The sequence below is a fragment of the Grampus griseus genome, assembly GCF_964374135.1.
Source record: "Grampus griseus genome assembly, chromosome: 8".
Taxonomy (NCBI): Eukaryota; Metazoa; Chordata; class Mammalia; order Artiodactyla; family Delphinidae; genus Grampus; species Grampus griseus.
In genome coordinates, this window is record NC_139002.1 from 3,970,277 (window position 1) to 4,042,365 (window position 72,089).

Sequence of the window (72,089 nt, forward strand, 5' to 3'; positions counted from 1 at the left end):
ACAGAGATGAGAAAATGTTGGAGAGAAGCGGTTGGTGGGTACCAGGGAAACACCAGGGAGATATTTTCGCCCTGGCATGGCGAGTCAGAATAATATGAGGCATGTGACTGAGAGGCAAAGATGAGACACCCAGAGGATGACTGGGTCTTTGGAGCAATGTCTGGCACCAGCTCTGCACGTGAAGCATCCTGGGAACCGCATCCGAGCCCACACCCTGGCTGCTTGGCTAAGACTTCGGGTTTTATTGACAGCATTCCCTGCCTGCGAAACTCCCTGATTGTATTCCTGGCTGCTCTGGAAAAGCACCAGGCTCGTCCAGACCTTCTGTGCTATTCGGTAAATTGTTCTTATTCTAATCAGTGAAACCTGGTAGCCTGGGGAAACAAGAACGCTTTTTACATGGGCCACCCATTGACAACTGTAAGTTCCAGGTAACAGGGAATTGCTTGAGTCTCCTAAATACTCTGTCAGATATAAAAACAGGCAGCATCCCCCAAATGCTCCTTTCTGCAAGAGCCTGCTCTCCAGTTTAAGCTCCTTGGGGGCAGGGATGTTTGGTGCTTGTTGCCGTGTTCCAGGGCCTAACACAGAGCCTGGAATGCAGTTCCTGTCTTTTGAATTGATCTCAACTTTATTCTGCTTCTTTCTTTATTCTGTTCCCCAAACTTAGAAGGGCCTTGTCCACAAAGGCTACCACTGAGAACCAGTCAGCCTGCAGGGACAATTCACACTGATCCCTTCTCTCACGGGTTCTCTATGACCGTTATTGCCCGAAGCAAACACTTGGGAATGTAATCTTTCCCCCATTATTTCATGTGAAGTCTTGCAATCCATGATCACTATGTGACATACATCTTTCTGAGCCCATCTCCTCACCCAGAAAATGAAAAGAAAAATACACATCTCACAGGATTTTTGCTGAGATTAAAAGAAATAAGACAATAAGAAAGAGCCTAGCAGAGTGCCTGGCCGAAGTATACGTTGGAAGTATACTATTTATTGGCTTCCCTCCCTGGACCAGGGCCCTAGTTCAGGGACCATCTTCAACCTATTCGAATCCCACAATGCCTTGCTCAGCACTCAGCACAAAGTAGAAGATTGATATAATTATGGAATTTCAGGTTTAAAAGGGACTTAAAGTTCACAGACCCCAATGACTTTCCTTTCAAAATTTTTATTGTGATCCACATTTTACATCAGGACACATTGTGTGTGTGAGTGTGTATGTGTGTATACCAAAAAGTTTTATTCTATTCTATTGCATTCTTTTTTAAAAATGCTGACCATGACCCAATAAATTGATTTTGTGACCCATAATGTGGCATGGCTTGCAGTTAGAAAACAGTTACCTAGATTCTAGATCAACCACCCGTGAGATGGAGAGACCCTCCCGACACTGTCCATCCCATAGGGACCGTCCAGCACCCATCTCCTTAGATAAGAAATACCCCATGCTGGTAGGCTGTCACTAACTATAAGGCACTAAATATAAAGTAACGCCGAGGCCACAGAAGCAGCTGTCAGAGGGCCCACGCTGCACCTCCGTGTGTGTGCACCCACCCGCCTGCGGGATGCCGGCCTCTGCTCTCATGGAGAAGCCGACGGTTTGGGCCTTTCAATTATGCATGCGTCTTATGCAAGGGTTCTGGCTAAATGAAGGGGCTGCAGCAGGAATATCCATGAATTCTTCATAAGTGCCAGCGAGGGAGCGCCTCCGTCTTCTCTCCGTGAGCCTTCCAGATGCATCGTCATCACTCGTCCCGGCTCACACACCCGTGCTCTGCTGGGAGGTGTGCGGATAATTAGGGAACATTCTTCACTGGCGATGCTTCCTGCTGGCTGAGAAATAAGAGCTGTCCCGTGTAGGTGGACTGGCGTTCGTTTCTCTAGAGAGAAAGGATCCCTGGGGAGATCTCGGAGGCAGAGGTGCCCATTTGCCCCCAGACCAGGAAAGGAGCAATATTTCCAGCAAAGATACACTGTAACCTGGACTAGTCTCTGAAACACCCCTGCAACCCTGCTAAGATGTGGAGGTTCAGAGTTCTACTGCTATTGTCAATTATTTTCATTTTTCTTCCTAGGGTTCCCTCATCTTATTCAGGGTAGAGAGGAACTAAGGATGCAGAGGTCTGTGCAGGACCGGGTCGCTCCCATTCTCCCAGCAAGAGCGTTGTCCTCTGGGCGGTTGAGGTTCAGGAACAGGTCCTTCTCTTTTTATTCCTTATCCAGTGAAGAGGCTGGGGTTGTGGCAGTTGGTAGAAGAGATTCATCTGAGGAGGACCAAAGACATCTTCCGAAGGGGACAGATGAGTTTGCTGGGGTTTCCACAACAAAATGCCATGGACCAGGCGGCTTGAACACCAGAAGTGTGTCTCCTCGTGGTTCTGGAGGCTGGAAGTCGAAGGTCAAGGTGCAGCACTCAGTTTCTAATGAGAGCTCCCTCCTGGCCTGCAGACGGCTGCTTTCTTGCTTTGTCTCACGTGGCTTTCCCTCTGGGTGTGCACAGCCTGGAGTTTCGGGGTGGAGGGAGATCTGATGTCTCTTCCTCTTCTTATAAAGACACCAGTCCTGTTGGATGAGAGCCCCACCCTTATGACCTGATTCAACCTTAATTCGATATCTAATTAAGATACAGTCTATCTTCAGATACAGTCACATTGGGGCTTCCACTATGAATTTTGAGGGGACACAGTTCAGTCCATATTCTTCTTCAAGTCAGGGCCAAGAAATGCATCCCAGGTGTTTCTCTCACACGTACCTGTTGACATCGCTAATAACTTATCTGAGACAGAAGAGACTTGTGAGGTTAGACCTTGAGCAGGACAGGATCTGGTTTCAGGAGAAGAAGCTCATGCAACTTAAAGTTCTGACAAATGTTAGTGTAAATATTGAGTAGGATTTTGACTGGACTCAATCATGGCAACCTGTGATTTAATTACTTATTTTAGTCAACATTTTAAATATTCTTCATGGAAGCAATGGGAAGAACCTCTAACTTTGTACCTTCCTCGGACCCTAGAGCAGCTTAACACAGCCCCGTTAGAGACGTGCGGCCAGCAGGAGACAGCTCTGGAGCACGAGGATGAATTCATAGGTGCTTCACCTGCATTTGGAGAGCTCACACTTTCTAGTATTTCTCTGCATGCTTCTTGGCTGGGCGAGCAGAGGAATGGGAGTCAGGACTCCAGGGACATTTCGGGATTCGTGTGTGATCCTCTTCTGATGGACTTAATCCACCTGCTCTCAGAACGGTGAGTGGCGTTAAAGATTTCAGAAGAAGCCATCTCACTTTCCAGAGATTCATTAGGACCCGTGCACAGTTCTAACGACCAGCTCACCCCAGTGTGGGAAGAAGTGATAAAGGAATGGGCTTTTGAAGGGAAGAGGTATCACTCAGCCAACTTACTTAAGTCTCAGCTTCTTAAGTCTCAACTCCAAAGCCATGTGCCAGCTACTCAGATGCTCCCTTTGCTTCGCAGAGCTCTCTCCCCCCTTCATCCTACCCTCACTCTCTCCCCACACTCAGCCCCACTTTCCTCCCCACACTTACTTTGCCTGAAAACTTAGTATCTGTCTTGCAAGCAGGAACTCAGGGTCACTATGTCCAAGAGACCTGCCCCACTTTCCTCAGGCTTGGCTGGACACCTTCCCCTCTATTCCTGTGTATCCTGAGCTTCTTTCCGTCACAGCACTTTCCACACTCCATTGTAATCATCAGGTTACTGATATCTCCCCCCAGGTCAACTGTGAACATTTGGGAATCGCAATTCATGTCTCATTTGTCCTTGTACATTATGTGCTTAACATAGTACTTGGTGTACTGTCAGTGTGTAATAAGTGCTCAATAAATGAATGAATTATATTTTTCCTTGATCCTGATATTTCCATAAGAGCTTGACCATAGCACGTCAACCCAATGGAGAAGTTCTAGGGTGTATGTGTGTGGGGTGTGTGTGTCTGGGCATGTTGCTATTATAGGGATGGGAGAAAGAACGGTCTTCTTCCTTGGCAGTAACTGAAGCAACAATGGAAAAAAAAAATCTAAATAAAACCTGAAGAAATGTTGACCAACCATCCTGGTTTCCCTGGGACTGAGTGGTTTCCTGAGATGTGGGACTTTTTCTGCTAAAGCCAAGGCTGTCCCAGGCAAACCAGGACGAAGGTCCTACCTGAAGGCCACCTGATTCTCCACATACAGGACTTCTGTGGTAATCACCCTCCTGGGTCTTTGGCTCTAGGACTCTCTGGAACTTAGCCGCTTGGACCAGGTTACATCTGATTCAGCTTTAGCAGATGAGGGGTGAACCATGCATTGCTAAGAATTTTCCAAGTCATAGAGATGCTTAAAATGCATGAGTCTCTGACGTTTTTCCCACTCAAGTTCCCTTGCCCAGAGTCACCCCGTCCTTTCTTTGTAGCTCATTGCTCGTTTTCTTCTTCTAGTGAGAGGTCTTCCCTGAGTTTTAGAGATGAGAGAACAGAGCAGCTGCCTGGACTTGGAGGTAGACCCACTTGTTGGGAATGGAGAGCCACTCCACAGACTCTGTGCTGTCAGGTGAGGGAGGAATAAAATTCTCTTTTGTTTAAAACATTGTAATTCAGAATCACTTTATTATGGAGGTTATCATCTACCCTAAATAATACATCAACCAAACATTATTTTCTATCGACAGAGCTCACGATTATTTACCTGTTGTAAAACTCAGAGATTTCCCCACCCCAGAGATCCACGGAAACCAATAACACCAAAATCAACAATCACCACTACTGCCATTTAGTGAGCACTTACTTAGTGCCTGATGGGACCTCCATGACAGACCCTCAGATGCATAATCTCACTTTATCACCAGAGTAGTCCTCTGCGGTGAGTTTTATTTTCTCTATTTTACATATGAGAAAAAAAGAGCTGAAAGATGATCTAAGTAGTCCAGGTTATACACCCAATAATGGAAGAGTCAGGATTTGAATCTTGACCAGTCTTTCAAACATAAACTATAGAGAATCCAAGTCATTTTTCCTAATATCTAATTCCTTAGACACCCAAAAAGTTAATCAGAGGTCAAATGGACCTCTCTTTTTCCCAGTCTCCTGCCAAAAGAAGCATCTTGACCTCAGCATGACCCCTACATTACCCCTCAACATTATTCTCTGTAATGCCCTCTGGTCTCTTCCACCACTTTTTTTTTTTTTTTTTTTTTTTTTTTTGCGGTACGCGGGCCTCTCACTGTTGTGGCCTCTCCCGTTGCGGAGCACAGGCTCCGGACGCGCAGGCTCAGTGGCCATGGCTCACGGGCCCAGCCGCTCCACGGCATGTGGGATCCTCCCGGACCGGGGCACGAACCCGTGTCCCCTGCATTGGCAGGCGGACTCTCAACCACTGCGCCACCAGGGAAGCCCCCACCACCTATTTTTTTACACTAACGCCAGAGCTGTGTTTGCAGATCAGGACCCGTTATTCACCTACAGAAAAACTTTTAAAGGGAGCCCACTACCTCCTGCAGCGATTCTTTGAAGGTTGAGGATGAAGTTGGAGGGAATACTGAAATCATGTCTAGTATTAAAAACATTCCCCAGATGAATCAAATAGCTCTCATTTCTCCCATACCCTGCTCATACCTACATTCTAGGGGTGAACCTCTAGCCTAAAAAGAAAACCAAATAAGCAAATAAACAGCAAAATAGAATACAAACATTTATGGGACACTTGTTCTATGCAGGCAATATGCAGTATCATATGTTATCTGATTTATTCTCTTAAATATACTAGCTGCATTTGCATATCTTATTTCATTCGATCCTCATAAATGTTCCATGAGAAAGATGTTATTATTATCTCTAGTTTAAAAATGAGAAAACGGATACCTAGAGAGAATAATTCACATGGAGTCATGCACTAGTAAATTCCAGAGTCCAAAGTGAACCTGGAGCCCTTTCCATGACAATCCCCCTAATATGGTACATAGGACCCTTCCACATCTCCTGTCTCACTTGGCTCATTTCACACAGGGCTCTCCCCCATAGCCCCATTCATCAGGATGAGCAACTCACTGGGCCTGGAATTCTCCATTTCATTATCATAAGGGCTGTTTCCTCCTCCTCCCCTGTCCATCTGTCCCCTCCTGTCTTCATTCCGTTTCTCCATCCAGGCAAGACCCCAGGTTCTAACACTTCCAGCAAAAGCACCTCCTGCTGCCAAGTTCCCAAAATGTCCTTGATCTTTTTCTTTCCATTATGCTGACCTTGAAAAACCTTCAACCCTGGATCCGTCTCCCCTCCTTCATGGGATCTGTGAAGAACCTTTGGAGAAAATCACAACTCACAAATTATCTCAGGTCTCCAGCTTCCACTGGGCTCTTAACATCGCCTGGTGCCCTTCTATGCTTCCCCAAACGCCCTCGGCAGACGACCTTGCCTCCTGTTTCACTTGAAAAACTAGAAGTCATCATCCAACCATCCATTCATCTAACAAGTATTTACTGAGTCCCTCCGTGAGCAAGGGATACTTCTGGGTTCTAGGAATACAGCAGTGAATACAAGAGACAAAACCTTGCGGAGCTTACATTCCAGTGGGAAGTGAATGACAGCAAACAAATGAGCAAGTTCTCTACTGCACAATATGTCCAACAGTGAAGTTGTCACAGAGAAAAATAAAAAGGGGGCAGGGGAGGAACAAATGGACATTTTTAAAAGATGGTAAAGAGGATCTTCACTGATAAGGTAATACCTGAGCAGAGACTCCAAAGGAACATCAACCTGAAATTGTCTCAAGTTCCTGTCCTTTGCCTACACAAGCATCTTTGTACCTACCTCCACCTGTGCTGCCTCTGCTGTCAGTCCTCAAGGTTCTGGACTGCATTTCCCTCCTCCTTCCTCCTCAGAGGCTTTCTTCCATCAGTTATATCTCCAGTCTCCCTTATTTGGGCCTTTACCTGAGCATCTCCACTTTCTGGATCATCCTTCTTCTTCCAACGTTTCTCTGCTCAGGACTCAGCTTAGATGCCCCTCTTCTCCCAGGCAGTCTTTGCTGACCATTGCTCTAGGCTGGCATTTGAACTTCCCTCATGTTTCCTTACTATGGTCTCTGCTTTACCCCTATTACCACTGTATTAGTTAGATTGCTCTAAGTGACACTGTGTAACAAGCAGCCCCAAGTCTCATTAGCTTAGAGCAAAACCAGAGAGACGTCTTTGTTGCTCGTGTTGCATGTCTACAGATAAGACCTGGCTGCTGAGTCTCTGCTTCAGGCTGTGGGTCAGGCTCAGATCTGCTCAGGGCAGCCTCTCTTTCAGGCCCTGCTTGGGGGACAGCCCCCTTTTGAGACATACTCTTCTCATGGCAGGTGACATAGGAACATAAGAGACTGAATGGAGCATCCATAGGATGTAAAGTCCCTGACCAGACATGGTGTAGGCAACATACACTCACATTCAACTGGCCAGAGCACGGCCAAGCCTATCATCAGGACGCAGGAGAGGAATGATCACATGTAATAATCCTCCCACAGAGGAGCAAACGCATCATTGTAAACAACAGTAAACCAAACACAAGCGCTCCCCCTCAAATGCCTTTTCATTGGTCTGTTTCCCCAGTAAAACGTGAGCTCCTTTAAGTCCAAAATGATTTTGCACCATTTTCTTCTCAGTGCTTTCCACAACCCCTGGCATGTTGTAGGAGCTCAATATTAGTGGATCAAGTAAATACAGACTCACGTGTCGCTTTTTAGATGTTCTCCTGATGTTGCAGGCTAAGAGAGTCACTTCTTTCTTTGCACTTTTCACAGAGCAGTCACTTAAGTCTACTCCAGCTCTTTCGACATATTATACATTTATTATTATTGTGTGTGAATTTCCTTCTTCTGGACTAGAACAGACAATGGCATCTTGAGCACTAGCCCCATCTCTGGAAGAGAGACATTCAATAAATGTTTGAATAATTTCATCAAATCATTCTCTCTGTTTAAATCAGCATGTGTTTGCTGATTATTTACTAGGTGCCAGGTATTCTCATTCTAACAGTTGGGGTTAGAAGCTAGAAAGTCTCAAAGGCCGGTGACGTCAAGAGAGAGGAAGCAAGAGCTGAGTGGTCCCTGGGGTCCTGCCTTGAAGAGCTCCGCTTGCTTCCCCGCAGGCCGACTCAGGGCCACTCCACGCGTCCGGGCTCTTCCCCACCCAGCCCGCCTGTGCCTCTCGCCCCCTTCGAGTGGCTGTGATCTAACCTTCCCGTCCAGTCTATTGCTCTGCACTGCTCAGCTCACCAGGCATATTTGTGTTGACTGCGCGATTAGTGCCGAGTGCACCTAACAAGGTAATGACAAGCAGCAGAGACCAGGAGATGACGCCCTGCTCTGTACATCACTTAACCCCTCTTTCTCTCTCTGAAGCACAGCTGCATGACACATCCAAGCCTGAACTTCCAAGAAGGAACCTAGGAATCTAGGAAGTGGAATGCAGCCCAAGGGGCATTGCAGAGGCAAACCTAGTCACTGGCAGGACCAATGATTTGGAGTAAAGAGCGTTGTCTTCCATGGAAATGTAGCCAATAAGGAATTCATTGTTTGTGAACAATCTGATATGAGCTTCCAGACACTGAGTATGAGGGAGACAGAGGCTGGATCCTGAGCAGACTGGTGTTGAATTCAGGGAAAAGTAGGCATTTGGAAGAACATAAACAGGAAGGAAAAATGGTGAGCAGTGCCGGGTTATACCTTCCCATCATGCATCTGGGTCAGACAATATCTACCAAGTAGATGAAAAGATCCTCCTGTGATGACACCATGAGGCAGGGTTTCCAAGGACCCAGGCTACTGCTGCCCTCCCTACCTGGATGAAAAGTTTATAATCCCCACCCCCGCCAAACAACTAATACTATCTCTTCACAGAATGGCACCCTACCCTACCATCTTTTTTTATATCTGTATAAAAAAAGCAGATGAAAACTTCCCCCTTCCTATTTTTCCCCTAACCAGTCCTCCTATTTATATCATGCATAAGTCGCTGCTGGTGCAAAGGAACACCCGTACACACACATTCATTCATTCGTTACTTCATTTCACAAATAACTGAGACATCTTAGCTACCAGGCACCGCCTGTACATCTTTGAATAAAATAAACCGTCTCTGCTATTGTAAAACTCATAATCTAGTGGGAGAGAGAAATATTACGTAAGTAAACAAATATATAGATTGTGATAAGAGTTATGAATACTTCTTTCTTCATTTACAGCAGGAGTCTTTCTGACTTGAAGGGCTTCAGGGGAATTACAGGTAGAACTCCTGAATTCTTTAACGTTATATGCAAAGTATCCTGTGTATGTGGATAGATTTTTTTTTCCTCTGAGAATTATCCATGGCTTTCATCAAAATCTCAGAGAGGTCTATGATCTTATAAAGTTTAACAACTGATATGTTCCAGCCACAGCAAACCGGATTTTCTTTTCTTCCATTGGCACCCTCTAGAATTGACTAAATTTGTGTTTATAGCTGGTACTAAAGCAGCCATGTCGGAAAGCAGAGATGTCACCTCCTGCACAGGCTCGTGGGCAGGTGAGCGAGACCTGTACCTGGAGAGAGTCCAGCCAAGATGTTTGCCTCGGGTTCCTTTGGGGAATGGGAAATAATTGATGTTCACGTTCTTTTCCATAGGTTTCTGTACTTTCCATATTGTTTGCAGTAAATGATGCTTTTATAATCAGGAAAGCTAACACACTAAAGCTGTTCTTATTTTGGGAGATATTATATATTTTACTACTTGTACACATCCCTTGTTAACTAACGCCTACAAATGTATTACACACAAAATGGACTGGTACTGTGGTTAGATCACATCTTTCTCTTATTCAGTTAGCCCAGGGCCGGGGATAGATTGGGAAGTCTGTCTGCTCGGCCATGATGGTGGTGATGGTAGCGTGCGTCTCACTGGAAGGCTAGGATCCTGGGCACTTACACATCTGTCAGCCCTGACCTTGCCCTCCACCATGTGCAGTTTCCAAGTCACCGAGAAGCCCATGCAGGAACAAGGAAGGAGTATTTAAGACAACCTTTCCAAGGTCAGGAATCATGAGTGTGAAGACAGTCCAGGATTTAGTCAAAGGATGAATTCAAGTCCAGGTTCTTCAAATGTCTAGACATCTGATCATTTGATCTTGGGCAAGACACTTCTCTGATCTGTGCCTCAACTTACCTATGAAAAGGAAAAGGAGGCGTCGTATCGTCCCTGTACATCTCAGGGTGTGATTGTGACGCATAAACAAGCCAATCAGAACCAAGATCTCATAAAGATCCGAGAAGCAAGTGTGATACATACAGCCCAGTGTCAATCAGAGACATCATCTTGCAACTAGTGTCACAATGTCTGCGAATACAGTACATTACTGAGATACATAATCTTCATCGACATGAACGACAACAGAGATACAGACACGGCTCCAGAGGAAGCGCTCATAGACTGTTCTTAAACAAACCAGGGCACGCTGGGGAAGAAAGCATCGTTAACACTCAGCCAGGAGCTAAGCTTCCCAACAGTATATGTTCAGCCCATGGACCCAGCCCGTCCACCTCGTTTGAAAACGTTTATACTCAGAAAATGTCCACCTGTCACATCCCGTTGCCCAGGAGAGGAGAAAAGGATAAAGAAGGCATGAGCATGTGGTAGGTAGGCTTTAAGGGTGGGGAGGGGGTCTAGGCAATGACAGCTCATCTGTCGCAGATTTTGGTCTGTGAGCTCTCCCACGCGACAGAGCCATGGGGTGATTGTTGCTTTATTTATAGAGCATTTTCCCCCCTCATTTAGACATACAGTCTACTAAGACACCCGGGCACAGATAAATAATAACTAACAGTTCTGCCTGGACATTGCTCTCAAAGGTTTTTTTTTTTTTTTTTTTTTTGCACCCTGAAATCCAAAGTGGAAGGAGGACCTCAGGGGTAAACAAAAGTTCTTGCTGCAAGAACAAGGTGAGGGGATGAAAATGGGCAGTGAAAGCCCTGATCTCTGACCCAGGGCACGAGAGCGAGTCTGACAATGTCAGTAAATAGGAGAAAGTGTCTTTCCATTTTCACATCTGATGACTTTATTTATCGTGAAATGAGGAACCTGGCCCTGGATTGTGTCCAGGTCAGGGTCCAGTCTCACCCTGCCTCTGTGCCACAGTGGGCTGAGCACTTAACCTCTCTGGTCTACAGCTTAGTTCTCAAGTAACTGTGAGATTTAGACTAGCTCAGCACTTCCCAAGTTGTGTTCAACAGAACATTAGTTCTACAGGATGTTAACAAGCATTAATGTGAAGGGGAAAATGCAGGGTTCTGTGGTCAATTAAGTTTGGAGAATGTTGGTTCAAACAAAGTTGAACAGGTTTCTTTACCGCAAGGATTCTCAGAGTTTTCAATATGCTAACGTGAGTTCTGAATCTCCAAAAATTGAGCATAAATAGGAGAAACTTTCCTCCCTTCCTTATTTGGCCACAGAATTGGGAGGGGGGTTGTGTTTTGGTTTTGTTCTATTTTTGCTTTGTTATGCTTTGGTTTGCATCGACAAGGATCTGGAGATAATTTGGAAACACGAGACCAGATAAACTTTAAGGTCCCTTCTAACCCCCCAAAGTATGAAATTCTACAAAAGACCATTAAATGGCTGTTGCGCTATTTTACAACTGGGGATGGGCGAGAGGAACCAGCCTTATGCTGGTGACAACTAAGAGTGTAACGTCACGTGTATATTTTCTCATTCAATTTTCATAATAACCCAGCAAGTCACATACCATCAACCTAATCTTACAAGGGAGGCTATTGAAACTTTGAGAGATTAAGCAAATTTCTCAAGATAATGCAGCTAAGCAGCTATGGTTCCCCTGGTCAAACACAGGGATGTACGGATGCAATTTTAAGTAAGAAGACATTTGAGAACAAAAAATTTAAGGGGGTCAGATGGAAACTTGAAGGAACTAGCCATGCACATATACATCCAGGCAGAGGGAACAGACACTGCAGAAGCCCAAAGATGGGACTGCACCTGGCTTGTCTGAGGAACAGGAAGGAGGAAGCTCAAAGGCTCAGGAATGGAGTGAGCAAAGGAACAGAAAGTAGGACACGTGGGACCAGAGACATAATGGGGCATGGGGTCATGTGGCACCTTGCCGTCACCACAGGAGCTCTGGCTTTGTTTGTCTCAAGGAAATGGAGGGCAGGAAGGTGACACCTTCCAGCTTAGGTCTTAAAAAGATGGCTCAGTCTGCTGGGCTGAGAACAGATCCTAGGGGTGTGTGCTGGTCCTTCGTGTATCCACAGAGTATGTCTGCTTCTCCTGGGACACGGCTGGATTGTACCCTCCTGTGACTGGCTTGGCCAGTGAGGTGTAACCAGATGTCACACATTTCACTTCCGGTGGATCCTTCCAGGGCCTCTGGGCAGTTCTGCCAGCACCATGTGATGGCAATGGTAGCTGCTCATCTGTCTGGGTGGGCAAGAGGTGAACAGAGTCCCTCCACCAACTAACCTATTTCAACCGTGAGAGTGCGTGTTCTCGTAACTTTGCTGGTTAAGTGACTGCGAGATTGATAATTATTTCTGCTCCACAGGTAGCCTATTCTTACTGATGTAGGGGCCTAGATAGAAGCTGGAGAACAACCAGGAGGCCCCTGCGATGATCCAGGTGAGACAACGCTGACTCAGTGAAGGTATTAGTAGCAGAGCTGAAGGAAGCGCTTGGATTTCAGGTATATTTTGAAGGTGGAGCCGATCGGATTTCCTGATGGATCAAGTGTGGAGCGTTGACAGAGTGGGCGGTCAGCACTGATTCCAATGGGCCTGAACAATTAGAAAGACAGAACTGCCATCAGAGGATGAGGAAGGCTGGGTAAAACAGGTTTGGAGGACAGATGGTTTACTGCAGGCTTTTTTTTTTTATGTTTCGATTTCTATTTTAACCTTCTGAAATGTGTTTCATAGGTTCTGGTTATCTGCTGAAATTTTTGAGTTTGCCTTTTATCTCCTTGAATATAGCTGGGAAAGTCATAAAAGGTTCTTAGCGAGAGGATGAGAGAATCCTTCACAAAGTTCGATGTGAAGGGAGAGTGTTTTGTTTTGTCTTCCTCGGCTTTGGGGGAAGTGAGAAAACTAAAGGGCCGCGGAAGACGGCACCATCTTATGCGACTCCTTTTTCGAGCCAGCGCCCCAAACAAACCATTTGGAGCTCGCTGATTTTAGTTTGCTCTTTACTGTTTTCCATCTTGATTGAGTCCTCTGGCTCTGAAGAGCAGATCGATTCCGACACTTCTAATTTTCTGCCTGCCTGGTGACGCTCACTCTGATGTTTGTTTCCCTGTCTTCAGACGGTCCTCGGTCTCCTTCTCCTGAGCCCGCTACAACCGCACCCTCCCAGGGAGGACGCTTCTGCCAACTCCAAAGTCCTCGGCCCTTAGGTGGTTTGCTTTGTGAGATTCTGCTTCTCTAACTACAAAGCCGGCCTTCCCGAAGCCCTTTCTAAGGCAGAGGCTGCAAACTGGCAGATTCCAGGCCAAAGCCCTCTCCCAGTTTCCTGCTGTTTTGTTTGATCCATACATGACAACAAACAATTGGGTGGGACAACATTTTGAAACAAGATTTCTTCTTAAAAATCAGAAGTGTTGGCGGTACTGAGAGCTTCCTTCCAAATCTCGGGCAGTAACAGCCTGTTAGAACTGAGCAGCTGCTGCTTTTTGAAATGTGGCGGGGATTCCCTGTGCACCGCCATTCCCCTTGGATAGAAAAATCATTTATGGTCCCTGCCCAGCTCCTGCAAGTCTTTGTGCTTCTGCTCTCTGCTTTCAAGAGCACAGAGGTCTTCCATATACATTATTGTATTTATCCTTGCCACCTTATGGGGTCAATATTTTATAGATCGGAATCTGTCCTTCTCAGAGCTGAACTAGTTGCCCTTTTTTGTGAGTGCATTTAAGGATACGTAAGTGTTTCTGTGTGGATTCTCTGAAGGCCAGGAGCAAATATTCTGCCTCCTCTATGGGCACAGAAAACAACCTGGACTCCACTCAGGCACGGCCTTCCCAGGAGGTGTCTGATGAGGGGCACAGGTGGCTAGTCGTGAAGAGCAGTGTGGGCTCTGGTCCACCTGCCTCAGGGGTTCACACCGTCTCCTTGAGCGTGTAACTTAGGCACACCAGGACTTGGTGGTCTCATCTGTAAAACAAATACAGAAAATAGTATTCATCATCTTCTCAGTGTTCCTTCCTGTGTTATATAAACTGGAAGACAGTAAACGACAAGGAATGAGACTGGAGAGGTGGGCTAAGGCCAGGGCTTGGAGAGCTTTCACTGCATGGAAAGATCTTTTTTTTTTTTTTTTTTTTTGGCGGTACGTGGGCCTCTCACTGTTGCGGCCTCTCCCGTTGCGGAGCACAGGCTCCGGATGCGCAGGCTCAGCGGCCATGGCTCACGGGCCCAGCCGCTCCATGGCACGTGGGATCTTCCCGGACCGGGACACGAACCCGTGTCCCCTGCATCGGCAGGCGGACTCTCAACCACTGCGCCACCAGGGAAGCGCCAGAAAGATCTTTTTATTCTATAATCCAGTGACTTTCAAACTGGATGTCCTGGAGCCCCTAAGGCTCTGCAGACTTCGCCCTCCTTCAGGGACGGTCAGGTGGCAAACAAGTAAGTAGTCTGGACCCCAGACTCCCAACTACAATGTTGAAGGATGTGAGGGACCACTGAAGGGTTTTAAGTGGAAACCAAGCTGCGGGATTCTGAATGGACAGAGGTTGCTCTGTATGGAGGATGGATTTCAGGGGACAAACCTTGACAGACAGGAATGCATGTTTAGTAAGATGAGAAGAAGGGAAGGCTTATGATCCACTTAGCAGGTAAAAATGACGACTAATTACCTGAGTGACCAGAGCATCCAGGAGAGGGAAGAATCAGGGCTGACTTTGATGTTTTTGGCTCCACTGATGGTTATAGGGAATGGGGAGGGGTCATTTAAGGAGGATAAACAACTTTAGAAAATGGCAATGAACATGAAGGTTGTGATGTACTCTTGGGACATCTAGGTTGAGGTATGGATTAAGAAATTAAAGGAGATATGAAGCTGTCACAGCAAGGACATCCCTCCACTTAGCCACTTAAGAGCTTGGGTGAGGTTGGGAACCCACATCCATCTCAAAGCGTATTTTCTCATCCTCCAAGTGAGCACGCAAGGTGCTGGGAGAACCAACGCAGGCGAGGATTCCGAACACCATTCACGTACATATAAATGTCACGTTTTACTTAACGACTCCCTCAGCCAGTAAAAATGAAACACGTGAGCAAAAGATCAGGACGTTTTAAAGTCGGAAATTCCCCCGAGGTGGGACTCACCAAACTTGGGCTTCCGGCAGGACCCACCCTAAGGCTTCAGGGAAGTCACTTCATGGCTTCTCAGCACACTTGCAGAGAGCAATGTGGTCCTGCTGTCTAGCTTTGCTTCCTGATGGCAATATTCCTGGAGGGTCCTTGCTCCCGGGGCTGGGAGCCATGGTGATGCCCCCTGGGCTTTCTGTACTGGCCAGTAGAACTTCCTCTTCCTAGATGGATCACTCCTCCTACAGCTCTTTATCTCTCAAGTAAATATTGTGTGATTAACTTGTGCCTAGCTGAGAGCTGCATTTAGGTATTCTTATTTTTTTTTTATTGGAGTACAGTTGCTTTACACTGTTAAGATATTCTTGAAAAGATGAAATGGAAGACAGAATATGTACACATGGAAGTAGAAACTCTTCAATGATAGGAAAGAAAAGTTGACTTTTTTTTATAACTTCTCCCCCTATTTCTTGATCTCTGCCACACAGCTAGAGATCAGGCAGCATGATTCTAGAAATACGTTGTGTTTTTCATTTCTGTCATGTGCAAGTGATCTTTAATAGATCCTTAAAGGACCTTTCAGGCTGGAGGAACAGCACGAGGAAGGGAAGAAGCCAAGCCAGGAAGCGGGTGGGCTGAGGCCCATCCCGCAGCGGCCAGCTTCAGCCCTGCACCACACCGCTCACCCCTCAGAGCCGGCCCAGCACGCAGGCTGGAACCTGTCACTTATTTCCACGTGGGAAGATGCATGGGAAAGGGCGTTATCGCCACATAATGTTGGCTCTGAGCACCGTGGCTTTTAGGGAAGGTCCGTGGACTTGTGTGCAATGAATACGCTCCTTGCAGAACAGAAACCCCAATATGCGTGGCTGAGTGTACCTGCTGTTATATATAGTTTATTCATCTCGCTCCAGGGAAACTTCCTTCACAATGTTGATGCCGCAGGAGGGTCAAATAAAGAAGCTGGACAGGATCAAGGTTCTCCGTTCTGCTGTCCCTCGGAGGTGACCCTCGGAGGTGTACAGCTCGCTCTTACCCGCCATGTCCTCACTGCAGTGCTGGCCATGCTATGGCCGGTGGGTTGAGAGTTCCTTGGGAGAGAAAGACACGTGGTGCGGGCTTCCTTTTCAGAGGGCTATGGGAACCACTGCCGGGATGTCTGCACCCCGCAGGGCAGCCCCTCGGTGGCTGCCACGGGGTCACGGTCTGGCTGGTCCTTCTTCATCCTCTCAAATTGTATACGTGGGAATCGGGGCTTGGTTCTGGGAGGAGGTGGCCTTGCAAACGGTGACACAATTCCTCAGCCAGCTCGGCACCTGTATCTGCCATCCCCATCCTGCCAGCCTCTCTCTGGCCAGAGGAAGTTACAAATAGCATCTGGTGGATTAGTTCTATCCCCTGCCCATGAGAACCAGAAGGAAACTGGATGCAGCAGGAAAGGGGCCTCCAAGGAGAAGGAGAGGGTTTAGGGATGGGATTTTTCTTTCTTCTTCGGCTGCTTTCTGTTTGCACAAGAAGTGTTCCCTCCCTCAATCTCATGCAGCTGTATTCTCAGCAAATTGAAGAAAGGAGGGAAAAAGCTATTTAAATTTATACTATTGAATTTCTGTAGGACACCGAAATATTTTTGAAGTTAATGGGGAACTCTGAATAGTCTGTTTCAAATAATTACAGGAAAAAAATACATTGAAATAATTAGTAGTTGCTACTAGAACATTCAGCAAAATGAAATGACATCTTTGCATGCCTATTAAACAGCACTTTATTTTCAGTTTAGGGTGTTTTGGATGAAATTAGATGGCAAACATACTGCATCACTGAGTGATTAGAAGAACTAGTATCATTTAGAGTTAGAGTAGTACCATCATCAGCTTTTCTCTTTTTCCTCTTAAAAAAAAAATACGATGCTCTCCTGTTAGGCGAGATTTTTAATAGAAGTGGGACCAACTGGAGCCCTTGCGACTTAGCGTTAAGTGGCTTAGGTGTAATCTCTCTGGATGCAAGAAAAGGCCTTAAACAGAATCTGACAGTCCACGCGTGCTAATTCTGGGATTCTCTTTCTACTCTGAGCGGAGAGTACCAAACCCTCCCACTGCACCACCCTCTCCACTCTCAAAGCAGAATCTTACTTGCCAAAAACAGAAAGTGATCTCTCTCTAATGAATAAAACCAAACAACACCGCAACATCTCTCCTCTCTGTTCAAAAGAAAAACATTTAAAAAATATTGACGAGGAGTCTGATTTTCAATTGATTTACTAAACGTGTTTCCCAGAACCCTGAACTCAGCCGGATGCCCTGTGTCTCATCTTCCTCTTTCTCTTCCTTCACCCCCATGGAACCGAGCAGGACCCTATGAGGTTTCCCCAGAATAGACCCCCCAGCCATGCCCTCTGCCTGCCTTTTGTCTGTAGGAAAACTTTAGTCAAAGAATAAATTTAATCAGTTAAGTGAGAAAATGAAGAAAAGAAAACAGTCAAGCAAGACAAAAGAATAATAGTTTATCTATTAAACAAAGTCAAGGGCCTTTAGTTCTTCCTCAAGAATTACAGATAATATTCTGAGTCATGTCCTTTGAGCAGTTTGGCAGATACTGAAACCCCGACCGGGTGGGAGAAGTTAACTGTCTGCTGTCCACAAGCACGGAGACCCCAGACCGGTTGGAACCGGAAGGTTGATGATGCTAACTCCCAATTACCTCACCACCGACCAATCAGAAGAATGTCCACAAGCTGACCACGCCCTGCTCCTCGAACACTGTAAGACTCCTCAGGACCCCCTCCAGGGCGGGACACGCAGCTTTGAGGGCATGAGCCCGCTGTGGCCCCCTTTGCCTGGCAAAGCTAGAAAGCCATTCTTTTCTCCTTCACTCAAAACTCTCTCTACACGTTTCTGTTCAGCACCGGTGAACAGAGGCCAAATTTCGACAAAACCCATCTGCATCCCTCTGCCTCTCTGCCCCTTCTTCTTCCAACTGCTCCCCCCTCCTCCTTTCCTGCTCCAGTATAAGAGGAGGAAGCCAAAAGAGCGAAGCAGAAACAAGGAACACCGGTGACACGCAATGTCACAGACACGCAGGTGTCTATTGGATAAGAGACGTGTTTATGTTTTAGTTTCATAATACACAGCTTTGGAGGAGTAGTTTTTGAAGCAAGAGGCACTGAGCAAATCTGTGTGGGGCTGTTCTACTTTTCTCCAATATTTTATTATGGTGTTCCAAGAAACTTGTCAGAACGACTATTTGCTTCTTCATAAAAAAAATTAAAAAGAAAAAAGATATTTGGGAGTTCCGAGATTCCATCCTGAGCAGAGAGGAAAGAAGAGATGGCAGAGAAATGTCCTGTGAGAAAAGCAGCTTCCTGCTCCATGAGGGGTAACAGCAAAGGAAGGAAAGGGCAGGAGACAGCTCTGCTCCGGGGCGTGACTCGGGGCCGCCACGATGCTTTCTGAGGCCCAGCCATATGTTCTCGTATTGCTGGGCCTCGCCACCACCCACCCTGGCTGTCCCTCCACCCAGCACACCCACACTCTCTCACTTGGCCTCGTTTCTCCAGGGGTCCCACTAGGAAGGCCAGCCTGCCCCCCTTGTGCTGGAAGCTTCACTCTGCACGTGTCCTCCCACGGGACAGCTCAGCAAGGTTCTGGTGCCCTTGGAAGAGGGCAACCAGATCTGCCAGCTTTCTTTGGTAATATAGGCTATTCAAGGAGCTCCCCTACAGAAACCAATGTGTGCTTTACTCCCCAAAGTGACATCAAATTTCGACATTTTAGCAAAAAATAAAAGGAAGGAGGGAGAAGTAGGCTATGAGGCTCATGTAGGGGCAGGAAGGGTCTTCAGGTGATTCCTAAAGACGCTCATGCCACCTGCAACCCCTCGCCCAGGTTGCCCTTGCTGGCATGCTGTGAGCCTTGCCCCTGACATTCGGCAGTAAATGAGCTCCTGGATGCCGTCTGGGCCAACACGCAGGCCTCCGAAAGAGGAAGAACATCTTCTTTACGTATCAGCTCCATGAGGCACCTCCCCTGGCCCCCGCCCACCCCAGATCCTCTCTTTTTTTCTCTGGTCATCCCCTCTTCATCTCCATCTCTCTCATCCCTGCACCTGCTATTTCGGCTGCCTGTGTCCTGTTCTCTTTCCTCCTATTAATAGAGCCCGTCAGGCTGCATGCTTTCTTTCCCTCCCTGTGCTATTCCATCCCCCTTCCCTGGTCCCACCTGGGTGACTTCTCCAGTTGCCCATTTGTAGAGCTGCTCTTTCGCCGAGTCTGATGCAGGCACAGCCTAGGGCTGTATCCGTAGCCTGCCCCCGGGCAGAAAGGCTCTCCTGCATCCTACGCCGCACCATCCTCCCGGGACAAGCTCTGGACCCTGAGGCTGCAGATCCAGGGCACTGTCTCCTTAGCTGCAGAAACAAATGCCTCTCAGCGGTGATGACCTACCTGCTGAGGCAAGAGGGGATTTCAGGCCAGGAACCAAAGAGAAGCCGAATCCTCCCAAGGAGTGCTGTTTGGGGCTGTCCCTGCAGGCGTTGCTGCCACTCAAAACTGTCACTGTCCAGCTCACCCGCTGTCTCCCACTCCTGCCCTCAGTTCTGAAAATTCCCCTCGACTCTTGAGATCTTAAGACGGTGTCAGGTTTGCTTCTGCCTGTCCCCCCATCCCTGGCCCTGGCCGTGCTGGGCCACTGCCCGCCCATCAGGCTGGCCGAGAGGGACGTCCGAGTGCTCTACCAGGCAGCATCCCTGCAGGAAGGATCATGAAAAAGCTGGGTTTTCTAGGGCGGCCCATACACTGAAAGCCCTCAGGGGAAAGCCACAGCCTCAGTTCCCAAACCAGGTCGGTTCGGAAGCTTCGCGCTCTGGACTTAGTGTCCGTACTGAGCCAATTTAAACAATTTCATTCAACAGTCCCCAGATGACAAATTACCTGTAACCCGTCCTTATAAAGGAGAGAATAGACTTGCGTAGACTTTGAACTTTGGGGGCGTGGTGATCCAAAGAGTCTCAGGGTTCCCCTTACAGTTATTAAAAGTAACAACTAGTCAAGAAGAGACCAGCCAGTGAGCAAACAATGACACCTGTGCCTTGGAGATGTGACTGAGGCCAGTCAGTCCCCCCGTGAGGATGCCTCATGTTGGGGGTGGCTCTGGATTTGCACTTTCCTGCAGGCTGGCTTGGGGAGAGGTAAGTAACCTCCCCGAGCTTAATCAGCATAGTAATTGTATCTGCCTCACCGTGTGGTTTGTGTATGAAACGAGATAAAATGATAGCTAATATTTATTATCGACGTAAACGTGCCAAGCACTATTCCAAGTACTTTACATATATTAGCCCGCTCAATCGGACTGTCGGCGCACAGAAGTACTTAATAACTGTGGGGTGTCCTTGTTACCAGCAATAGTCAAAAAGGACACTTGTAAATCCCACATCACGTATCAAGCTCTGTTTAAGTATCTTATATATCAGCACCCCTTAATAGTCATAACAACTCTGCAAGTAGGTACTGTTACCATCACCCGATTTTACAGATGAAGAGACCAAGGCACAGAGAAGCCAGGTGAAGCGGTACCCAAGGTCAGGAGCTGGTCAGTGGCGGAACTGGGATTTGAGTTTCAGCGATTCTTGTAAAATCCAGCCTTTTAACCACTGCCTCTCCTCCAACAAATATTGAGTGAGCCCCTTCTAAATGCCAGGCGCTATTCCAGACCCTGGAATACATCAGAGCCCCAAATAGAAAAAGATCCCTGTTCCCTGCCTCCTTGAGAGGGACACAGATGAACAACTTACATCAGTCAAGTGTCTTCAGTTTAGAAAGTGGTCCGCGCCCAGGAACACAGTGAAGCAGGAAGGGGGGAAGATAATCTCTGTGTGGGGAGTGTTCAAATTCTGGACCAGGGAAAGCCTCCCTGAGAAATCAATGCTTGAATCAAGACAGAGGAGCCGAGGGAGCTATGAAGATACGGGGTACGAGCTTTCCAGGCTGAGGGACCAGTGCAAAGGCCCTGAGGCCTGTGTTGCTGGAAGTATTTGCTCACTGGATCCACACTCCGTCCTCACCCCAAATTGCTAAGCTTAGCAAACAACCCCATCACCAGGGATAAAGGAGCAAGGGTTTGGGAGATGTTGAAATGCTCCTCCTTTGCTATGAATCCAGCTATTAAGCTGCATATAAAATGGAAGAGACCACGGCCGCCATGGGCAAGTGTGCAGGTGTCCACGTGACGCATTTGGGACACGTCAGGCCCCTTCCTGAAGAATTAGTCCACATCTTTGGCTTGAGATTAGAGATGAGAGAGGGGCTGAAGCTGAGTACAACCTACTTAAAACCACTTTGATCCGAGGATTGTAACCATTTAGTGTTTGTCGATTTTTCTTTCCTATTTTTAGGAAGGTGGGAGCGTGTTAATTAAACGTTTTTGAGTGAAGCTGGTTTCCAGGGAGGTTGGCTTAAGAGCCCCTGAGAGCCAGATCCTGTGTTTACTTTCCACAGAGGCTACTAGGAAAGGAGGCCCCATCTCCCAGGCAGGCGCGTTCTGGAAGTGGGCAGAGGCCACCTGGTCCCCACGCCTGTTCCTGCCTGGCCTTCTCCTTGGCCTCCTGTTCAGAGAGTCATCCAAGGATGGGGAAGAGGAGATGCTCTTAATGCAGAATAAGAGCAGTCCTGCTGAGCTGGCTGGGACACGGCTCCACTCAATGTGGGCGTGTCGGGGGAGTCTGCTCGGGGGTCTCCACTGGCAGTGCCGGACCCCGGTAAGGGTGGGCCGGGCCAGGCCAGCCCGGCGGCCTCATGCAGAGACCTCCTCTCCCAAGGCCTGCAAACATGCCACAAACCTACTCACACTTCTCTTTCCATATATTTCTTTCTTCTCCAATTTTCTATGTGCCTTTTACTCTGTATCAAGGGTCCGTTGTCATTTTATTAAACTTTTAACAATAACCACTAACTATCCCACTTTTTAACCCTACACTATCCCACTCTGTCTAATGAATTCTTTTCAAAACCCTGAAGAGCAGATATTATTCTCCCCACTTTCGAGACGAGAAGGAAAGCTTCCAGACATTGTGTACTTCCTTCAGATCAAAAGTCAGCAAATGGCAGAGCGAGGCTTTGACACAGATCTGAAGACTCTGCCCCACACGCTCTGAATCATCGTGCCAGACAGCTTTCCTGTGTCAGCCATGCAACATCTGACAATGCGGCTGTACCCACATGCAGAGACACGCAGACATTACTGCGTACATGGGCACATTGCACAGACAACATACATCGCTACTCACACTCACACACACACACACACACACGCACTGTAGGCTCAGCTATGGGAAGGACTGGAAAGGATTCGAGAGGGGGGGCTCTGCCCCATGTGCGCTGCATGGAGCAGGGTGCAGAAGGGGAGATGCGGGTGAAGAGACCTCACCGGGAGTGGGAACATCCAGGCTCCAAATGCTCCCCAGGGACCCTGGTGAGAGGGGGCTGAGCTGCGGACCCCAGCGTCTGGGCCTTTTCCAGGCGTGCCGGCTGGAAGTCATGCTGGGCATACAGTCTAAACTCCCATTCAGCAACACAGAGCACTGTCTGACTCTCATGCGTCTGTGTGGGTGTTTGCACACAGATAAGTACCTACCAGGAGCCAAAAGAAAACCCAAAAGTTTGTCCTTGTGGTGAGTGGAGTCCCCAGCACGTTGGGGCACAAGGACGTGGTCGTCCGGCAAGTGTGGGCCTGGGCTCCAAGGCCCGGCACTCAGGCCGCCCTGGACACCGTCAGCTCTTTCTCAATGGGAAATCAACGGGGTGGCTGGACTGAGCACGTTTTGTTTTACAAAGATAAATGAACAATTCACTACCTTCTTCCCTGTCGCCGTGCCCCTCACACCTGGACAGTCTTCCCCATCCCTGTACATGCTTCCATGTCTCTGGGGTTTGCTTTGAACCCGCTCATGCGTTCCCTGGGCTGCACTGGGTCCCGACTCTGGCTCGCAGCAGGGCTTCTGTGGTCTTGTTTCTCAGTCTGTCGTAACAGTCAGTTCACTCTTACTTTTATATAGACACATTGTCCTCTGGGATCATCTATGGGAATTCTGGGGCTTGAACTGGACAGTGTCTAACGTGTGTATCACACGCAGACGTCAGCGTCACCTGCCTCCTGCCCTGCTATCCTGCGCTCTTGGTTACCTACCCACCCTCACCAGGAACACCAGCCACCTCTCTCTCCGTGTAATCAGTGCCTTTGCTTATTCACTTATTCAACAAGAAGGGGCCACTGAATACCCGCTATTCCAGGCAATAGGGATACAGCTGGGAACCCTCAGGCAATGCTGGTGTAGAGATGACAATTCCTTAGATGTTGGACAGTGCGGAGGGGCAAGGAGACGCATGAAGTGGGGAGGGAGAACATGCGGGGCTAGGGGCGACCATTGCAACTTTACCCGGGGCCTTGGGAAGGCCTTGCCACGGTGACATGTGAATAAAGACCTACGGGAAGTGACGAGGGGAGCCATGCACTCATCAGGGAACAGCAAGCGCAGGGACCCGGGCAGGAGAAAGGGAGCAGAGGCTGGAGGGGGACGGAGGCCATGTGGGGCTTTAGGGCTTTTTAAGGATTTTGACTTCTGCTGGGTGAAATGAGAAGCTCTGGAGGATTCTGAGCAACAGGTTTTAACCGGCCCTGTCTGCCGTCCAGAGAATACACTGAAGGCTGGGCGGGATGGACGATAGTCTCCTGATGACGTGTGCTGGTGGCTAGGGCCACGGTCACAGTGGAGCGGGGAGGCTGACCAGAGATGCTGAGAATTGGAGAGACCTGGACTCAGGGATGACTCCACTCCATGGCTCTCTGGATTGATCCAGTGGAAGAACAGAGCTGACATTCGCCAAGATGATTTGTGATTAAAATTCACTTACCAATCCTACTAATTTTACCTCCTAGGGGTTTCTAGAATCCTTTTCTTTCATTCTAATTCATCCACCCTTGGTTCTGATCTGGATTAGTGCAGCAGACCACAAACTGATCCCGTCTGCTAACTGTTCCCAAATCCAACCACGGCACACGGCGAGCTATGCAAAATCAATGTCTGACGACATTCCTCCCAGACTCAAATCACCACTCACTCCTGTCCCCCACTCGCACCCTGCAGGGAAAATCCAAGATCCCCCTCTTGGCTCACAGGACCATCGTCATCTGGCCTCTGTGTCTGTCCACTGTCATCCCCCAACCTGCCCTCCTTTGGAGGTCAGGCCGCAGGAGCATCGGACACTGTGAGGTTGTCCTCGCCCCAACTCAAGAGCGCTCCTGGCTGCTCCAGCCAGATCTCACCTCTGGGCCCTGCTGCTCTGTGGCCTCTGCTGCAATGACCTTCCTACCAGGTCTTCACCTGGCTACGACTACGGGCCCTTGGAGACACATCTGAGGCATCACTTCCTTCAGGAATTCTCTTTAATGGCTCCTTTACCCAAGGTGCTGTATCCTTCCCCTGTCCTAGTTTGCTGTGTGCACCTGGACTGTGGGATCACCACGTGCCTGGAGGGGCACTGCCCACGCGACCTCTGGGCTCCTGAGGGCGGGGTCCAGTCTCAGCCATCTCTGCATGCAGGACCCCCAGACTTTGTGCTTGGCACAAAGTCAGTGAAGAACTGAGAAGGGAATGAATCCAGGGAGACTGTCTGGGTCACAATTCTGAGAAGAAACTCATATATTTGATTCTGATAATTTCACATTCTGTAGTGATTAAAGCAACACATTATTCAAGTTGAGAAAATAAGCACCTATAAAATATATCTTTTGAGAATATGTTTTTGCTGACCACCTCGTCCAAGAAGTGTCAAAGAATCTCCCCGTACACTTTAGAAGTGTGCAGTCGTTGGAATTCTATTTTTATAGCTGCTTACATGTAGGTTTTTAAGTGTTTCTATAGTGTATGAGTGTGTATGTTTATGTACTTGTGAGAGAAACAGAGGGGGGGGAGAGGGAAGGGCAGGAAAAGAGGAAAAGGGAGGGAGAGACAGAGAGACAGACCTCTTCCCTAATGTCCACATTCTTTGAGGGCAGGGGCATTCATTCATTACCTTTATTCTTCTCTGGCTAACTTGGGGATCTACGGAGAGGCAACTCTCAAAAAAAATGTTATAAACTACAAGGGGAATATCTTTCTCTTATGGAGGGAAACTTTAATGAAGTAGCTGCTAAGTGAATTGAAACAATTGAGACTCAAGCCAGTCCTCCCTGCCCCCCTCCAGGGAGCCAAAGCAGCAAAGGTCTGCCTGTGAGTCAGACCAGCACCAGAAGGTCCCTGGGCCAAAGCCCTGTGGCCGCTCAGCTGCTGACCTGGCAGAAGGGACACAGGCCTCCTCTGTAGCAGGATGGCAGTCAGGACAGTACTGGTGGACACATGCACACTCATGTACAGGCACGCTGCTTAGAGAGGAGCTTTCTCCTTGCTGCATCTACGTTCTGCTTTGCTTTGTTGCAAAAATCTGGGTAATGGGAGAAACCCCCCCAAAATGAATAGTTCAGAAGGGACTAGCTGAGGACATAAGAAAAACCCAGGGTAAAGACAGAGACAGGAAGAAGAGTCAGAGAGGCTCATGAAGAGACACCACCCCCTTCGAGGGATCGAACGAAGGTTTTAGAAACTTCCCCTCACTTTTCAGACACTGCACTTGTTCTCTGAAAACAACAGAAGTCTGAGACTGAACCACAGGGAACTTAGGGTGTATTCAGCTTAGGCTCTAGAGGAGACAGGGCCCAGGAATATGCTTCATAATTAGTATTCTTAAGGATTTGTGCCAGTTTTTTTTTTTTTTTTCCGGTTCGTTCTTTTGTGATTAAAGGACAACCCCTCTCTTTATTCCGAAAAGACTGTGAAACACGACAGGTTCTATGGGGTCGTTTAACAAAGCCCCTGTAGTGATGATGAAGTTGAGGTGACAAAGGAGGGTCCAGAGCCAGAAACTTACCGATAAGTGGCTGGTTCTTTTTCCCGAGGGTGGAGCTGCCAGGTGAGAAATGGTGGATTCTGGGAGCTAGCTGCCTTCCGAGAGGCCCTAGTGATTTTGTCATTGGAGTTAAATTCACAAGACAAACTGGGCAGATTCTTAGGATTCTAGCCTACTTGGCAGAAAGAGCTAGAAGACAGTGTCCGACAGTAGGGGGATGAATTGGCTCCCTACCAGAGGGAACAGGAACCAGGAAGCATGCATGGACCAGGGGGTTGAGGACAGGGCGGGCAGGTGAAGGTCCTGACTAAGGAAAAGAGGACAGGAGGAAACGCACTGCAAAGCAGTAGCAGTGGTTCATAGAGACTGTCGGAAGTCTCGCGAAGGAGAGAGACAGTCCTTCGAGATTAAAACAAAGTTTCTTAGAGGAAGTAACTCAAGCAGGGCTTAGGAAGAGTGATGGAGGTGGAGATGGCCATGGAATTCAGGGATGGGAACCACTAACCCAGCCTTCTGGGAAGTTCCAAGTTAAAGCAGGCTTGAGCCTGAATTGCAGATACACGGCTTCCTCGTGAACTCTGCAGGGCATGGTTCAACCCGTCATCCTGGCTTTCCTCATTTCCAAACTTTGGAGGATCTGGGAAGTGAAAGAAACTGTAGGCTGAGACTGTGAGATCCAGGTACAGACAAAAATGTGAATAGCCCTTATGTCGCAGTGAGGTGATGAGGGCTTCGCCTCAAGAACACAAGCTGCATTTTGAGGGGACATGACCGTTCAGCCCCAGGCGCAAACTCCAACCACGAAGCAACTTTTGTGGGCACAGAGAGCCCAGTGCCCCGCATCTCTGTGAAGGGACTCAATCGTCACTCCTGTTGTTCTGACCCAGGCAAAAAACTTCCACTCCATGGAGACCTCCTGTTAGCAGGGCGCAGACCAGCTCTCCCTTGAGGACTCGTATGTGGTTCAATCCCTAATGATGTGCCAGATGGTTTAGAAGCTAAGCCGCCCCACACAGAGCCTGATTACGCAGTCCCCGTCCATCCTGTTCAAATCCCTCAGGAGCAAGAGATGATGCTTTGAGCAAGTTACTTAACCCCTCTCAGTCCCAGTTTCTCATCTGCAAATAGGGTATCAATACATCTACACTTAATAAACATACATCGGGCTGGCGCTTAAGTTTCTAATGATTCTGTCAATGGTCATGTCACCCTTCTCACCCCTTCTTCTGTTTCCCACACTCCCCAGCCTAAGGTGTGGTCTGAATAGAAATAGCATTTTTTATGACCTTTCTTTGCTAATCAGGCATAGTGTTCAGTCTAAGAGTAGGCACTCAATACAAGACAAGCCAATGTCCTCACTAAGAAATTTCTAAGAGCTGGGGGTAGGGGAGAGGAACGTTTTACTCTGAAGGTAAAGATGTGAGGGTGTAAGTCAGGGGCTTCCAGACTTCTTTGCCTTCACTGTGTCATAATAGCTGGTGTATAGTAGGTCAGAGTGGAGCTAACATGAAGAGTAGACCAGAGATGAGAGAGAGGGGGAGAGAGAGAAAGAGAGAGGGAGGAAAAGAAGAGAGGACGGGAGGGAGGAAGGAAAGGGGGAGAGGGAGGCAGAGAGGGAAGGGGAGGGGAAGAGGAAGGGGAGGAGAGAGAACGAGAGGGAATGAGAGAGAGTCCTGACGATGCTCATGTACCTAGTTCTGGCCATTGTGATCCTGGGATCTGCCCTGATTGTTTGATTCTATTAGCGACTTGTATTAAGCACGTCTTTTTATTTAAGTCTATTTCTTTTTTTCAATATTTATTTATTTATTATTTATTTGGGCTGCACTGGGTCTTGAGGCATTCGGGATCTTTAGTTGAGGCATGCGGTCTTCTTAGTTGCGGCACGCGGACTTCTTAGTTGTTCCATGTGGGATCCAGTTCCCCGACCTGGGATCAAACCTGGGCCCCCTGAATTGGGAGTTCAGAATCTTACCCACTGGACCACGAGGGAAGCACTTAAGTCCCATTTAAATGTTTCTTACAACCCAAAGACCTGACTACCTGGCTGGGTAGTTCTAAGCATTAAATTATGTAACACGTGTTAAATGCTTGTAACATCGGTTAGCCTGCAGCGTAAACAAGCCAAAAACGGTAGTAATTTCATCCTCCCTGCCCATCTTTGTGGGAAGCTGTCGAGCATGGTGCTTCGGTGTGTGACTCTGGGCACCAACTTCTTGGGTTCCAACCCCAGATCTACCTCTTACTGTCATGTGACCTTGGATGAGTTATTTCTCTGTGTCTCAGTGTGTGGATTGGAGGTTGTAGTGAGGACTGAACAGCTGACACTGCCAGGTCCTTAGACTGCTAACTATTATTACCATCCTCAACTAAACTATTAGTGTACATGGCCACCTCCCCTAGTAACTAGGATCAAAGCCCTCTTAAATGCAGGGTCTCAGTCTTCAAACTGGCATATCAGAGGCCACGTATAAAATATACAGCAGACTCCCATAAATGTTAATAAATGGCTAAAAGAATGTTCTTTGATAACATGCTCCTTAGCGGTTGAATGTGGCTGAGTTTCTCTCTGACGTTAGATCACTCGCAAGGGCAGGTGACACATCCTGTGCTGGAGACAAGGCAGGGACCGACCATCTACCCTTTGCTGATTTCAGGTCTTGTCTGAAGAGCAAAAAGGGACGCACCAAAGCCATGTCTGAGCCCTCGTCCCTTTGCCTTCCTGAAGTTTCTCTAGCAGTTTCTCAGGAGCAGAAGGAATTGCTGTGTGGCAATGACAGAGCCGCTCTCTCCCAAACCCTGAAGCACTGGCCTTTGGACGCCAAGCGGAGCTCCTCTTAGATGTGTCTCCAGAAGGCACTTTGTGAAAGGCTCAGAGTCCCTTTGAGACGACAGTCATGTGAGACCCTCGGGTGATCTTATCCTGCAGCGTGGTTCTGAGCTTACCTCCTGGTCCGCTGGGGACTGGCAGTCACGGCAGCCCAGCACAGCTGCAGCCTCTGAAGGAAGATGAAAACCTCTTCCTGGACGCACTGCCTTGGGTGTCATCAACGCACGTGGCGTCTGGCTTCAGCGGACTTCATCTAATGTGGTACCACTCGTGGTAATAAATATTGTTAAAAATGAAAGTCACTCCGGGGATTGAGAATCACCGGGACAGGTGTTCGGAATGAGAAGAGCGCTGTAACTGGGTAACTTAGTCATCGTCGGAAATGCCGTTTAAAATCTATTGCGTTTAAAAAAACAATACTTCAGCTGCTCTCTGGCCTTCCAAAGTCATTAGTTGGTGTTCTTTATCTGTTTGTTTTCCTCACTGAAGTGAGGTTTTTAATGTCACAGGAGAACTTGGCTCCGCGACAGCGTTTCAGGGTGAATGATGGCGCCCTCCGAGGCTCACACATCATGCTGCGCGATGTGTCTACTCTTTGGAGCTCAAGGTCCCCCGCGGTGGGGAAACAGGGATGGCACAGGGCGGGGCGCGGAGGGGAGAGAGCTGGGACCATTCCTGATTGACAACCCGCCCAGTGGGGTTGTGGGCGGGGCCAATGCTTCCTCCAGACCCCGCAGTCAGGCCATTAAAGGACTCGCGGCGGCGGGGGTGGGGGGATGCGGGGGGAGGGAGGGCAGGGCTTTGTGTCCCACCCTCAGTCGGTTCTCTCTGACATGCAGGCGTTGCAAAGCAGTAATGACACCGTTTCAGATCATACCCATCTCTGGCATTTTCCAAGTACCTCATCCATCTTTATCGTAATCAGGAAAAAACTATCACAACAGCAGGGGTCCCATGCTGGAAAATGGAACTACCGAGGCCCCCAAAGAAGCCATAAGCTCCCGATGTCACGTAGAAAGTCTCCATTTGCACTTGAAGCTGGTTTTGAAACATACATTCACATTCTTTTGTAAACACTAGTTCCAAATTCTACATATATTATCCATGATTTGAATTTCAAAGGTGGTGTTTGCTCTTGTCTGTTGTAGGAGTCCTCACCATGCCACAATGCATGTGGGAAATTACATTGGAGACCTTGCTCTGGTCTAGAAAATTTGTTTACCTTCTGAAGGGATAACATCTTGTGTTCCTGTTGAATTTCATCTTCAGAGGCAGCATCTTATAGGATTTTTCTGAGTATCAAGGGAAAATCTATCCATGCATAGGGAACCACATACAGGCATACCTCATTTTACTGTGCTTCAGGGAAATTGCAATTTTTACAAATTGAAGGTTTGTGGCAACCCTGCGTTGAGCAAGTGTATTGCAACATTTTTCCAACATTTGCTCACTTCGTGTCTCTGTGTCACATTTTGATAATTCTCACAATATTTCAAATGTTTTCACTTTGATTATATTTGTTACGGTGATCTGTGATCAGTGATCTTTGATGTTACTATTGTATTGTTTGGGGGTACCACAAACTGCACCCAAATAAGATGGCAAACTTAATCCACAAATGTGTGTGTCTGACTACTCCACTTACTGGCCATTCCCCCATCTCTCTCCTTCTCCTCAGGCCTCCCTATTCCCTGAGATACAACAATATTGAAATTGGGTCAATTAATCTATAATGAATGAATGTTCAAGCGAAAGGAAGAGTCACACGTCTCTCTTTAAATCAAAAGCTAGAAATGTTTAAGCTTGGTGAGGAAGGCATGTTAAAAGCTGAGATGGGCTGAAAGCTGGGTCTCTTGCACCAAGCAGTTAGCCAAGTCGGGAAGGCAAAGGAAAAGTTCTCGAAGGAAATTAAAAGTGCTACTCCAGTGAACACACGAATGATAAGAGAGTCGAACAGCTTTATTGCTGAAATGGAGAAAGTTTTAGGGGTCTGGCTAGCAGACCCTTAAGCCAGACCCTTTCCGTGAGGCCAAATCCTAACCCAGAGCAAGGCCCTACCTCTCTTCAATTCTATGAAAGCTGAGAGAGGTGAGGAAGCTGCAGAAGAACGGTCTGAAGTTAGCAAAGGTCGGTTCATGAGATTTAAGGAAAGAAGCGACCTCTACAACATAAAGTGCAAGGTGAAGCAGCAAGTGCTGATGCGGAAGCTGCAGCAAGTTACCCAGAAGATCTAGTTAAGATCATTAACAAAGGAGGCTACACTAAACAACAGATTTTCATTGTAGATGAAACAGCCTTATATTGGAAGAAGAGTCCATCTAGGACTTTCATAGCTAGAGAGGAGAAGTCAATACCTAGCTTCAAAGCATCAAAGGACAGACTGACTCTCTTGTCAGGGGCTAATGCAGCTGGTGACTTTAAGTTGAGCCAAGGCTCATTTACCATCCTGAAAATCCTAGGGTCCTTAAGAATTATGCTGAATCTGCTCTGCTTGTGCTCTATAAATGGCACAACAAAGCGCAGATGACAGCACATCTGTTTACACATGGTTTACTGAATATTTTAAGCCCACTGTTGAGAGCTACTTCTCAGAAAGAAAGGTTCTTTTCAAAATATTACTGCTCGTTGACAATGTACCTGGTCACCCAAGAGCTCTGACAAAGACGGACAATGAGATTAATGTTGTTTCCATGCTGCTTACACTATATACTTTCTGAAGCCCATGGATCAAGGAGTCACTTCAACTTACAAATCTCATCATTTAAGATATACATAATGTAAGGCTATAGCTGCTATGGATAGTGATTCCTCTGCTGGATCTGGGAAAAGTAAATTGAAAATCTTCTGAAAAGTATTCACCATTTGAGATGTCATTAAGAACACTTGTGATTCTTGGGAAGAGGTCAAAACATCAATATTAACAGGAGTTTGGAAGAAGTGGATTCCAACCCTCATGGATGACTTCAAGGGATTCAAGACCTCAGTGGAGGAAAGTAACTGCACATGTGGTAGAAATAGCAAGAGAACTAGAAATAGAAGTGGAGCCTGAAAATGTGACTGAATTGCTGCAATGTCATGATAAAACTTTCAAGGATGAGGACTTGCTTCTTATGGATGAGCAAAGAAAGTGGTTTCTTGAGATGAAATCTACTCCTAGTGAAGATGAGGTGAAGATTGTGGAAATGACAACAGGGTATTTAAAATATTACATAAACTTAGCTGATGAAGCATCATCAGGATTTTGAGGGGATTGACTTCCTTTTTTTTTTTTTTTTGCGGTACGCAGGCCTCTTACTGCTGTGGCCTCTCCCATTGCGGAGCACAGGCTCTGGACACGCAGGCTCAGTGGCCATGGCTCACGGGCCCAGCCGCTCCGCGGCATGTGGGATCTTCCCGGACCGGGGCACGAACCCGTGTCCCCTGCATCGGCAGGCGGACTCTCAACCACTGTGCCACCAGGGAAACCCTGACTTCCATTTTGAAAGAAGTTCTACTGTGGATAAAATGCTATCAAACAGCATTACATGCTACAGAGAAATCATTTGTGAAAGAAAGAGTCAGCTGAGGTGGCAAACATCATTGTCTTATTTTAAGACATTGCCACCCCAGCCTTCAGCGGCCACCAGCCTGATCAGTCAGCAGCCATCCACACTGAGGCAAAACCCTCCACCAGCAAAAAGATTATGACCCACTGAAGGCTCAGATAATGGTTAGCATTTTTTTAAATAAAGTATTTTTAAATTAAGGTATGTACATTTCTTAGACATAAAGCTATTGTGCACTTTACAGAATGTAAACATAACGTTGACATGCACTGGAAAAAAAAAACTTGTGTAACTTGCTTTATTGCAATAATTGCTTTATTGCAGTGATCTGGAATGGAGCCTGCAATGTCTCTGAGGCATGATGGCAGGTACTTCTACTTTAACCGTACATAAAGTTGCCTAGGAAGTCTTGGATGAAAGCTTTATTTTTCCATTTCTAAAGGTAAATCCTTTGGAGTGATTTCCTGCTGAAGATACTCCTGGTGGGATCGGAGGAGTGGAGTGAGAAGCCGCTAAATATCCCCCTATCCTTCGAGGAGATAGTGTAGAGTAATTTACAACTCTACACTGAGGACAGGCACCTAGGAAATGTTGAAAATAAATAGGAGAGTATCTCTCATCCTACCGGGCTCTTGGGGAAAAGCATCACACTGAATGCTGGGAAGAAAAACGATCAAAGAGGCAGAGTTCCTGCCCTCTGGAGAGTCATTAGGTGTTTGCCATAAGACAGCCCCAATTCTAGAGATGTCACAAACATGATCAGATACAGGCCAGGGAATGAGTTATAGGTTAGAAGCCCGGGAACCTGGGTTCTACTCTTGCCTCCGCCCTTACACGCCCTTCCTCATGCTTCAAAATCTAATGTTCCCTACGCCTCCTATGGAATAACATTCTTGAAATTCTCCAGTCTGGATTGGGTCTCCTGTGTATTCCTCTTGTGACATTTATCAAAACTGTAATTAAGTAGATCTGTGTGATTGTCTGTGTACAACTGACCTCCCCTAACAGGCCAGAAGCTCTGGGAGGACCCGCATCATGTGTCTCTTGTACCGACTGCACTCCCAGACCTAGCACAGTGCCCGGCATTGGATACTTGAGAATAAATGAGGAAGGAGAAGCAGCTTTGCTACTCTCCATCCTGAGCGATGCCAAAGCGGATACTTAACGTCAAAAAGCCAAGAACTGCTGAACCACAAAGAAAACTATTCAGCTCCCTTAATTCATCCCCCCAGTGGGAAACTCTTCCTTGAATGGAAGTGATTCCTTTACTGGTGAGGCCACCGTGACAGAAGACAGTACAGAACACGTGGAAGGATGGTAACTACAGGTCTTTTGTGTTTGTCTTGCCTTATATTTCAACCTTTCCCGTTATTTTAGTCTACAGCCACCTATGGAGGAAGGGGCGGGGGTCTGGACACAGAAGGCCCACCCCACTTCTTCCTTTGCACAAAAGTCCTGCAGACAAGCCCATGTCGAGACAGCCGGAGTGCATCTCATCATGGCGCAGCTTCTAGGCCCAGGGACTCCCAACTGGCTTCTGAATAGCGTCTCTGATATACTAAAGAGGTAAATTAAATGCATTAATTTCAGTGAGAGTCACCATTGAGGCATTCAGGGCTGCACAGAATTTCCAACAATTGGCCTCATTTTGCTTCAGTAACAAATAAAAAAAAGCAGGGGGGGAGAGTTTGGGTGGGTCTGGGAGGCTTTTTTTCTGCTCTCCTCCTCCAGACGGATAATCAAAATGGAGTTCCACATTGAGAATATGCATTTCATTTTATTCGGTACTTGAAAGCAAACACATTTGGCCCTTTCTCCTGTAATAAGACAAATCCCTTATCTGTTATTCATTGAAAAACATAAAGATGATGCCAGTGACACCAAGACCCTGTAAGCTTCTTTTCAGCCTCCTCTCAGCATAAAAAGGCAAATTCATTCTGGTTAAGATAGTTTTGTGCCGGGTACATGACATTCATTCTCTTAAACCCGTGGAAGCTGCAGCTATTTGGGTCGATTTATGCTTTTATTCTTATTTTTCAATCACTTTCTCTCTATTCGCGGGCCTGGGAAGCCCCCTCCTCCCGCTTCTTACACCAAGGTGGCCTACAGGTTTTATAGGAGTTGAAAAGGAAGTTCAGCACAAACCCAACCTCAAAATGCCTGATTTGGGCTCGTTTCTCAGGATTTAACAAGGAACCTGGATGGTGGGACAAAGGACAAGCCTCACAGCCAGAGGAGCCCGGCTCAGGCCGTGGATGTGCTGGGGGACTTCAACTGAGTCAGTTCATGCTAAGTACCAACGACTCATCCTGACTTCATTATCCCATTTAAGCCTCGAGACAACCCAACGGATTCACTATTCCAAATTTCACTTCGTATTTGAGGAATACGAAGCCGTCTCGGGGGGTTCAGGTAGTCGTGTTTGGGCCCACGGCTGGTAAACGAAGGACCCGACACTGGGACCCAGGTCAACTGAGTTCTTAGCTATTTCATGCTGCCCCAGGGTCCAAATTACCCTGTTAGAGATTCGGTTTTCTTCTTGCTGATCTCTAATGATGCCTCCCTCTTACCAGTTTTGGATAGAATCAACTCAGAAATACAAGTGCACTGCAAATTATAAAAAGAATATGAAAGGAAGGTGTTACTATTTTATTGTTAACAAGGTAATACTGTATTGGATTTAGCCAACCCCCATACTGAGAAACATCCTACAGACAGATAACGTTGTAACTGTTTTCTCAGGAAACAGGGACAGAATATACTCCTGTGGGTATGGATGTGCCTCCCCTGAAAAGAAGTTACGTGACACAGTGAGAGTCTGTCTGGGAAGAGACTTAATCCTGAGGCGGAAAATTAGGACTCTGGGATGTGGGGAAGAGTAAAAAACAAGGGCTGGGGCTTCCCTGGTGGCGCAGTGGTTGAGAGTCCACCTGCCGATGCAGGGGACACGGGTTTGTGCCCCGGTCCGGGAAGATCCCACATGCCGCGGAGCGGCTGGGCCCGTGAGCCATGGCCGCTGGGCCTGTGCGTCCGGAGCCTGTGCTCCGCAGCGAGAGAGGCCACAACAGTGAGAGGCCCGCGTACCACAAAAAAAAAAAAAAAAAGAATTTGCACTCAAATGCTGGAGAAGCCCAACCTAAGACATAGAATGAGAGGGCTATTCCTACACTTGTGGGAAAGCCACAGAAAGAAGTGTGATGATTTGCTCCCCGAACCAGCACTGAGAGGACTTTGGGAACAGTAGGGTGGTTGCTTATGGCAGGTTGTTAGGAAGAAGTCACCCTGCACCTTTGTTTTCTGCTGCTGGCAGCTGGAAAGAGGCAACCTCCTGTAGAAACCATCACCCAAGGCCAGGGCTCTGGGGCCCACAGGTGGTAAGAGTGCATCTCTCCCAGTGATCAGAGACCTCATGTAGCCCTGACCATTCAGCAATGGACGGTCATTCCAGGAGGGGGTACCTGGAGGGACAAAGGAAAAACCTGAATTCCTTCTAAATTGGGAGTAGGTATTCTCAAAACTATTCTTTTGGGTGGCACCAGTGTGATCTGTCTATATTTGTTCCCCAATATTATGCAACAAGATATCGAGGATTATCAATAATTTTAATAAAGTAGCTTTTTAAAAAAATCTCATACTTACTAATTTCATGAAATGGCTCTTTATTCAAAGTTAGAAAAAAAAAAAAGAGAGCCTATGATTAAGTTTGGGGGAGAGCAGAATCATGGCTCTGAAAAGTGAAATTCTTCCAGAGCCTTGCTTCTCACCAACCCTGATGCTCTGAAGACGAGCTGCAGCACTTGGATTTTAATTCAGTCCATTAATAAATGAATTATGCAATTAGTTGATACACAATTAACTGGATTCACAACGCGTGTAGAGCTAACTGGGTCAGCCTGCATCTGTGTGACTGTAATGTGCCTAAATGAATATGCCATCAAAGGACATGCAGTGGGATGGGGAATCAGATTCGTCTGAGGCAGGAATCACGCCTGCCAGCTGCCGAAAGTACTGCAGATAAAGCCTTGGTTGGAGTTGGCAGAAGAAACAAAAGCACACAATGCAGGACCCCAAGTGGCATCCTCTCTGCTGTAGCAGCCTTGTTCTCCCCAGATGAGCTTGGACGGAAATCAGTAAATCCCAAATCCTTCTAGACAGAAAGGAAGAGCAATTGGACTTGGATTGGGATCTATCAATTAATCACTAGCCAAACGTGGTTCTGACAACGTGAGATGAAAACCTCTTAGTGCAGCAGAGCCGTCCCTGGGACCTGCAATTATAACTGACCCAGATGCAAAGTCAATCAAAATACTCAATCCTGTGATATCTAATTCCAGCTGGAAAATGTAAGCCAATGAAATGTTCAGTTGTGCTTTGTGGGTGTGACCAATCAATCCATGTCCAAGAATTTGTCTTACAGTCAAGGTTTTTGGTGATCAAATTGAGGTTGGTATCAGAAGCTCACAGTGATCTATGACTATGATGTGTGTGCCTGTGTGTCTTCTGTAGGGAGAGAGGAAAATTATGGGAGTGTCTACATTGAATTTACTTAATTTTGTTTTTGAATGCTTCAAAGATGTTTTGGGATTCCCGAGCCTTTCTAAATCAGAATCTGTACTTTAGCAAGATCCTCGCAGGATTCACTGTGCATTCTGGTTCCGTCTGAGAAGTGTGACTGTAGGGCACTCCATGTTCACAGGAAGTGTCATTGTCATAAAATAGGACATTAAGAGCTCTTCTTGTGTGCGGAGGCCCTGCGAAATCTGAGAAGTCTTATTTGGTATGAAATCACTGGCATGACCATGCGTGGCACCATCCCTGAACTCAGAGCGTGCTGAGTGTGGGCACTGGTCTGGACTTCACCACTGATTTGCTCCCTAAAGCACCTCATCTCCCAGGGTCTGTTTCCTTCTTTATTTGCAATGAGAAGGTTGGGCCAGACTGCTAGTCTCCAGTTTGCATCACCTCCATCTCTGAATATGGTAATGAAGGGAGGAAGAACAGCAGGGTAGTTAAGAGCACGGGAGAGAAATCCGCTGGTCCTTGGGGCCGATCGAGGGTCAGCCCTAGGGTGTGGCACCGAGAAATGGATTTAATCTTTCTAAGCTTCACTTTCTTTGATTATAAATCGGGCACATCTTAAGCGTCCAGTTGCACGGATGTTGACAAATGTAGTCCATGTAACTCAAACCCAGTCAAGACACAAAGGGTCCCCATCACCCCCTGCCCTCTCTTACCCACCATGCCGTTCTGGCACCCACAGTACACAGAGAGGGTTGGGTGGTAGAAATGTTCTCTGTTTTCATTGGAGTGGTAGTCACACGGGAACACGGTTCTCGGAATTGTTGAACTGTGCTCTTAAACCGGGCTTGTTTTACTGTATGTCATTTACGCCTTAATAAAGTTGATTTAAAAAGAAAATAACAAAGCACCCTGGAGAGTAAAGGAGTTCTTCAGCTCTCTTCCCGAAAGCAGGTTTCACAGAATGATTCCTAGCACACAGACCCAAAGAGCAGGGTAGCAGGAAGAGGTGAACTGAAGCCTTGGCACTTAGAGTGGGTATTCACGACAAAGCCGCTGGATCCATCCTATGGGTGACCTTTGGGGACTACTGAGTGCTTCGTGTGTCATTACATTTGGCCTACGGGTAGTAAGGTACACCTTCTCCCGTGACCTGTGAATGAAACCACTCTCACCCCTCCTGCGGTGACCCCTCCTGGGGCAGAGGCATCACGAGTCTCCAGAAGAGATGGGCAAAGACACGACCTTGGCCTCCCTCACAGACCTGACCACAGTCCTGTAGCCACCGCAGAGGGAAAATGAGACGGGAGGCAGACTCCCCCTGTACAACCTCCCAGAGTACAGAGATTTCGCTTCAAAACAAAACTGCTCAGACACACAAAAACAGCTACAGACGTAACCCCGAGTGTCAAATGTAAAGAAGTGAGCAAATTGCTAAAATGAGTTAAAACAGAGTCTCAGGACTTCTTACCACAGGCTGTTGGTCCCTGACCTGGGTTTACGATCTGAGCCAATTAGCAGGTGCTACCTTAAAATTATGGAGCGGAAAGGGCACCTAGGAGACCATCTAGTCAAGCAATTTCAAAGTATTTTTAGCCCCCAAACCAAATCTTACACAGGAATGTAAACCAACAAAAAAGAGAAGAGCGTGGGTAATCTAGAGGAAGCCGAGGTGTGGGTTCCAGGGTCCCAGCCCCTCCATCCCTGCGACGGCCTCTGAGGGACATAACCCGACAAGCATGGGACCTGGTCCAATGCCCTTATTCGACCCATTAGGAAACTGAGGCCCTATATGCTAAGGCCCTGCCCTCAGGCTGCAACAGAGGCTGGTCTAGAGAGATCCCGACAGCCAGGAAAAAAGGCTTTTTCCGTTGTACAGAGCTGCCTCAACAAATACCACACAAACCCATTTCTTTGGGCCGAATGATTTGCTCCATCCTGAGCCACTCCTCAGAGCATCCTGAGAATTCTGGGCGGAAGGCAGCTGGCTTGGATTAGCTCAGCCACCATGGGCCTCCCTTCCGGGGTCAGCGCTCGGATTATGGAATCCTGCACCCCCCGGCGCTGGGAGGGAAAGTGCCTTTGCAGCTCAGGAGGAAAGGGGGCCTGGGACAGGAGAGAAAGAAAGAAGGAAGAAGAAGAAGCGCTCCTGGGTGGGAAGCGTGTCTGGCCCAGGGTGGGGGGATGCATGGCAGAGACACACGGGGCTGGGGTGCAGCAGGCATATGACATCCACTGCGTCTCGTGTCCCAGCACAACTTGGAGGACTGTCGGCCTCCCCCGTCTCTCCCTGCTACGCTCAACATTCCCGTAAACCACTAACACCTAGAACCCAGCCCCCCCCCGCCCCGCCCCAGGGTTGGGTGAGAGCCACAATCACATCTTCTTCATTTCCCAGAGAGCATCTTTGAAAGACTTCTCCAAGAGCGAGGTCTCAGGTCAGTGGGGACTGAGCCAGGAGGTGCCCCAAGCTGGCGCCTCCCCTGGAAGCTCGGCCTAACTGGGAAACATGGTGATTCTGCCATTTAAACCCGGGGGCCTCCAATCACCCAGGGGCCGTTGATCCACCTGGCTTTCTCCCCAAAACCACACTGGAGAGCAGGAAGCTAGATTATGTTCCCTTCAGAGCTGGGCTCACGGCTCCGTCTACAGTCTGAGACCAAAACTCCTGCCACCTGTCATCCCTGATCCTTGTTCAACTCTCAGGTAGGTCCCACGTGCTCTGGAAGGAAGAACAGATCATTCTAAACAAGTGGCCATCTGTTCCCGCTGCACCAGGTCCTGGGGTGGCTGTTGGCGTGCCCTGGTGTTTGAACCCTGGGAGGTGCTAAACTGCTCCCCCGCAGATGCCTTTGGTCTGGCTGCTACCCGCTCTGTACCACAATCTCCACCCAAAAGGCCCCCAGTCTGCTAACACCCGGGTTTTGTCTCTGTGGTCGGCTTCCCCTGGCAATGAACTGAGACGCAAAATGGACCCAAAATGGTCCTCTGAATTGCTGAACAAGCCTGCCTTACTGTCAGAGAGGGCTTTGGGGCCCGTGGAGAGCCGAATCCTCACGCTTTTTAAAAATTATGATCCTGGTGGCTAGCTGGGACCGACAGCTAAAGGACATGGAGGAAGTTCCCCAAAGATATTTCAAGATGAGCTCGTCATGTTCTGAGAAGCTGGATCCACCCAAGAGTGGAATCAGCTGGGTCTCCATCCTCGACATCGTCATGACTAAACGAGCTGGCAGATGGCAGCAGTGGTGGAAGCAGAGAAAGCCCGCATCTCTAGATGTGATGTCCAACACGACAGCCGGGGCCACCTGTGACCAGAGGCTGCTGCCCTGGGTGGCACGGACTAAAGTACCCCTCTGTCCCTGCCGAGGGTTCTGTTGGGAGGTGCTGCTCTAGACCTTTTATTTAGTCACTGATTTGTGTGCCATTGAATATCTTAGCCCCGACCAGCCAGGCGCCAGCATGCTAGGCATTAGGTCAGGTTCTGCAATTACAGGGTCTAACGGGGGAGGTTGGGGAGGGTGTCAGAGATGTGATGGTTTCCCTGACCTCGAAGGTTGAGCCGCGGGTCATGGTGGAGTCGGGGTGGGGAGACAGGAGTGCTCCCAGGAAGAAGCGCAGCATCTGCAGGGTGGCAGCAGCCACCTCCCTTGGTGCCTCGGGGCCCCAGCTCCGCGCAGTCCAGCCCAGGGGCTGCGTTCCTTTCCTGAGCCACCTGCCCCACTCCCCAGAGGGCGGCCTGCTTGAGCCTCAGTTTCCTCACTTGCAGGACGGGAGTGAGATCCGTCGCGCAGAGTTATTTTAAGTAGCAAATCAAGTGTAGCGTAGAGAGGCGTGTAGCACAGTGTGTGACACGCGTTCAAAGCTCACACGTGCTAGCTCACGTTTCCCTTTGTCAGGCCAAGGCCGGAGGTCCTGAGGAAGCGCCGTCTCCTGGGCTCTGTGCCCGGGCCCCGGCTACAGAGGGTGCGCCCGGCCCCTGGCCTCCCGCCTGTGCCCAGCCAGCCTGCTGCTGTGCCCCGCAGCTATTTCCAGCCCACGGCCGGGCTGCTCTGCTCTTCCTGCCTTTGTCTTGCAGCAGGTGGTTCTCATTACCGCCCAGCGAGGTGGCGGCCGTGAACGTGCTGGCATGTGCCGCGTGAGTCTCTGGCCACGTGTCCCGTGCCTGGAGGCTGTGGGCCAGCTCCGCTAGTTGTGAGGCCTGGAATCTTCTCTGGGATGCAGCCGAGTGACGGGGAAAGGCTGTGGGCTTTAGGACCGCAGCCCAGATCCTTGGAGGCCCGGCTGGTCACTGGCAGCAGCCTCCTGCAGGGCAGGCTCCTATCTGTCTCTCACTGCGGACTCCCCGTCTGTTGTCACAGGCCCGTGCACCCAACACACCTGTCCGCGGTGGGCTGCTAACACAGGGATGCTCAGAGCTGGGGACACAGCAAGGAGAAGACACACAAAAATCCCTCTCCTGGGCCACACAGACAATGAACACAGTCGAGAGGGGGCGGGGGAGTCAGCGAGCGGCTTGGGGAGAGGGCGGCCACCGCAGCCTCCACTGCAGCAAACGTAAGCAGAGGCTAAGAACGTGGAGGAGGTGAAGGGTTTTCTGCCAAAGCTATGAATTTTTCCAGCCTGCATTCCTTCCCTGAGCCACAAGCTGTGCCCAGGAATGCTGTCTGAGAAAATGAATGGGCAGTGTGTCAGAAGCTGAGACTTTCTTGGCTGGCCCTGGCCAGCAGTTGGTGTCACCTTGCCCCAGGGTGGCTTCTGAGTGGCAGCAGAACAGAGGCTGTAGCTGAGCACACGCGCTGGCCTTCCTGGCCGGGGGTCTGATCCCAGGACTCAGGAAACAAAAGGATGTCTGCAGCATGGCAAGGAAATCTTAATGAGCGCTAGGAACGGAAACAGTGGGGGTGAGGTTTTAATTAGCGGAAGGGACAGTCTGCCCGTTCTCATCATGACCCAAAGGCGGGTCGCCATTGGCCACGAGCATCCACCATCACTCACTTCTGGACCCGATGACTTCACCGCAAAGCCAGCTGGGTAGACGCCCTCCTCTCTCCCTCACTCTCACCTCCTGGGCATCTGGTGCTTCTTTCCCTTGACATCCAGACGCTCAGATCATAGCCTCTTCCCAGCACCCTCAGGCGCCATCAGTCCAGCCGATGGACCCTTCTCCTTCATCTTTTTTATCTCCAGCTCCGTCTCAACAAGCCCCAAGCCCTCTTCCCCACAGTCCTTTCCTATGCGGAGGCCAGGCCCACAGCCTGTCGCCCATTTATCAATGCATTCCAACTGTAACTCAGGTATTGATCTGTGTTTGTTGGGTTTTTCCTATAAACTCAGGCTGTAAAGATTTCATTAGCCTGCCTCACAGTCATTACATCAAGTAATAGGAAACATCCATCTTCCCCAGGCTTCACTTCTGCACCCAATGGAGATCAGTTTGAAGAGTGTTAATCAAGCTATGAAAATCATTGGCAGCTCATTCCCTTATGATGAAAAAGCTGGTTTGCAGCGTCACTGGGCAGCAGAATCCTGGCACCTTAGATACCTACCCCAATTATGGGCTGTGTGGCTTCCTGCTTAGGGAGAAATTCTTTTATTTTTTATTATCTTTAATTTTTTTTTGGCCCCATGCCCGTATGCAAATCTCATTCTTTGGTTTAGAGTGATTCTCTAAGTCGTGTGCAGCTAGAAGACGGTGCAGGCAAGGCTGGGCTTCTCTGCAGACCGTGGGCAGATGGAGGGTTGTTGGTCACTGCCGTGGATCCCTGCCACAGCCAGACCTGTGCAGCGGTGGGAAGGGAGTCCACCAAAGGGCGTCCTGTGTGCAACGGGAGCTCAGCTACAACTGACTCGTCCACCTGCTCCGCTCCGTCCACCCAGGAGCTGTTCTAGGGGCAGCTCAGTTCTTCAGAGACCGTTCTGGCTGCCCTGGGGTGAGTGGAGGCAGGGGCAGGGGGTGTGGTGGGGGACCAGTGAGGAGGCCATCGCTGTGCACAGGTCAGGGGTGGAGGCGGTCAGGGCCGAGGCAGCAGGAGTAGGGATGCTGGGAAGGGCCAGGAAATGTGCTAGAAAATTTAGCGACACGTATCTAGTTCCACTACAGCTCTGTGAGATAAGAATTACCCACCCATTTTCCAGATGAGGAAACTGAGGTGCAAAGAACTTAAGAAACATCTCTGCTCACAAAGTTTCCTAACTGAGCTTCTCTCCAGATTACATCTTGGGCGGTTCCTCTACAGCCATGATGGGAGTGTTTGCTTGATAGGAAGGGCTGGAAGGGGCTGATGAAGGATATAGCGGTAAATGTCTATTGTGAACACAGCCCAGAACCATCTGAATCTCCTTAATCGTTATCCATAGCTCACACAGGGACCTGCTCCCCACAAATTTCCTGCATTCTTCTCTTTCTGACTTAAGCTTTATTGTTTATCGCTCAGGTCTTTGAAATACCTCGAACAGCAGAGGAAAGAGCTTCTCCCCCCGGGCTGTCAGAGGGGGAGCCTGAAGCAGTACACAACAAGCATGAAAGTTTCTGGAAGTCACCTGTTTTATCTTAAAAATTTATGTGGATGTTGTACTCTGCTTCACAGTGAGTTCATGTTTGTTTTAATGTTTAAAACCATTTTTTTAAAAAAATTGCAGTCAAGTACTGCCACTTGAAGGCACAGGATAACAAAGGTTTACCTTCCTGAATCATCTATCATAATATCACAGGTACTTTGTATTGTCACTTACTCAGCGCCAGGTGCGGTTCTGAGCGTGTTACTTGAGTGACTGCACGGTGAGGTTTCGTTATCTCCATCCCCAGATGAGGAGGTGGGTGCTCAGAGAAGGTGGTGACTTACCCAAGGACACACAGTACGTGACAGAGTCAGGATTTGAACCGGATATATTTGTTCCAATACCTTGCAAGAGGCCACTGCTGATACCCCTGGGGTTTGGTAGCCCAGCTTGGAAAGTGGAACTGGGTGGTATCTGAAAGTTCATGCAGAAAAATGTCATGTTTACAGTTCAGGTGGACTGGCTCCAGAGCACACCCAGTCTTCAGCTCTGGGGGGTCCTGGGGAGGAGGGTGGCAGAGGGGAAGCTGAGAATAGGAAGCTGATGCGATTTGGGGACTGGCCACTGGAGGTTGGCCAACCTGTGCAAGGTCCCACTAGGGCTCAGGGCAGTGGCTGGCCCCTGGGCTTCTGGGCTTTCCGGGCACAGGGGACCAACAACCTGCAGCAGGACCCGACTCGGTGCTGGGGAACTGTGGTCCATTTTCAGCCATTGCTGAAGGGGGTTTGTAAGAAAAAGCAGGCACAAAACCCAGTTAAGCAGCAGCTCCAAGAGGGACACCGGTACATCCAGGTCTCCAGAGTGAACCGTGTGTAGGAAGCTGCAACTTGGTGGGCGCCTGAGGGCTGCAGGCCTGTCCTGAGTCCATCGATCATTCAAAGGTTTCTGCAGACCCTACCAGCCCACAGGTCTGAGCTTGCGGTGTCCTGCCTTCTCTAGCCTGGTGCGGCATAGGAGGGGAGGAGGGAAGAATGCACTAACGTTAGGATGAATGCGTGGCAACAGCTGAGAGATGGCTGAGACAGACAGCAACTGACATCACCTAAAATCCTGTCCTGTTTTACAGCAGAGAAGGGGTCTACACAGCCTTCCCTGTAACCATCAAGGGTTAAAATCCTGTTCCCTGTGGTCTAGCCCTCCTGCAATTCTAATTTAAATTGCAGTGTGCTACTGTAGCAGTTCAATTCCTGATTACATTTCTGACAAGTGAAACAGCCCCAAACTAAGTCTCCAAATAATAGTGTTCACGTGTTAAATACTTTTTTTTAAGATGGAAAGAATCATGCCCCAAACCCATGACAGTTGGTCATCTTCTTCCTTTTCTCCCAAAATTCTGAACTGTATTCATGGGAGTGAAATAGGATCAGAGACAGAGGAGACCTTGTTTAAGGGGGTCTCCCTATTTCTGACTGATCACTTGACATTTTCCCATCTCTCATTCCCTGCTCTCTTCCAGGCCAGGGAAAAATTCAGTTTGGGTCATTTTCACTCAATGTAACAAGAGGCCAAGATTCAGGCAAAGAAGGGAATGAGTTCATTTGCAAACTCAGGGCTAGAAGCACAGTCTCATTGCAAATCCAAAATCAGTTAAGAGGCAGGAAGCAAAGACTAAGGGTAAATTGTCAATAATCATCCTGGGAAAAAGGTTAATCTGGAGCTTCAGGGACCCTGCGTGAGGACTGAGATCATTCAGGACCTGTTCAATATGATAAAAGACAGTGATCTCCCAGGGAGACAGGGGCACCTGGTTCCATAACGGATGGGGGAATGGTTGGAGGGAAGAGAAATGTCTAGTAAATCACATATTACTATTCATTAATTAACATTTTCTGAGTTCATCTCCTTTGCCAGACACTGTACTAACTATTTTGTGTATATTTTCATGTGATTTAAAACCTTAAAAGCATTGTGGGGAAGGAACTTTTTTCTGTTTTAAAAATAAGGAAAGTGGGACTCAAAAGATAAGTGAATTGCCCAAGATCACACAGCTAAGATGTGCTGGAATAGGGACTTCAGCTCAAGTATATGTAACTTACAAATCCTTAAGTCTTAACCATCACTTTGTATTGTCTCTTTACACTACTGGTAATAACTCTGCTATTGTTGTGTTGAGTTTAGAGTTAAACCTTAGATTATTTCAAATTTCATACATGAGCAGCTTGGGTTTCCTACTTGGCTGTGACTTCCATCAGGAAAAGATAGTTTTATGCCCCTCTAATATTCCCCCAAATGAAAAAAACTGTTCTAAGTATAATAATTTGCTTTTCACAGTACTTTTAAATCTTCAGAACATTTCTGCATACGTATATTTCCTCACTGCATCCCTTTGCGAAGTATTCTATTATTGTCTTTAGTTTGCAGGTGAGCAGAGACATGAGGATTTTACAATGCACATCAGTTAGCCAGTGGGAGAAAAAGAACTGACCTCTTGCTCATTTTCCTTGTAGGCCAATGTTCTTTTATGTCAGGCACTGCTAACCGCCTTCCTAAAAGCCAGTTCTCCTTGCTAACAGGCAGAACCTCACCCCACATTTGTTTAGGGGATCCTTTGATTTTAGGAATGTGAGCTCAGCCTCTAATCCAGAGGTGGACATTAATTCCATTTTAGTCAAAGAGATGTAAAAGGGAAGGGTTTTCCGCCCTGGTAAGAGAAATGCCCTGCGCTGCTCCATGCTTCCTAACTGGAATGTAGGACTTGATTCTTGGTGCTGCTGCAGCCATCTTATGACATTGAGGAGATGAATAGAATTACATACAGGCTGAATTGAGCCCTAACGTCACTGAGCTGCTGAACCAACATGAGCCACTGCCTACCACCATGTCTTTGTTATAACAAAGTATAAAATAAACCTCTGTCACTTGTAACTGAGAGTTCCTACCGATGCTACCTTCTATTACACCACTGAAATGGTACTCAGCTGAAGTGCGTTTGGAAAGAGACCTATAAACATGCTGTGTACAACACAGCCAGTAAACAAATTCACTACGTGAATGCTAGTGTCATCGTTATTGTTACCATTTTATTTTAAACGCTTGCTGGTATGATTTTGTATTTGCATTTGGATTCCTAGAACCCAAATTCCCCACCACAGAGAGTGAATATACTTTACTGAGAATAAAAGCTGCCCTGGTCGATTGTTACTGAGTGAGGTGTTGGGCCTGTGACTTGAACTGTTACTGTAGGCAAGTCTTTCTTGGCCTCAGTTTCACTTTCTTTACACAAATACAGCAAAGTCTACTCTCTCCGCTCAGAGTTTAGTGTGAAGATGAAATAGAGACAGGAGAGGGAATTAGAGGAACAACAGGAAGGGGCATGCAGCACTTGTTAAAATGATTACTGTGTTCTTGTGTTGTGTTTGGCATTTTACCTGTGAAATCTCATCAGCTGAGGACCTTACAAGGTAAGTATCAACCTCTCTGAATATTGAGGGACATGGAAGGTATGACCGGGAAAACTCAGATGTCTTGACTAATCCCACACCCACCAGGGATGTAAGGTGGGTATATAATGTGGGATGGGGACAATGGTCCTTGTCACCTACAAGAGCTTCAGGATATCAAGCAGTCTGGGAGAACCTCTCTTAGGCCGGTGTACTAGGTCACAAGGAACAAAGTCAATGGAATTGATTTCTTGGGTTGACCAAATGGGAGTTGTCTAATCCTGATGGTGACAGTGTGTTGAATTATAGGCATAAAAGGAATTTGGAGGAAGAGTGAGCTCTGCCCTCCAGCTCTGTACAGTCAACAGTGACATGGAAGCCAGAATTCAGCTTTTTCCCCTCTAAGGACAAAAACGTTTAGCCAGAAGAAGCTGCAAAATGTGGCCGGCACAAGCAAAGGGAAGATTGCTCAGAGTACAGAGAGAAGAGAAAAGTCAGAGAAAATAGCATTTATGTGGAGCAACCTTCCAGAGCCAAGCAATGAGGGAAGGAGCCCAGCCAGGGTGCTCACACCCAGCCCCCCAGACTCACCCCCAGATACCACGCAGCCTTGCATCAGTTCCACAGCCATAGAGAGAAGAGTGCATAGAACTTCCTTAGGGACCACTGCAGGCTGATTCCTAGATGAATAAAACTCACCTCCTGCCCTCAAGGTACTCAGTGTCTATATGGAGCCTGCAAGAGGTAAACCCATAAGTATCAACTGTGACAAGCATGGCATTGACCTTATGATTTGTAGATGGAGTCTCTGGACTTTGCTTACTCCTTTATTTTAATCAATACTTCTTTCTGAAGGACTGAGATATATTTAGTTTTAAATGAAATGTGGAGTTCCTCAAATAAGGCATACTATTACTGAAATTTAATTCACGTATATAAAGCACTGAATGCACTGACTATTACATAGTAAGGAGATTGGTGGTAAAAATTTGGGTCTCCAGAGCCAGAGTGCCTGAGTTCCATCCCACCTCCTCCACTTACTAGCTGTGTGATCCTGGTCTGACCATGGGCCTCTCTGGGCCTTGATTTCCTCATCTGCAAAGTGGAATAATAATTGAACCCACCTACTGAGTGGTATAGAGTTAACATGTGTGATGTTCTTAAAATGTGCCTGGCACATAGTACGTGTTCAGGAAATTTTAGCCTTTAATAGGAATGGTAGCAAGTAGTCATAGTAGTAAGAGTGAGTTGGAGTTGGAAAAGCAGAAATAGATGCCATTAGTAGGTGATTAATTATCCACTGGGAAGACCCAGAAAGTGAGAAGAACACAGGCTATGGGAACACTATCTTGCTGACTGGAATGGCTATGATTGGATAAAGGCTTGAAAAACTCTTAAATTCTCAATTCTTTTCAGATTTACTTCTGGCCAGGGCAGACCACTATGCTTCCAATAAAGTCCAGGAAGAAGAAAAAAAAAGGAAAAGGAAACCATTGTGGAGAACACAATTTACTGAATTTCTCCAACCTCAACATTAAGTTAAAGCGAATTCACGGTAGGGGCAAGTACTCTGATGTAATCTGAAGTGACTTTTCTGTTTGATATAAAGCCATAGAAAATGCACAGGGACAGTTTAAAGAACAAGCAAGGTGAGTGAGCTGCATGAAAATGGGAATGAAAAATAACCCAGAAAATGCTATTTATTGTAAAAATTGCTGGCGTGCTTAGAGCTGCTTTGATCATCTTTGCCTCAAAGAAGCAGACCCAACAAAGTGAAGTTTCAGAAAAGGGCAGCAAAATGATCAGAGGCATAATGGGTGAAAGGAGGTCTTTATCCCTACAAGGAAAGAAACAATTGGGAAAAAATTCTTTGGCTTAATAGAGATCTATTGGATAATGAATGGCGAGTAGTGGCCATTCAGGTGCTGCCCTCTCCCCTGTCCCAAATCACACGAATGAGAAGGAATTTAAAAGGCTTGAAAATAGATAAATGGCCATCATAAGTTTAAAGCCTCAACTGGGGGAACTGGCAGCCTCGGGGCATTTTTGAAGCAAACAATGGAGTGACTTTCTAAGAAGATCAAAAGTTTTGCTCCTATCCAATAGCAACTCATCATCCAAGGGTGTTTGCTGAAAAACAGAGGGGCAATGGCCTGCACTAGACCCCCTGCAACAGAGAAAGCTTTCCCTGTGGATGTCCACAGGGATAGTCCGTTGAAATGGAAACAGAGAAAAAGAAAGACTGAATTTATTTCCCTCTGGGACTTGGAAAATGCAATGGGATGGAGATGAAGAGACACTTTCAGATCTTAGATGATGTGAGGATACCCTCCAAGTATCCGACCCCCACCCCTTCCTCAAGGAAGAAGGAATTCCATCTGGGCCTTATCACTCAGTGTTGATCCAGGACCAGCTGCAGCACCTCCCCAGGGAGCATGTTAAAAATTCAGCATGTTAAAAATGCAGAATCCTAGCCCCATCCCAGTTCCCAGAATCAGAATCTGCATTGTAACAAAATTCACTGGTGATTTGCCGACACATCAAAGTTTGAGGGTTTACTATGGTCTCAGGATATTCAGAGAAAGGATGAGGTATGTGCAACCCCAATGGTGCTCTCTCTCACTGTGGGGACAGCCAGTTATCTTATCTCCACGAGACTCCATCCATCCCCAAACTAGGAACTGACTTCCTAGGCATGCTAAATTAGATAATGCATTTAAAGCATTAGGAAATGGACCTGACATATAATAAAGAGAATTCAAAAAGTATTAGTGAACTTGTTGGTTATTGTTGGTATTTATAATCGTCCAACCACCAAGCAATGAGAAGACAGGCTCAAGAATGAGCTATGTGGCGCAGTGGTTGAGAGTCCACCTGCCGATGCAGGGGACACGGGTTCGTGCCCCGATCTGGGAGGATCCCACATGCCGCGGAGCGGCTGGGCCCGTGAGCCGTGGCTGCTGAGCCTGCGCGTCCGGAGCCTGTGCTCCGCAACGGGAGAGGCCACAGCAGTGAGAGGCCCGCGTACCGAAAAAAAAAAAAAAAAAAGAATGAGCTATAGTGTTGTAAGAATGGAGAAACTGTCCAGGCAGTAAGAAAACGAGACAAGGACGGAGACTCAACATCCCAACTGTGAGTGAGACATGTAAGAGGTGGAGAAGACAACGGAAACTTGCTACGCTGCTCCAGAGTGTGTAAGTGGCTTTATGTAAAGCCTAGCTGTGAACAGGCTTGAGACAGGTAAACGGGTTACAAGTTCATTAAGAAAAACAATGCATGGCTCTTGCGAGTCTATGTGTATGTTTTTTTCTTGGTCATTTACCAAACATTTTGGTATTGTTTGATTTGTTACTGAAGTTGTTCATTAAAGTAAATTGGTCGCTTTAAACTCTTCTAAATAAGTATTATTTTACTTTTTAATTTTAAAAAAGTGACTGCATAGTAGACCCAGAATTTCTCACTCACTTTACCAAAGCACGATTCAGCTTGAGGCTCAAGTTATTCCGGTAGCAGTTACACAATCCCAGTATTATCAGGAAGAAGTAACTCAGTAATGGTGATGGTAGAATGGAGAAAGGCATAGATTTTCACCAGCCTCAAATGCCCAAAATAATGGCAAGGGTGTATCACAATAGTAACAAGGATGCAAACTGTTGGCAGTGTTCACGTTAAGGAGAATTCTGGGAGAAGATGCAATTCGAGTTTGGAGGGAAAGCAGCCAGACGACCTGAGGGCAGTCTCTTGCTGTCCCTGTGCCCACAGCTTGACCTGGGCACCGAGTGTGCCATCTGTGACGGAGTCCTTGTGATCTCTTAGCTCGCCCTCTCCCAATTTAGATGCTCTGGAGTGGACATCCCTCCCATCCCCAGCCTTATCCTTCACCTAATTAACAGCATGGGAAATAAACAGCCACCCGTTATCCACAGACCGGCAGGCAGGTGTACACCCTTGTCAAAGGTCTTGGCTAAATCATCTGGATTGTTTCTAATAACAATGGTAACGACCCTCTGCATTAGCTTCAGGTTGTAAAACATCTTTCCTTGATGTTTGTTCAATATTTTCATGAGAACTAGAAACACCTATTACAGACTCTAGGATACTAACGGGTCCCTGGAACCATTACTACAATTCGTGCTGGAGGCTCACCTGAAGCCACAAATACATGGATTCCTGCTCCATCATTGCCCAGAAAGAGAGAAATGCAGTCCTGAGCCATCACTGTGACTGTCCGGAATATTTCTCCCAAGGAATATATACAGACCCACAACAGAAAAATGTAGGTTACTAAATAGATTTGTGTGGTTCAGTAGCTTTCTAAGGAGAACGGTCAGTAGGCTACCTAGGTGAGTCTGGCAGCTCAACTGTCTACTCTGGTACTGAATCATGTATTTTATCAATATGTAGATATGCAGGAGGACAAATAACAGAACAACTTCACAGATCAGGAATGGATTAACCAATGAAAGACCTTACAAATAGCCAGGAGCCTATATAGGGAGTATTAAGGAACCATTAAAATTATTTCTTTTATAAAGGAATGTGTTCCCTGTAACCATGCTTAGCAGCCCTGAGATTACAAAGGATCCAGGAAGATGAGCAGAAAAGATAACCCCTTGAGAAGTTTTCTCTCAGAAAAATAAACAAATACCTTCTGCTTGTTCATTCAAAATCTCTTTGAACTTTGGAGAGAACTTAATTCATAACTGGACTTTTCAGAAGGCAGAACTTTTGAGTTCTAGTTCTTATTGGGTCCAAATTTCTCTTGCTATATCCATAAATAACATTCTAAACAGCTGTCAAATCTATATAATCTTATGAAATTTGCACATGCTGTGACCTGTGGGCTGGAAAGTAGCTGCGATGTCTTCAGCCTACACCTCTCGACCTGTATCCCATGTTTGTAACTGTCTACCATAAGTCTGCCCTTGGGTTGCCTTATATCACCCAATGTTATCTAACTTAAAACAGAACTGATAACCTTCCCTGCCTCTTCCTATGTGTCTCCATTCCAAACACCTCAAGCCTGCTCTCAATGACTGACTGTTATCAGTGATACCATGATACACAGTCTAAAACTGTTTTGCTCTTTATAATCCCTCCGTCTTTGTCCTTAAATCTAATTTACTATTTGGAAACATTTCTTTTTTATGCATTGTTCATCACAATTACTCTTCCCCTCTATTCCCAACATTCATTCACTTATTCATTCATTTACTAAATATCTGGGGGGCATCTATTACATTCAGGTCTCAGTCAGAACCTTTGAAGGGCTAGACCCTAGGAGTGAGAAAGACTCAGAAGGTGGCTTCACAGTCTGGGACCCTGCCTTTTGTTAGCTCACGCTCTGATTGGATGGATGTGGTCTATTTCTACTCTAGTTGGCTGCCAGAGAGTAAGGTGAACTACTCTGCAGAAAGATCACATCATCCAGAGCCTCTCTAAGCCTTTATATTCCAGGTCTAGAATTAAAAAGATATATTATCAGACACATTAAAATACAAGCCAAAAGGAAAAGAGACAGTAGAAAACTGTCACAGGGGATACTGACTTGGGTTTTCAGAAATGAACTCTAAATAGCTGTAATTCATATGTTTAAGAAAATGAATGACTGGATGGAGAATTGTGCCAGAAAGCACCACATACATAAACATATCAAACAGAAATTCTTAAACTGGAAAAAAAAAGCCCTGAAATTATAAATCCAACAGAGGAATTTCACAGCAGATTAGTTCTATTTCTAACTAGCTTTATGAGACCAACATAACTTTTGTTGCCAAAATATGACAAAAACATTACAAAAAAAAGTAAAAACCACCTCTTTCAAAATCAGTTTTGAAAAATCAAAACAAAATGATCAATATAATTTAGCACATATGTAAATTAAAAAAAAAATCTGTTAACATTTCATTAGATGCAGAACACCTGATGACATCCAACAACAATTTATGATATAAATTTTTTTAAACTGTTGCCAAAATAGAAATATAAAGGCGATTCCTTAATTTGATAACAATTGTCAACAACAACAAAGTTACAGCAATAATATTTAATGAAAGTTTGAAGACTTTTCTTTGGGACCAAAAACAAGACAAGGATAACCATTATCACTACCTTTTTTCAAAGGAAAAACTCATAGTCTGTGCAATAAGGCAAGAAAAAGAGGGGTATCATGATTGGAAAGAAAAAAAATAAAACCTTCCTTATTTACAGATGGCATGCTGGTGAGCCTAGAAAATTTTAAAATAATCTATGGAGAACAACTGCTAAAATTAATAAGCAGATTTATCAGGGTCATTGGACATAAGTTAATTATATAAAAATCAGTTATATTTCTATATACTATCAACAAACAATGAAATTATGAAAATTGCAAAACTTGTCATTTACAACTTTGTATAACATCAAACACCAAGGACTAATTTAACCAAAAGGTACACATGCACAGAAAACTACAAGTCATTCCTAAGAGAAATTAAAGAAATTCTAAATAAATGGAGAAATAAGGCATGGTATAGATGGTGATTCAATGATTCAATACTGTGAAAATGCTAAATCCTTTCTAACTGATGCATAGATTCCAGGCAATCCTAATCAATATCCCAACAGTAATTTTTGATGGAAACTGACCAACTGATACTAAAGTTACCAGAATACATACGAATAAAAACAACCAAGGCTCTCTGGAAAAATAAGAAAGTTGGCCCACTTGAATTACTAGATATCGTGAGTCATTACAAAGCTATAAAACTACACTAATTAAGCAAGTATAGTATTATACAAGAACTATAGAGAACCAGAAAGAAATTCTCGCAGACTGTGGAGTAGAAGGACATGAGCTCACCCCCTCTCATGAAAACACCAAAATCGCAACTAACTGCTGAACAACCATCAACAAAAACACTGGAACCTACCAAAAAAGATATTCTATGTCCAAAGACAAAGAAGAAGCCACAACCATATGGTAGGAGGGGTGCAAACGAGATAAAATCAGATCCCATACACGCTAGATGGGTGACCCCAAAACTGGAATAACTGCATTAAGAGAAATGTACTATCAGTCATTACAAAGCCAATAAATAGGCTGTGTTAGGGAAAAGAAAGAAAGAAATCAATCAATCCTCATTGCAGTCGTTTGGTTTACAAAAACGGTAATACTGTGGTGATGTGAAGAAAGGATAATCTTTTCAATAAGTGACACTGAATAAATTTAATATCAATGTGGGAAAAAACGAAATTTTTTTACCCCCTACCTCACACCATATACAAAAGCAAATTTCAGATGGATTTCAGTTTCTAACGAAAATAAAAAACAATGTTTCTGGAAGATAAAAAGAACACTATCGATATCACCTTGATTTAGGCCGATTTCTTGAAAAGAACGTAAGTAATACTAGCCAAAAGAAAAAGGTGGATAAAATGGACTTTGTTAAAATTAAGAATTTATGTTTTCATACCTAAGAAAGTAAAAACTTAAGTCATAGAATGGAAAGGAATATTTGCAATATATGTAATTGACAGAGGACTGGACTCATATCCAGAGTATATAAATAATAATTTTAGAAAAAAGACAAAATCGAGTATGTTAGGCCAGAGGGGAAGATGGCGGAAGAGTAAGACGTGGAGATCACCTTCCTCCCCACAGATACACCAGAAATACATCTACACGTGGAACTACTCCTACAGAACACCTACTGAACGCTGGCAGAAGACCTCAGACCTCCCAAAAGGCAAGAAACCCCCCACGTACCTGGGTAGGGCAAAAGAAAAAAGAAACAACAGAGACAAAAGAATAGGGACGGGACCCGCACCAGTGGGAGGGAGCCGTGAAGGAGGAAAGGTTTGCACACACTAGGCAGCCCCTTCGCGGGCGGAGACTGCGGGTGGCGGAGGGGGAAGCTTCGGAGCCGCGGAGGAGAGCACAGCAACAGGGGTGCGGAGGGCAAAGCGGGGAGATTCCCGCACAGAGGATCAGGGCCGACCAGCACTCACAAGCCCGAGAGGCTTGTCTGCTCACCCGCCGGGGCGGGCGGGGCTGCGAGCTGAGGCTCGGGCTTCGGTCGGAGCGCAGGGAGAGGACTGGGGTTGGCGGCGTGAACACAGCCTGCAGGGGTTAGTGCACCACGGCTAGCCGGGAGTGAGTCCGGGGAAAAGTCAGGAGCTGCCGAAGAGGCAAGAGACTTTTTCTTACCTCTTTGTTTCCTGGTGCGCGAGCAGAGGGGATTAAGAGCGCTGCTTAAAGGAGCTCCAGAGACGGGCGCGAGCCGCGGCTAAAAGCGCGGACGCCAGAGACGGGCATGAGACGCTAAGGCTGCTGCTGCCGCCACCAAGAAGCCTGTGTGCGAGCACAGGTCACTCTCCACACCCCGCTTCCGGGGAGCCTGTGCAGCCCGCCACTGCCAGGGTCCCGGGATCCAGGGACAACTTCCCCGGGAGGACGCACGGCGCGCCTCAGGCTCGTGCAACGTCACGCCGCCTCTGACGCCGCAGGCCCGCCCCGCACTCCATGCCCCTCCCCCCGCCCCCGGCCTGAGTGAGCCAGAGCCCACGAATCAGCTGCTCCTTTAACCCCGTCCTGTCTGAGCGAAGAACAGACGCCCTCCGGCGACCTACACGCAGAGGCGGGGCCAAATCCAAAGCTGAGCCCTGGGAGCTGTGCGAACAAAGAAGAGAAAGGGAAATCTCTCCCAGCAGCCTCAGGAGCAGCGGATTAAAGCTCCACAATCAACTTGATGTACCTGCATCTGTGGAATACCTGAATAGGCAACGAATCATCCCAAATTGAGGAGGTGGACTGTGAAAGCAGGATTTATGATTTTTTCCTCTTTTCCTCTTTTTGTGAGTGTGTATGTGTATGCTTCTGTGTGAGATTTTGTCTGTGTAGCTTTGCTTCCACCATTTGTCCTAGGGTTCTATCCGTCCATTTTTAAAAAAATTTTTTTCTTAATAATTATTTTTTAATTTAATAACTTTATTATATATTACTTTATTTTATTTTACTTTATCTTCTTTCTTTCTTTTTTCCTTCCTTCCTTTCTTCCTTCCTCCCACCGTCCCTCTGTCCCTCCTTCCCTCTGTCCCTCCTTTCTTTCTTTCTTTCCTTCTTTCCTTCTTTTCTTCTTTCTTTCTTTGTTCCTTCCTTCCTTCCTTCTTTCCTTCCTTCCCTCCTTTCTTTCTTTCCTTCTTTCTTTCTATTTCTACTAATTCTTTTTCTCTACTTTTTCTCCCTTTTATTCTGAGCCGTGTGGATGACAGGCTCTTGGTGCTGCAGCCAGGAGTCAGTGCTGTGCCTCTGAGGTGGGAGAGCCAAATTCAGGTCACTGGTCAACAAGAGACCTCCTAGCTCCACATAATATCAAATGGCAAAAATCTCCCAGAGACCTCCAACTCAACACCAGCACCCAGCTTCACTCAACGACGAGCAAGCTACAGTGCTGGACATCCTATGCCAAACAACTAGCAAAACAGGAACACAACCCCACCCATTAGCAGAGAGGCTGGCTAAAATCATAATAAGTCCACAGACACCCCAAAACACACCACCAGATGTGGACTTGCCCACCAGAAAGACAAGATCCAGCCTCATCCGCCAGAACACAGGCACTAGTCCCCTCAAGCAGGAAGCCTACACAACCCACTGAACCAACTTTAGCCACTGGGGACAGACACCAAAAACAACGGGAACTACAAACCTGCAGCCTGCAAAAAGGAGACCCCAAACACAGTAAGATAAGCAAAATGAGAAGACAGAAAAACACACAGCAGATGAAGGAGCAAGATAAAAAGGCACCAGACCTAACAAATGAAGAGGAAATAGGCAGTCTACGTGAAAAAGAATTCAGAATAATGATAGTAAAGATGATCCAAAATCTTGGAAATAGAATAGACAAAATGCAAGAAACAGTTAACAAGGACCTAGAAGAACTAAAGATGAAACAAACAATGATGAACAACACAATAAATGAAATGAAAAATACTCTAGATGGGATCAATAGCAGAATAACTGAGGCAGAAGAACGGATAAGTGACCTGGAAGATAAAATAGTGGAAATAACTACTGCAGAGCAGAATAAAGAAAAAAGAATGAAAAGAACTGAGGACAGTCTCACAGATCTCTGGGACAACATTAAACGCACCAACATTCGAATTACAGGGGTTCCAGAAGAAGAAGAGAAAAAGAAAGGGACTGAGAAAATATTTGAAGAGATTATAGTTGAAAACTTCCCTAATATGGGAAAGGAAATAGTTAATCAAGTCCAGGAAGCACAGAGAGTCCCATACAGGATAAATCCAAGGAGAAATATGCCAAGACACATATTAATCAAACTGTCAAAAATTAAATACAAAGAAAGCATATTAAAGGCAGCAAGGGAAAAACAACAAAGAACACACAAGGGAATCCCCATAACAGCTGATCTCTCAGCAGAAACTCTGCAAGCCAGAAGGGAGTGGCAGGACATACTGAAAGTGATGAAGGAGAAAAACCTGCAACCAAGATTACTCTACCCAGCAAGGATGTCATTCAGATTTGATGGAGAAATCAAAATCTTTACAGACATGCAAAATCGGAGAGAGTTCAGCACCACCAAACCAGCTTTACAACAAATGCTAAAGGAACTTCTCTAGGCAAGAAACACAGGAGAAGGAAAAGACCTACAATAACAAACCTAAAACAATTGAGAAAATGGGAATAGGAACATACATATCGATAACTACCTTAAATGTAAATGGACTAAATGCTCTCACCAAAAGACACAGATTGGCTAAATGGATACAAAAACAAGACCCATATATATGCTGTCTACAAGAGACCCACTTCAGACCTAGAGACACATACAGACTGAAAGTAAGGGGATAGAAAAAGATATTCCATGCAAATGGAAACCAAAAGAAAGCTGTAGTAGCAATTCTCATATCAGACAAAATAGACTTTAAAATAAAGACTATTGGAAGAGACAAAGAAGGACACTACATAATGATCAAGGGATCGATCCAAGAAGAAGATATAACAACTGTAAGAAGAAGATATAACAACTGTAAATATTTATGCACCCAACACAGGAGCACCTCAATACATAAGGCAAATACTAACAGCCATAAAAGGGGAAATCGACAGTAACACATTCATAGTAGGGGACTTTAACACCCCACTTTCACCAATGGACATATCATCCAAAATGAAAATAAATAAGAAAACACAAGCTTTAAATGATACACTAAACAAGATGGACTTAATTGATATTTATAGGACACTCCATCCAAAAACAACAGAATACACATTTTTCTCAAGTGCTCATGGAACATTCTCCAGGATAGATCATATCTTGGGTCACAAATCAAGCCTTGGTAAATTTAAGAAAATTGAAATTGTTTCAAGTATCTTTTCCGACCACAACGCCGTGAGACTAGATATCAATTACAGGAAAAGATCTGTAAAAAATACAAACACATGGAGGCTAAACAATACACTACTTAATAATGAAGTGATCACTGAAGAAATCAAAGAGAAAATAAAAAAATATCTAGAAACAAATGACAATGGAGACACGACGACTGAAAACATATGGGATGCAGCAATAGCAGTTCTAAGAGGGAAGTTTATAGCAATACAAGCCCACCTTAAGAAACAGGAAACATCTCGAATAAACAACCTAACCTTGCACCTAAAGCAATTAGAAAAACAAGAACAAAAAAACCCCAAAGTTAGCAGAAGGAAAGAAATCATAAAGATCAGATCAGAAATAAATGAAAAAGAAATGAAGGAAACAATAGCAAAGATCAATAAAACTAAAAGCTGGTTCTTTAAGAAGATAAACAAAATTGATAAACCATTATCCAGACTCATCAAGAAAAAAAGGGAGAAGACTCAAATCAATAGAATTAGAAATGAAAAAGGAGAAGTAACAACTGACACTGCAGAAATACAAAAGATCATGAGAGATTACTACAAGCAACTCTATGCCAATAAAATGGACAAGCTGGAAGAAATGGACAAATTCTTAGAAAGGCACAACCTGCCAAGACTGAATCAGGAAGAAATAGAAAATATGAACAGACCAATCACAAGCACTGAAATTGAAACTGTGATTAAAAATCTTCCAACAAACAAAAGCCCAGGACCAGATGGCTTCACAGGCGAATTCAATCAAACAATTAGAGAAGAGCTAACACCTATCCTTCTCAAACTCTTCCAAAATATAGCAGAGGGAGGAACACTCCCAAATTCATTCTACGAGGCCACCATCACCTTGATACCAAAACCAGACAAGGATGTCACAAAGGAAGAAAACTACAGGCCAATATCACTGATGAACATAGATGCAAAATTCCTCAACAAAATACTAGCAAACAGAATCCAACAGCACATTAAAAGGATCATACACCATGATCAAGAGGGGTTTATTCCAGGAGTGCAAGGATTCTTCAATATATGCAAATCAATCAATGTGATAAACCATATTAACAAATTGAAGGAGAAAAACCATTTGATCATCTCAACAGATGCAGAGAAAGCTTTTGACAAAATTCAACACCCATTTATGATAAAAACCCTGCAGCAAGTAGGCACAGAGGGAACTTTCCTCAACATAATAAAGGCCATATATGACAAACCCACAGCCAACGTCATCCTCAATGGTGAAAAACTGAAAGCATTTCCACTAAGATCAGGAACAAGACAAGGTTGCCCACTCTCACCACTCTTATTCAATATAGTTTTGGAAGTTTTAGCCACAGCAATCAGAGAAGAAAAGGAAATAAAAGGAATCCAAATCGGAAAAGAAGTAAACCTGTCACTGTTTGCAGATGACATGATACTATACATAGAGAATCCTAAAGATGCTACCAGAAAACTACTAGAGCTAATCAATGAATTTGGTAAAGTTGCAGGATACAAAATTAAGGCACAGAAATCTCTGGCATTCCTATACACTAATGATGAAAAATCTGAACGTGAAATCAAGAAAACACTCCCATTTACCACTGCAACAAAAAGAATAAAATATCTAGGAATAAACCTACCTAGGGAGACAAAAGACCTGTATGCAGAAAATTATAAGACACTGATGAGAGAAATTAAAGATAATACAAATAGATGGAGAGATATACCATGTTCTTGCATTGGAAGAATCAACATTGTGAAAATGACTCTACTACCCAAAGCAATCTACAGATTCAATGCAATCCCTATCAAACTACCACTAGCATTTTTCACAGAACTAGAACAAAAAATTTCACAATTTGTATGGAAACACAAAAGACCCTGAATAGCCAAAGCAATCTTGAGAACGCAAAACAGAGCTGGAGGAATCAGGCTCCCTGACTTCAGACTATACTACAAAGCTACAGTAATCAAGATAGTATGGTACTGGCACATAAACAGAAAGATAGATCAATGGAACAGAATAGAAAGCCCAGAGATAAACCCACGCACATATGGTCACCTTATCTTTGATAAAGGAGGCAGGAATGTACAGTGGAGAAAGGAAAGCCTCTTCAATAAATGGTGCTGGGAAAACTGGACAGGTACATGTAGAAGTATGAGATTAGATCACTCCCTAACACCATACACAAAAATAAGCTCAAAATGGATTAAAGACCTAAATGTAAGGCCTGAAACTATCAAACTCTTAGAGGAAAACACAGGCAGAACACTCTATGACATAAATCACAGCAAGATCCTTTTTGACCCACCTCCTAGAGAAATGGAAATAAAAACAAAAATAAACAAATGGGTCCTAATGAAACTTCAAAGCTTTTGCACAGCAAAGGAATCCATAAACAAGACCAAAAGACAACCCTCAGAATGGGAGAAAATATTTGCAAATGAAGCAACTGACAAAGGATTAATCTCCAAAATTTACAAGCAGCTCATGCAGCTCAATAACCAAAAAACAAACAATCCAATCCAAAAATGGGCAGAAGACCTAAATAGACATTTCTCCAAAGAAGATATACAGACTGCCAACAAACACATGAAAGAATGCTCAACATCATTAATCATTAGAGAAATGCAAATCAAAACTACAATGAGATATTATCTCACACCAGTCAGAATGGCCATCATCAAAAAATCTAGAAACAATAAATGCTGGAGAGGGTGTGGAGAAAAGGGCACACTCCTGCTCTGCTGGTGGGAATGTGAATTGTTACAGCCACTATGGAGAACAGTATGGAGGTTCCTTAAAAAACTACAAATAGAACTACCATATGACCCAGCAATCCCACTACTGGGCATATACCCTGAGAAAACCATAATTCAAAAAGAGTCATGTACCAAAATGTTCATTGCAGCTCTATTTACAATAGCCCGGAGATGGAAACAACCGAAGTGTCCATCATCGGATAAATGGATAAAGAAGATGTGGCACATATATACAATGGAATATTACTCAGCAATAAAAAGAAACGGAATTGAGCTATTTGTAATGAGGTAGATAGACCTAGAGTCTGTCATACAGAGTGAAGTAAGTCAGAAAGAGAAAGACAAATACCGTATGCTAACACATATATATGGAATTTAAGAAAAAAAATGTCATGAAGAACCTAGGGGTAAGACATGAATAAAGACACAGACATACTGGAGAACGGACTTGAGGATATGGGGAGGGGGAAGGGTGAGCTGTGACAAAGCGCGAGAGAGGCATGGACATGTATACACTACCAAATGTAAGGTAGACAGCTAGTGGGAAGCAGCCGCATAGCACAGGGAGATCAGCTCGGTGCTTTGTGACCACCTGGAGGGGTGGGATAGGGAAGGTGGGAGGGAGACGCAAGAGGGAAGAGATATGGGAACATATGTACATGTATAACTGATTCACTTTGTTATAAAGCAGAAACTAACACACCATTGTAAAGCAATTATACCCCAATAAAGATGTTAAAAAAAAAAAGACAAAATCTCAGTTAAAAATGGGCAAAATGTTTGAACAGACATTTTACAAAATATGATATCTAAGTGGCAATCATCACATAAGAAAGCATTCAACTTAAGTAGTCATCAGGGAAACATGAATTTTAAAGCACTAAAATATCACCACATGGCTTACGTTGAAAAGCCCAATAACACCAAGTATTGGTGATGAGATAAAGCAACTAGAACTGACATACAGTACTTGTGGGTGTGTAACTGATATAACCACTTTGGAAAACTGTTGCGCAGTATTTTCTGAAGGTGAATATATAACCTAGAAATTCCACTTTTAGGTGAATACCCAATAGAAATGTATACATATATGCACCAAAATACATGTATGACAGTTTTCATAGCAAGTACTATTCATAGTAGAAACAAACTGGAAATAACTCAACTATCTAGTAACATTACAATATTTAGATCATGATATATTTGGAATAGAATGCTACTCAGCAATGAGCATGAACAAACTTCTGCTGTATAAAAACATGGATGCATCCTACAGACGTACTATAAAGCACTAGAAGTCAGATACAGAAGAATAAAAGGTATATGATTCCATTTACGTAGATTAACTGGATAGGCAAAACTAACTGATGTGGTAGAAGTCAGGATAGAGGTTAGCTCTGGAGCTCAGGCAAGTAAATAGGAAGGGACAGAAGGGGAGTCCTGTGGTGTTGCTTAATGTCCTATTCTTTTCTCTGGATGTTGGTTCCATGGAAGTTTTGACTTTATGAAAACTAATTTATGTGTGCACTTTTGGTTTGTGCATTTTTCTTTATACATATTATACTTGAGTTAACAAATTTCTTAAAAGATGAGTTTCAGAGAGAAGATGGTGATTGACAATGTCTAAGATGTTAAAGGATTAAATATACCAAAGACAGCAAATGAATATCATATGTTTTTTAAATAGAGGTTATTGATAATCCTGGAAAGAACAATTTTAGATTCCTCATACTAGATACGATCCTCTTCAACTCCTTTAGTTTACTGCAGTGACCTTAGAGGTCTCCCTGACTTGAGTAACTCCCCAATTTTGATTCACCAAGAATTTTTATGCTAGACAAACCTCGTTGAAGACATCTTTGCAGTATGTAATTTCCCCAAGAAGGTAATGGTTTTCTATTTTCAGCTTTACCATATCTACATTTTTTCTTCTTAACATTAAGATTCCTCCAGCATCTCACCACTCTCTATCTTGAAAACTTACTTTTGACTACCTGTCATGACTTTTCCACCTTAGTCTGGCTGATTTCATTACCAAATTTCACATGTTTCATGTTCATCGCCACTCACATTTCATGATGACTATTATTGTTATTCACCCATTTATGCTCAACCTTAACACTGTAAATACTGCAGAAATACCCAAATGCCTTCCATTCCTAGACGAAGTCTCTGGTATCTCTGGCTACTGAAGAAAAGAGCCCCGTTGCACAAAGACCTCAGGGCAAAAATATTTCAAGAAAAGTAGTCAGAAAACACTCCTCTTGTAACTAATCAAGTTTAGTTCCAGAAAGAGTTCATTACTAAGTAGCTCTGAACCCATGGTGTGACAGGGTTAACCAGGGGCAATCTCCAACCTGCAAATGATCCTCGTGAGCACTGGCTTTTTTCTAACGTTATGGATAGTATCTTTTGGCTTGAAATTCATCAACCCCATCTCCTCCAAAGACATCACCATCTTCCCCTTAAAAGTTCATTTCCAAGGCGCTGTACACTGGATAATATTATCATCGTCCTTCTACTCACCCAAGTGCTGAGACCTTTCAGCTCACTATTCTCCTCTTCTTCACCTAATTACTTGTCAAATCCCCATGACTCTAACTTAAATATATCTCTTGTACCCACTCTCCTTTTCAACCCCACTTTCCCTGAGTTGGTTTGGGTCCTTATTACCCTGTACTTAAACTGTTGCAGCAACTTCATACCTGAATCTTCTCTCTTCTATATATTCCTTGACATTCTAGCTTCCAGAATGCCAGAAAAATCTTACTGGAAACAGTGCTCAAAAATATCCCATTGACCCCATATTGCCTACAAAATAATACCAACGATAGAGCCAGGCACTGCGGTCCTACGTGAACAATGTCCATCCCCTGCTGTTCTAGCTTTCCTCCCACCACGCATTTTCTCTAGTGGCACTCTTCCCCAATACCTACACTCAAGTACCTCCCCTACCTTTGCTCGTGCTATCTCTTCCCCCGAAGTGCCCTTAATTACCTCTAATTTATCTGTTCCCTTTTGTGTGTATGAAAGTCCTGGCCACCCCTCCAGGCATTATTAAAATTCTGCTCTCAAAAGTCTTCTCAGCTCTCCCATCCATGTTCATTTGGTTCTGTTCCCCTCCCCCATTCCCCCATGTTCTCTGATCATGGTTTTATTCAAGCATCCATCATGGTCTGGCTTATATCTCAGGTACCTGTATGTGTCTGTCTCTCAAGTGAAGAAATATTGTCTTGATCACCTTTGTGTTTCTTCCTTCATTACCCTCTAGTTGGCAGGTGTTGATTGATTGTTAACTAGTCTATCTCTTAAGGCAACAGACATAATCATCATCTTCCTCGGGGTACGGGTATAGAAAAAGCAAGCCAATCTAGGCATCAGGTCACCTGGATATTGGGCTCCAGCTCTGCCACTAACTAATTTGCTGTGTGACTTTGGGCATGCCGTGTCCTCTTTCTGGTTCTCATGCTCTGAGCTATGAAAAGAAGGGCCTGGACTAGGTCAGCATTTCCAAAAAGCATGTTCCATGGAACACCGGTCCCGTAGGACATTCTCTCCACCAGAAAGGATGCAACGGTCAAATAAATGGGGGAAATATCAGATAATATGTCTCCCTCATAGAAAATTGTACTCTGCCAGTTTTTCAAATTGCAGGTCATGACCAATAAATTTGTCATGAAATTAAGTAGGTTTCAATGCACATTTTTTTAAAAAGAAATTAGAATAAAAGATATCAGAGGGCATCACACATAGTAAGGGTAAATACTGTTTCATAAAACTCTTGCTTAAGTTGTGTATGAGTGTGTGTGTTTACGTGCGTGTATCTTTCTTATTGGAGGTTTTGGCTTCACGTTCTTTAGAAATACTGCAGTATACACCAACATCTTAAAACCTCTGAATTACCTTGCTGTAAACCACCTATTTGATTCTTTCATCCCTGCCTTTTTCAAATGTAAACATTATATGCACAGACACACACAGGCAAACCGGACATACATTTATTGACAGGTTACAAGACATGATTGCTTGAAGAAACTCAAACCAGGAGTGAACATTGGTTTATATGATCTGAGAAGTCCTTCTGTCTCAAGCACACTGTGATTCTCTGAGTTGCGGGACAAACAGGTCAGAGCATCAGAACTGTTACCTGCTCGAACGTGCTGGGTAAAGGCGCACGGGGAGGCTGAAGAGCTCCCTGCTTGTAGAGCGCTGGGAAATCTAGATTTTTCGCTCCCTTTCTCATTCTACTGTTAGAATATTTGTCTTTTGTTGTGTACACTTACACGCCAGACTGCAAAAGAGGAACTGCCTCGGTGGGCCCGCTAACCAAGGCAAGGCTAACCCTTTGCGGGTGTAGAGGTATGACGGGCATGTTGGCATGAGACCAGCCCAGGGCACCGTGTCTGTCACTGATCGCCCTGCCTGCCTCCTGGCTCAGATGCTTCTTTGCCCGTGTTTCCCAGAGCACAGCCAGGAGACGCCCCGGCAAAGCCCTTGCCTCCCCATGTGGTTTCCCCTGCTGATGACACCAGCACAGCCCTTGAAATGCTTTCTCAGTCACACAGAGATGCTGCTGGAGGTGGAAACATGAGAAGGCTTGAAACAAGCTCCTAGCTGCAGGCAGCTCCCAGTCTGGCCTCCACTGGTAGGGGGATTCCCCAGTGTTTCCATATTGAACCCAAACATGAAACAGTTGAGAGACTGGGATATGTGAGCACAAGAAGAAAAAGGAAAGTCCAGCACGGAGAGTGCAATTTCTAAGAAAGCCTCATTCCTCTCACTGTACCTCCGAGATCAGGAAATCCCGTGTTCAGAGGAGCACCTCTCTTTGTGAATGCCCTTCCCTTTACAGACCCGGGAGCGACCCGGACCTCTGGGCACGTCTGATCTGGGGTGATGCCAGCAGCCATGAGGACACAGCTGCTGAAATGTGCTCATGGGGTCTTGGGAAACCCGCCAGTCCTCCAAGTACCATGCTCTTCCCTCACGCCATGGGGGTGACCGTCCCCCGCTTGACTCTGGGGTGCCACTCCCCACTCTGTCCTTTCTGGCACATCAGTCAGTAAACAGAGGGACACAAACTATTGTACTAGAGCGGCAGAGAATCTTGGGGTAGTATTGGATACATATGAGGAATCTCTGGGACACGGCTTCAAGTCAGTTAATTCAAGTCAGCTTGACCTAGTTTCCCTTCAACACCCGCCTTGGACAGCTGCTCGGGACACCTGTTATTTCTCTTTCACTTCAGCCCCAGAGAACCTGGAGCTGTTTCTCTCCCACCCTTGGCACCTGAGAAGCACAGCCCATCCTGTCTATGACCTGTCAAGACCACCCCCATCTCAAGCTGAATTTCTATTTTTAAATCACTGGAGGCCTAACTCAGTGGCATCACCACGTTTTCACAGATTACCCTGAATTCATTTTATTTCCCCTAGAGCACAACCCAGAATGAGGGGTCAAATTAAGTTTCCCCTCTTCTCTCACCGCACCCTATGCACCTCTCTACTTTATCTGCTTCCCACCTTTATCCCAAAGCAGTCGTGTGATTTTCTTTTTCCATCAATAGGTCATAAGAAGACTCATTTCCAGGTTACTGTCTTCTCAAGTCATTAAAATTTGCTTATCTTGGGTCAGAAAAAGATTAAAGATTTTGAGAATGCTACTTGACAGCTTGTTCTAGAACAGTACTGATTTAAATGCATGCCTGGGATCATGTATATTAAGCATGACCATTTACACTTTATTCTATAGCTATTAGAGAAGGGTGGCATTTTGTAAAGAAAAAAAATGAGGAAAGGGTCTGTTGTTTTCTCCTGAGACAAATAGCTTTCAGAGATAAGTGACTTAGGGTTCTCCAGAGAAACAGAGCCAGTGGTGTGTGTGTGTGTGCGTGTGTGTGTGTGTGTGTGTGTGTGTCTTGTACAGAAAGAGATTTATGAGAAGGAATTGGCTCATGCAGTGCTGGAGGCTGAGAAATCCCAAGGTCTGTAGTCAGCAGATGAGAGCCCCAGGAGAGCCAAGCGTGAGCTCCAGTCTGAAGGCAGGAAACCACTGCCATCCCAGCCCCACAGCATGTGGGAGGAGCTCCTTCCTGCCCACAGGGGGCTCAGCTCTTCCGTTGTATTCAGCTGGATGAAGCCCACCCACGCGGGGGAGGGGAGTCTGCTTCACTCAGCCTGAAGATTCAAATGTTCATCTCATCCAAAAACAACCTCACAGATACACCCAGATAATATTTAACTAAATGTCTGGGTTCCCTGTGGCCCTGTCAAGTTGACACATGACATTCCATCACAAAAGGCTTATTGGGACCCTCTCTGGCCTTTTCATTCAAAACAAAAAGAATGAGAAACACAGCCAGCCCAGTGAGCTACGAGGAGATGCAAGATTTATCGACCCTAGGGTCAGCAATGATGAGAGAAATCGCTGAGTCTAAGAGGCAGTGGAGAAGACAGAGGTGGTCCCTCCGGTGTATGGCGTGTGCTGTCCCTGAAGGGGTCAAGCCGGGCAGCAGTGGGTACTGTCACTGTGGCTAAGTCAGCCAGCACAGTCAGATCAACATAGGGCCAGGCAGGGGGACGGCCAAATAGCCATGCAAGCAGAGCAGAGACCTTTAAGGTTCCAGGACGTCTAACTGCTAAGCTTAGGGGAACAAATAACTAAAGGGAGTATGTTTGTGTCCTCCTGAAATTCATATGTTGAAACCCTAACCCCCAGTGGGATGGCATTAGGAAGCAGGGCCTTTGGGAGGTCATTAGGTTTAGATGAGGTTATGAGGGTACAGCCCTCGGGATGGGATTAGTGCCCTTATATGGAGAGAAAGAGACTAGAACTTGCTCCCTCCAAACTGTAAGGACACCAGGAGAAGACAACCCTCTGCAAACTGGGAAGAGAACTCTCACCAGACATTGGGTCAGCCGGCGCCTTGATCTTGGACTTCTCATCTCCAGAATGGTGAGAAACAAGTATTGTTTAAGCCACCGAGTCTATGGTATTTTGTTATAGCAGCCAAGCTAAGACAGGAAGACTCCATCACTGAGAAGTGGGTGCAAATGGCCCCCAAAAGTCACGCACATGAGCACAGCTCAGTTGCTGGTGAAGCTCAGGGAAGCCACAACCAGCATGGATCAATGATATACATCAAATAGAAAGTACAAGACTGAAGTAGAATTACTTTTCCAAACAAGACTGAAAAAAGTACCATGCCACGTGCAGATGTGCACATACAAAAATATAGGAATAGCAAAATTTTTTAAAATTAACAACGACATAACAGTAACAGCTGCAGCTTTTAAGGGAAAATGCTTAAAACGACATAAATTGGATCTGAATAAATACAGAGCAATATTGAAGCTCACTGGTAGCCAACACACTCTAGAGACATTGTTATCACATAAGATGAGGACCAGACTGCAGGGACAAATGTGGAGCCCAAGGGAAGCCTGTGAAGAATGGGACCAACTCTGAGACTTTGCCAGGAGCTATCTAAAGCTACAAGAATGTGCTAATTCTCTCGTGAGATAATGTCACACCTGTGTCACAAGTATTTCAATTATTGACATACGTAGCTAGGTTAATTATTTAATATATCTCTGTATAATTCAGCCATCGTCCTATGTGAACTTCTCTTAATCAATTCTTTAGTTTCCAAATTTCCCATTATATAATCAATTGATTGATAGGTTACAGCTGTCAGTGCATAAGTCATCCAGACAATGCCCCTCCCCCTTTATACAAACACACTTGTAACTCACTGTGCCTACCTCATGTACCCGTTAGTTTTTGCTGCATAACAAATAACCCCAAAACTGTGGCTTTGAATAACAAACATTTTTTAGGAGTTCCAATGGGTTGCTTAGGCAGTTCTTGTCTGGGATGGTTTGGTTGATCATTGTGGTCAGCTGGTGACTCAGCTAGGGCTATATGGTCCAGGATGGCTTTCCTTACTTGCTGGTTGAGGATGTCTATGGGGCAATAAAGATGACTCATGTGCACATCTCTTGTCGTCAAAAAGACTAGCCTGGGCTCCTTCTCATGGTAGTAGTCACAGCATTTACCAGAGGAGCAAGAGAGAGCAAGCCACAAAACACAAGCAATTTTCAAGCCTTTGCTTAAGTTACATTTGCTAGTATTTCATTGGCCAACACAAGTTGTGTGGGCAAACCCATCAGTGTGGGAGGAGATTAAACAAGGGAAATGATTGCTGGCACTTTGTAAATAGTGGACTATACGGATATTGTCAGCCATACCTGCTCCTCTATTGGTAGAGCTGCCACCACACTGCAAAAGTATGACAGTCTCAACGATCATTTCATGGGAACTTGCAGCTACAGATTATGTGCACCGTACATAACCTGTCATGCCTGCTAACGTGGTCACCCCTACATAACACAAGGTGGCCACAAAGAATGTATGAAAACTCCACACACTTGAGTGCAGCCCCTTAACCTATCAACAAGCCCCTTAACCTATCAACCTACCTTAGCATTATTTTAGTGAAATAATCATGATTATGTGAAAACTTACATCCAAAATCTCACTCTCTGCTTCATGCCCTCTGATGACTCAGCAGCACGTGGGTAATGTAAGTGAGGTAAGAAAAACTTAATATGCAAAATTCAAATTTACAGAACAGATAAATTAGGGAATAGGGAGTAAGTCATCCCATCACAATAGAATTCTTTACTCTTACATCAGAATTCTTAAAATAGCCAGCTCCTCCAGGGTCTCTAAAATAAAACTCATCACCAAACTTTACATGTAAATTCTCAGGATGACACCAATTGCATGTAACAAGGTATTTCTGTACTGATTATTCCCTGACTGGCTCTGCTTGACTTAACCTCTCCCTGCTGGAAGGATCAGTAAAGGGCTGCGTCCTTTTGGAAGAGTGTACAAATCAAACCAGCAACACTGTGCCCACAGGACGTCTCCAAAGCTCATACCATTACATGATTTCCAACCTGTGAACATTTCAACTCATATTATAGTCTTGTGCAACTGAAGCTACATCCCTTCCCAGAAGGGGGAAATGGAGTTCAACTCTCAGCCTTCAGTTGGCCAGTGGTGTTGCGGAGGGGCAGCGTCAATCAAGTAGATGGAGGACAGAAAGGGGGTGAGGTCCCTACATCGCCCAGGGCACTGTCCCAAGTGCCCAGCCCCACAGCTCCTTTCACTCCCACTCTGTTCCCAACTTTGCCATGACTAATTTTCTTCTCTTGATGGACATAGCCCTTAAAGAGCATGTGTCTCCTTCCCCTTGCTGTGTGTTCAAGCATGCCGATGCAGGAGGCATGGAATCCATTAAGGGGAAGGAGAGCAGGCCCTCGTCTTTCATCTCACAGCCAGCTTCTCCTCCGTGCTGCCCTGGGCTCTGTTCCACTGGGGCTGTTGTGAGCCAGCAGGTTATGTAACATCCTATAGAGGTTCCTATTTAAAGCTCTGAGAGGTGACAGCCCAGATGACAAACAGGCTTCAGTCTGTCAAGCGAACATCTCCAAAGCACCTGCATTTCCAGGCTGCTGTTCTTTCCTGTAGTCCATCAGGGCTGCACTCAGCTATTCAGGCCCTTCCAGGGGATGGGCGCTGCTGTGTCTCAGCAAGGGGCTGTCAGGTTGCCCCACTTTTCCTGCCTAATTCACACTGGGATATCCATATTTATATTGATCTGGGCACATTAAGGGCATACTCATGCTAGGCATCAACTTGGCAGGTCATCCAAAGCAACTTTGCACTCACTAAAAATTTCAACTCACCCACAAAATGCTTAGATTTTGTCTGGTCAGGGATGTGATTTGTTTCCCCCCCTGCAGACAGAAATCACATCAGGGATTGAATATATACATGATGTATATATCGTCTCTTTCCTATGTTAACTCTTTAGAAACCCTGTCCCTTGTTCACCTACAGATTAAGTGATTGTAGCTCCTGCTGTCAACACATCACCTTAGAGCTCTCATCTAAGCCAACACTCAGATGCAGCTCTAACAAAGTGCAAACCACGAGGGAATCAACCATTATGTTGACTGTCACAACCTTGCTGTGTCACCAATTCACATGGACTGAGATGGAATGTCAAGGTTTCTCCATTACTGAGCTTTCCTAAGCCTTCATTTGTACTCTGTTGTGGAAAACTTAACCTGGACCCTTCAAGCTGGTCTGTTTCTTCTAGTTTAAAACAACGTATTTTGGCTAAATGCTCTGTTCTGTGGCCCCCCACTCCCTGACTGACCTCGACCGGGGTGAGGGGAAGAAGGAGGCTGGCAGGCTGGGCGTCATCCAGGGCTGTTGAGGGCATTGTTACTGGTCTATCTCCATCCTCTGTCTTTGCCAGTTCCCTCTGGGATGGGACCAGCCTACCTCTTCCGGACCTCGTCACTTCCCCTGGTGTCTTCTGCTGACACCCACTATCCCAGCGTGTCCTGGGACAGGCAGGGGCAGGCTTTCTGAGTCATCTTTGCCCCAAGCACAGGCCGTTTCAATTCTCTCTGCGCTTGCTCATCCTTCGGTGCCTCCCTGGGGGCTCAGGACCTCCCGTCTGCTCCCTGGGACCACGTGGAGTGCCAGGATTCTGTGAAATGGCCCCAGGCTAATTTTTCCGGGCGCCTCCTTTACCTGGACCCTCCATAGCTGAGGACCGAGGAAAGAATGTGTCAGCCTCCCCTTTTCTCTTCACGTTGAACTTATCTGCCTATTCGTCCATCACGTGCCATCCACCCACCACTAGCTCTGGGATGGTGTGGAGAGGGCTGGTAGGCAGTGGGGCCCATAACGGTGACCTTTTCTCCATGCCCACTTCCGCATCTCTCTGGAAACCATTGTAACCAGAAAGGGTTCTGGTCATCTCTTCTGGTCATGTG